Source organism: Diuraphis noxia, unplaced genomic scaffold, assembly GCF_037042655.1.
Source record: "Diuraphis noxia isolate RWA-SAM2 unplaced genomic scaffold, SU_Dnox_SAM2 contig0003, whole genome shotgun sequence".
Lineage (NCBI taxonomy): Eukaryota > Metazoa > Arthropoda > Insecta > Hemiptera > Aphididae > Diuraphis > Diuraphis noxia.
The window spans coordinates 574,618-646,706 of record NW_028301713.1 but is presented as its reverse complement, the minus strand read 5'-3'; the positions used below and the strand labels follow the sequence as shown (position 1 = coordinate 646,706).

General features: G+C 31.4%; 9 protein-coding genes across 9 annotated transcripts; 3 read left to right on the top strand and 6 right to left on the bottom strand.

The window, feature by feature from the left end:
* Nucleotides 1-5,862: 5,862 nt before the first annotated feature.
* Nucleotides 5,863-6,818, bottom strand: LOC149056540 (uncharacterized). Its single transcript, XM_089222297.1, has 3 exons — nucleotides 6,681-6,818; nucleotides 6,152-6,569; nucleotides 5,863-6,077 (listed from the first exon to the last, which is right to left on the bottom strand). The coding sequence occupies exons 1-3, from the start codon at nucleotides 6,816-6,818 to the stop codon at nucleotides 5,863-5,865; spliced, it is 771 nt and encodes a 256-aa protein (XP_089078423.1).
* Nucleotides 6,819-22,309: 15,491 nt separating this feature from the next.
* Nucleotides 22,310-24,430, top strand: LOC149056539 (uncharacterized). Its single transcript, XM_089224642.1, has 4 exons — nucleotides 22,310-23,891; nucleotides 23,960-24,058; nucleotides 24,116-24,205; nucleotides 24,260-24,430. The coding sequence occupies exons 1-3, from the start codon at nucleotides 23,196-23,198 to the stop codon at nucleotides 24,161-24,163; spliced, it is 843 nt and encodes a 280-aa protein (XP_089080768.1). The 5' UTR covers nucleotides 22,310-23,195; the 3' UTR covers nucleotides 24,164-24,205; nucleotides 24,260-24,430.
* Nucleotides 24,431-24,478: 48 nt separating this feature from the next.
* LOC149056538 (uncharacterized) lies at nucleotides 24,479-25,461 on the top strand. Its single transcript, XM_089224643.1, has 2 exons — nucleotides 24,479-25,205; nucleotides 25,267-25,461. The coding sequence occupies exons 1-2, from the start codon at nucleotides 24,600-24,602 to the stop codon at nucleotides 25,348-25,350; spliced, it is 690 nt and encodes a 229-aa protein (XP_089080769.1). The 5' UTR covers nucleotides 24,479-24,599; the 3' UTR covers nucleotides 25,351-25,461.
* Nucleotides 25,462-25,536: 75 nt separating this feature from the next.
* LOC149056537 (uncharacterized) lies at nucleotides 25,537-26,780 on the bottom strand. The gene is made up of 2 exons (XM_089222294.1): nucleotides 26,293-26,780; nucleotides 25,537-26,227 (listed from the first exon to the last, which is right to left on the bottom strand). The coding sequence occupies exons 1-2, from the start codon at nucleotides 26,778-26,780 to the stop codon at nucleotides 25,537-25,539; spliced, it is 1,179 nt and encodes a 392-aa protein (XP_089078420.1).
* A 982-nt stretch (nucleotides 26,781-27,762) lies between these two features.
* On the bottom strand, nucleotides 27,763-28,872 carry LOC149056536 (uncharacterized). The gene is made up of 3 exons (XM_089222293.1): nucleotides 28,727-28,872; nucleotides 28,368-28,669; nucleotides 27,763-27,972 (listed from the first exon to the last, which is right to left on the bottom strand). Exons 1-3 carry the CDS (start codon nucleotides 28,815-28,817, stop codon nucleotides 27,763-27,765), a joined length of 603 nt encoding a protein of 200 aa, XP_089078419.1. The 5' UTR covers nucleotides 28,818-28,872.
* Nucleotides 28,873-31,916: 3,044 nt separating this feature from the next.
* On the bottom strand, nucleotides 31,917-36,732 carry LOC149056535 (uncharacterized). The gene is made up of 10 exons (XM_089222269.1): nucleotides 36,573-36,732; nucleotides 36,204-36,287; nucleotides 36,070-36,147; nucleotides 35,932-36,015; nucleotides 35,808-35,879; nucleotides 35,694-35,747; nucleotides 35,438-35,630; nucleotides 32,844-35,343; nucleotides 32,482-32,770; nucleotides 31,917-32,422 (listed from the first exon to the last, which is right to left on the bottom strand). The coding sequence occupies exons 1-10, from the start codon at nucleotides 36,730-36,732 to the stop codon at nucleotides 31,917-31,919; spliced, it is 4,020 nt and encodes a 1,339-aa protein (XP_089078395.1).
* A 1,891-nt stretch (nucleotides 36,733-38,623) lies between these two features.
* Nucleotides 38,624-39,171, top strand: LOC149056534 (uncharacterized). The gene is made up of 4 exons (XM_089222017.1): nucleotides 38,624-38,716; nucleotides 38,776-38,847; nucleotides 38,905-38,962; nucleotides 39,029-39,171. The coding sequence occupies exons 1-4, from the start codon at nucleotides 38,624-38,626 to the stop codon at nucleotides 39,169-39,171; spliced, it is 366 nt and encodes a 121-aa protein (XP_089078143.1).
* A 16,980-nt stretch (nucleotides 39,172-56,151) lies between these two features.
* LOC149056533 (uncharacterized) lies at nucleotides 56,152-61,869 on the bottom strand. Its single transcript, XM_089222265.1, has 4 exons — nucleotides 61,251-61,869; nucleotides 60,998-61,139; nucleotides 60,134-60,257; nucleotides 56,152-56,241 (listed from the first exon to the last, which is right to left on the bottom strand). The coding sequence occupies exons 1-4, from the start codon at nucleotides 61,867-61,869 to the stop codon at nucleotides 56,152-56,154; spliced, it is 975 nt and encodes a 324-aa protein (XP_089078391.1).
* A 2,181-nt stretch (nucleotides 61,870-64,050) lies between these two features.
* On the bottom strand, nucleotides 64,051-64,582 carry LOC149056532 (uncharacterized). Its single transcript, XM_089222264.1, has 2 exons — nucleotides 64,201-64,582; nucleotides 64,051-64,121 (listed from the first exon to the last, which is right to left on the bottom strand). Exons 1-2 carry the CDS (start codon nucleotides 64,580-64,582, stop codon nucleotides 64,051-64,053), a joined length of 453 nt encoding a protein of 150 aa, XP_089078390.1.
* Between the last annotated feature and the right edge of the window lie 7,507 nt (nucleotides 64,583-72,089).

Here is a 72,089-nt window from a genome sequence, read left to right as displayed (position 1 = left end):
GCCATAAATACTAAAACACAGTTAGCACTTTTATTGGTCCTCCCATAATGACCTAAATCTTCAAAACCTTCACAAATTCTTTGGAATATTCTATAAATTCTTTTATATACATTTCATCAAAACAAACAGTGCAAGCTTTTTCTTTATAATCAGATAACTAAAAATTTTTTTGTATATGACTGAAAAATAATTTACTAAAACCTGGTAAGAATTTTGATTGACCAATCCAACGACGAATAGTTGATGGCCCAGGTAAATTAACTTTTTGTGAACGTAAAAATGTATATGCTATTAGTGATTTATAATATAAGTTTAAAGCTAAATTTTTTTCATTTAATGTCCACGGACAACTCCTATCTTTTAATTGAATCGTTACCATTGCCTTACAATTAAATGATGGAAAGTTATGCATATTTATTGAATTCTTAGCATTATTATGTGTTTTAAAAGTAATAACTCTTTTTTTTAATTTTTTAATTTGAGTTATTTTACTATGAATTAATTTGTTTTTTAGTTTTAATTTTTGTTTTAAATTGATTTTTCTAGGTGTATCTATTTCTATCAAATCAGATTTGCTTTTTAAATTTGGGCTAGGCATGTCTATGATATTTTGTTCGCCAATGGGGATCTTAATAAACAGTTAGCCCCCAATGACTCGTACTCACAAGTAGGATAGTAATACTATGAATAAAAATATCGATGGTATAGTAATGATAATATAAATGTGTATTAAATAATGTATAATATTGAGGTGGACGTCTCCACAGTAAAATTAATAATAAATAACGTTAGCAAACACAGCGTTTGCTACGTATTACAAATAATAAATAACAATAAATTATAATAAGGCCGCAACTAGGCCACGGGGACACGTAAGGTGTACAACAATAGTAATGATAAATAATAATGATACGACCGTGATAATATGATTGTTGACGGGTGCGGAGATATCCTCTAAAAGATTTCCTATAAAACATAAAAACTTAATAATTAAAAATATATAATAATATAAGTTTATAACATATTATTACCTGATACAAATTTAACAATATTATACATCATAATATAAGTCTTGTTCACAGGCAGTGTAATGAAAAATAATCTGATGAAATAAAACTGATGAATGATCCTGAAACTAAAGACTTTAGACTATATTTCAAACAAATGTATGCAAATAGACCAACATTATGGTATATTTAATACAAGTAAATTCAAAATTGCAATATTATTTGAATATAATTAAACGATTTTTATTTTTTAAAAGTTGTAATCATAGATATAAGATAAGATGGTTGTAATAACCTGATAACAGATAAGAGATTTCAATTTATGAAATGTCACTAGCGCATGCGCAAAACGGTCACGGTTCAGTTCTGTGTTTAGACGCTCCTATCTGTTCGATGACGACAACAGCAGCACTTGTCCCACGCGACACAGCGTCAAAAGTGGGCACTCAACAACAGTAACAATGTTACTTAGGTCCACCGCGAGCACAATATCGGCCGCAACGTATGTTGGGAGTACCTACCTTACCATTATAACGGCCCACATACAATAATATACGCCGAAATTACATGGTACACAACGGCAAGAAACCACCGACGATGATTGCTATATTAAAGCGTCGCGTGTTGCAGGCACAATAACACCGGCGCCGTACCGGTCGCTCTCGAACACGAGCAAAACCACGCGATGACCGGACCACGGTGCACTATAATAATCCTTAAGCCCAAAACGAGTGCCAGATCGGAATTAAGTCCGAGAATGTTTCGATCGTACGGTCACTCCGTTGTAACGGCCAAAGCGCACGCAAAACGGCGAATATACACGCGGCAGTGTTGCGACAAACTTGCCGGATGTACGGCACGAGAGAGACGACGACAACGATCACCAACGCCGGCCGCACCATGGGCGGATCGAACGGACGCTAGACGCAACACAGATGCCGTCGGCGTCCTTCGGTTCGCCTCGCCGGTGACATAACTTATCTGTCAACCGCTGATATCGGCTGAGGCGCGGAGTAGGTACATCATTAGTGGTTTCACGGAGACGGCCAGATATACGAGTCTCGAACATATTTGTTATTTTAATTTTTTGAGGTGTAGAAAAAGTTGAAGGGGGGCTCGTAAAAACTAACTCTACCATGTCTGGTTTTGAGTGTGTATATGTTTTAGTTGGGATTGACATTATATTATACTCCTGTTGAGATTCATCATTTTGGTTAATGTCTAATGATATAGATGGCTGTGTTTTTGATTGATAATCATAGGGAATAGCAGTATCTATCAAACGATTTTGAGTAAAATTTTGTACAAAGCTTTCGGGTGGGAAATGTACCTATTGCGGAGTTTATCTGGATCAACAGAAAACAAAATTGTGTTTCCTGTGTAGATATAAAAAAATATGTCTAAAAAAATTATAAATATTCGAAATGGTACAGAAAAATTAAAATTAAAAATTAATTACTCACCTGAATGTATTATCCATACTTCTTTTCTATCATCTTTTGGAAAACGATACATTTTTAAATTTGGAAACATTTTCTTTGATTTTCCACAATTTAAATATTGGCGCTTGTTTCCAGACATGTTTAAGAATTTTTAATTGTAAATGCAAATGCAACTTAAAACTCAAAAAACAAGAAAATTCGGAAGGCGGTTGCTCTACAATGAACAAGATAGTAATAAACGATAATATAATAAAATTATTATTTCCAATCATTTCAGTATCTTATTATTACTCTATTTTTAGATCGGCACTTCGCGATAAGCCACCTCTTCCCTTCCCCGCATATCCATGGCAAACATCTATGATGGGGGTACCACCTCCTTGCATCCCAACTACACTAGCGCTCCATAGTGGTTGCATCCTACGCATGGTCACCAAATATTAACATTGCATGGGCTATCTGTCTATTCTATAATCAATGGTTCAACCAAGGAACGGGTGATGTTTTACCTTTGTATTGCGTTTTACCGTAATAGGTACATACCTGGGTCACATAATGAGAAATAACAATAGATATGGATTGCTGCAACTTATACTTCAAGGAAAAATTGAAGGCAAGAGAAGTCCTGGTAGACGAAGGATATCGTGGCTAAAAAATCTCTGGGACTGGTGTAGTACAACATCAATTAAACTATTTCGTTCATCCTTAGAAAGAGAAGCAATAATTAATATGATTTCCAACATCCGAAACGGATAGGAACTTCAAGAAGAAGAATTTGAAGTTCCTGTAATTTACTGTGACAACCATTTCTGTTCAATTGTAAAATATTGTATTTATGAGACATCATCGAAGTAGGAGTGAGTTGTTGGGTTATCTAAATAATGAGACAATTAAGTTAATTGAATCGATTTTTGATGTCGTAATTTTTGTAATTGGATAATTCCTTATCGGGCAATGCGTTGAAAAGAACCTTGTGAATTTTTGTCATCTGTTTTTATCACTAAAAGAAATTTTAAGTCTAATTATATCGATTATTATGAGCATATTTGTAGCACTGATATTGAAAGGTACACATTCTTCCCGTGGATTATTACTGTTTAAGCAATTTTCTAAAAATAATTTAAATTAGTCATAGTTAAGTCATAGTTAGGTTTGTTTCATAGAATACCGATTTTCGCGGGCTGAGATGTTCGTCCATCGTATCTATGAAATGATCGACTGACGATTAAAGTTTTTTTTTTTTGTAATCGACATTATAGTATTTTCTTCTGTTTTTTTTTTATTGCATATAAGGTTACTTTTTTTGTTATTGGTGGGTTAGTGTATATAGTGGGAGATTGAGGAGGAAACGAGTTTGATGACAACGTCGACGGAGTTAGTATTTTGATGCCATCGGTCAGAGGGATTTCTTCCGAGGCGTGTTGAAGGATACCTAGTTATATTCTGTGTGGTTTGATTGTCTTTTTCAAGTTAATTATCAGTGTAACTGACAGATACCACGATCTTTTCATTCGGGTCGATTTTAAGAGGTAATTGGTTAGTGGTAGAGCTTAGTGTATGTTTATTGGTTCCAGTATCAAGGTCCATAAGAAGGGGGTTACGCAGCTTGTATTAATTGTCAAAGATTTATTTGCATTAATTGGACATTCGGTAAAGGTTTGACATTTGTCTGTACAAAGGAAAAATGAAACAGTGTCATCAGATAGAAAGATTCTATAATTGGCAGAATCGTAGTTTACTAGCATAGAAGTCGGTAGCTTTCTGATGTGTCGTATGATATAAACAATGTTCTTCGAAAACTTAGTACCTACGTGGTCAAGACCATTGGCGGTGATTGAACCGGCTCGTAGGAACGAAATCCGACTTCTAAGTATATTCTATTTTATTTTAACAGTTTTTCTAAAATAAGAATGTTTGGAATGTTGGGAAATACGTTTGATGGTATGGTACGTTTGTCGAGATTATGTTGTCTTCTTAATTTAATTAACTGGTTGTCGATGGTGATGTGTTGGTTATTATTTATGAGTTGATCAACCATTTCTTTTTTTGAAAGATAAATGCAATAACGGACTTTGGAAATCCTGGATGTGAATAAGATATTTGTAGGTTGTATTATTTTGCTAAATTGATAATTAAAGCATTGGTAAATGTTGCGATATCGCCATTAATATTTGAAAGAAATGATTTTTATTATTACTTAATTTTAAAATGAAAGTCCAGCAATGAAATTGTTGAACACAGTTTTCTATAGTAACTAATTTATTATTATTATATTTTTTTTTCTAGAAACTATAGGTACGTATATTTTGTTTTGATTATTAATATTTTATTCTGTTTGAGATTTAAATATTGTATTTGTATTTATTATTTCATAAATTAGCTTCAATGTCAATTTAATTTATAGGTATATATACTAAATACTATAGGTTAGGTAAGGTTTTAACTGTGTATTATTGCACAAAAATCAGTGAAGCGAACGTGTATCATCGCAGATGTTAGTTTTTCGATTAATTGTCGTTTGCGAGCAAGTGTTTTTTGATCAATTGGCGCGTATTAAAATTGAAGTTCAGAAACATTAGAGTTCTTGCAATATAATGTTGTTAGTAAAGTATTTTTTTATAACGCCAGTATCGAAAGTTAAGTTTTCCATAACGCTTAAAGCGTTGAAAAGCGACCTTTTTCAGTCCACCGCTGGTAAAGTTCATAGAACCTCAAAGTGACGGGTGGTAAAGTGGAAATCCCAAAAAGTGCTAAGCGTATTACGCTTGCTCAACCAGGCACTGAAATCCATACCATGGTCCTTCTTACAAAACATAAATTTTTGCAGGTTACATCTTATATTTTTTCGCGTCATCTCTAAAGATCTGTTCTGTGTTTCCAATAATAATTCTTCACTCTGACTTCCTTAATTTATCCATCGTCACTGAATTAGTCAAGCTTCACTATAAACGATTTAATAGCAAGCTAATCCATAATCTAACTTCCCTTGTCGTCCAACCATCACAGAAAATCCCCATAAAAAAACAAAAAACAATGGTGTCGTGACCTGCTTATATTTAAAAAAAAAACATTACTGCTATTCTTGCATTAAGTGTTGAACAAATAAGTTTATTAACCTGATTATAACTTAAGGTTGTTATACCAAAATAAAATAATATTTCTTTCATGAAATTGTTTTCGTAGAATTGTATGGTTGTTAAATTATCTTTCTATCCTATTTGCGGGATCGATGAACGCAGAGGCGGTGTGACAAAAAATTAAAAATAGTAGGCATATTTGTGTGGTTTTTGCGGTTGGAATGCAACTTATTTCAGTTGCAGGTTACTAGTGCTTCACATATATCCTTCAAATGTGAAGCATATTAGAATAAATCATATTTTAGCGCCAACATCACCGCCCACTGTGAAGGTACTTCAACAAGAAGGCAATGGGCACAATTTAACAGCTGGCCTAGTTAAAACACCATGCGAAGTATGGACAGTATCAAACCGTGACACATCGTCTGTTCCAGGATGAAGTTCCCTAATACGTCCAAGTCGCCAAAGAGGGGGTGTTGGTTCCTTTATTAGGACAAGGTCTCCAATGTTCAACGGTTTTCCGTAATCATACCATTTTGTGTGCTGCGCTGCTGGAGAGTGGATAAATATTCATTCTTTCATCTGGTCCAGAAATAACGGTGGAGGTCGCCAATTAAGCGCCAACGTTGCATTTTTGAGAGCGGTAAATTTTCCAAACAAGGCTCGGGGAGAGAAGTTGAAGGCTCCAGTGTTAAAAAATGACTTGGCGTCAGAGATTCTAAGTCCTTAGAATCGTTGTTTAGGGCACAAAAAGGCCGTGAATTCAGAGTGGCCTCAATTTTGGCAAGTAAAGTGATCAACTCTTCACTTGTGAGTCGGTGTGTTTTAATGGATCGATAGATTAGAGACTTAGTTGACTTTACTCCAGCCTCCCACAGCCCTCCAAAGTGAAGAGAGGACAAACGGTTGAAAAACCAAGTTATTTGGTGTTGTGACAAATGGTTGCGCACACTGGTTTGATATTTCTCTGAGGCGATGAAGGTATGCAATGGATTTAGGAGGTTCGTGGCACCAACAAAATTAGTACCATTGTCATTGTGGACCTATTTGATTGGTCCCCGACATGCAGCAAAGCGATTGAATGCTAAAAGGAAGGTTTCGGTTGAGATTTCAGAGCTGAGTTCGATGTGCAAAGCTCTTGTGACAGTACAGACGAATAAACAAATGTAGGCTGAGTTCCTGGAGGATGATCGACCACGGTATCCCTTGACAGCTATCGGTCCGGCATAGTCAACGCCTGTGATAGCAAACGGTTTTAGCTGTTGTACTCGATATTTAGGTTGAACAGTCATTTTTGGTTGAACTGGTTAGTTAAATGAAAACGGGACGGCAACAATGCAGGATGCTTGTGAATGTACGAAATATCTGCGTTGCGAAGCCTCCCACCCACTCTGAGAAGACCAATGGGATCCAGAAACAGGTCTAATCGTCGTAGAGATTTTGAGTAGGAAATACCGTTTGAAAGAGCTGCAATTTTGACAGCGAAGGATTGACGTTGAACCAAGTAGACGACGACAGATAAAGTTAGTTCTTTGATTAATTTTCGTTTGCGAGCAAGTCGTTTTCGTAGAATAGTATGGTTGTTGAATTATCTTTCTATCCTATTTGCGGGATCGATGAACGCAGAGGCGGTGTGACAAAAAATTAAATATAGTAGGTACCTTTGTGTGGTTTGTGCGGTTGGAATGCAACTTTTTTCAGTTGCATGTTACGTGTGATTCATATATACCCTTCAAATGTGAAGCATATTAAAATAAATGTCAACATTATTTTTAACAATACTCGAAAATATGATCGTAGAAATATAATAATAATGTCATACCATATAATATTATGAATGTTCAAATATCGTCATTAATATTTTATACTGTTTCACTATCAGTATAGGTAGAGAAAACCAAAGACAAACATCACTAACATTTAAAATTTAATATTATTTATTTATTAATGATTAATTGTATATTATTTATATTTTCTACAGATGTTGTTTGTAAGTATATTGTGTGTTTACTGTCGTATTTGTAATGTCTCTTCTTCTGGAGTGATCAGATGATAAATCCAAAATTAACTAGGACATAAAATACACTAATACACTGTTGGTAGTTTTTTCAGACTCGTTATATCTTTATCACTGCATTTTATATGATTAAAATTACTAATAATATGCAACAATTTTAATTATACTTATTCTAACAAGTATAATTAAACTCGACAACGACTAAAATATCTCATAGTTTAATTATTTTTTAAAGTGATTAATAAATACAGAAATTCGACTGGTTATTTTTTATTACCTACATAGTCAATTTTTAAATCTTGTTTTATGAAAAAATTATATGGTAAAAAAATTTATCTAAGTCAAATGGTTGATTTTTTAAAATATTTTTAAATATAAATATTCTTGTTAAGTAAATTATGATCTATTTTATGTTATGTATGAAACATTATAATTAAAACAAATTGAAATCGTAACTATTTAAAAATATTCTCTTTTTTTAAATATTGATTAGAACAAAAGTTATTTCATTTGTCAGATTCCCATGGGGCACCCCGTAGATACAGTATTAGAATAGGTATCTTAAAAACGTCAACCGTTGAATAATTTACTTCTGAATTACCTAAGCTTATTCTCACTGTTTACTTCAATACTTACATAAATGAAATTGTATACAAAGCATATGTTGCTTGAAATGTTTATCTTCGGACACTTTACATAATAATGACTTTCTTTATTTAACTCTCTGTCAGTCTATGTATTGCGAACTTTAAATTTTAAAATCAAATATTCAGAAAATGAAAATTGTTTTATCATTAGTATATCTTATAATATTTTTTCATCCAAGAGTTGTATCAACAACTGTTTCTCTTATACGAGTTCCAAAAATTAAAAAAACTATCCGCATTGGTTTTAAATTTATATCAAGTGTTACTCTTGGAATCTGATGTGACCATTAGAACGCTAATCTTAAATATTACAATAATTAAATTTTAATTTTGAAAATTCGTAAGATTAATATACCAAATAATATTCAGTAGGATTAATAACAAGAGTAATTTTTGTTAGAATATAAATCAAACTTTTTATTTTAACACGGTACACTGTGGTATTCACAATATATTTATGGCAAATGTCTATGCCACGAACAGCGTTAAATCTATCTATTATTATTTTTTTTTATTTAATATAATTAATGAAAAAAAATACATTCAAATGCTAGCGGCACACTTAGAAAATGCTTAAGGCACACCAGTGTGCAGTTACATTGGTTGACAACTAATGTTATAAATGCATAATTTAATAATAATATGTCTATGTCTATCTTAAGAAAATATATTTTCATTGTTATGTCTAACAATTTTAAATCCATAATTTATAAGGTATCTACTTTTGAAAGTTATTAGCATCATATCTCGTATTAATAAAAGTAATGTTGTTATATTATTCGAGATCTTGTTTATAATTATTACTAGGTATTGTACGAATCCATATATCGTTGTGACTTTTTTAAAACAGTAGTATTTTATTTATTTGTTTGTTTAAATCGCACCATACTATTTAATAAAAAAAAAAATGATAACTTTAACCAGTAAAAGGTTAGAAAACATCTGCAACAATTGAAATACTTTCCCTCCAAATATCTAAAGTCATTACATTAAATCATAGTATGCTTGTAATATATTTATGAAAAATATTATGTATCTTCATAGTTAAAAATTAATTGAACGTTATCATTTATAGTACGGAACCGTACGTATTATATTTTTTATGTAAATAAGGAACTTGGTTATGTTTTTTAAATGAAATTTATCATCAAAAATGTTAGATTTTTACAGGAGCGTGCATGTGTTAACGATATAATCTGTTTTGAGACAGTAAAACTAATTGTATTTATCACATTGTGATTTTTTAAAAAATAAATAGAAAGATAGATAACTAAAAAAATTAACAATCTATATAAAAAACTATGTAGGTAACTTCATTACAAATTAATAAAATTGAAAAAATTATTTTTTTTTGTAAGCATTAAATAAATTGTTTTTTCAATTTCATTAATTTGTAATGAAGGTACATTAGGTACATAGTTTTTTATACAGATTGTTAATTTTTTTTATTTAATAAATGTATTAAGAGTAGTTATGTGAAAAATTTTTAAAAATATAAAGAGGGGTACAATCTAGAAAAATATTAAGCTTAGGGTACAGAAGGGAAAAAGGTTGGGAACCGCTGAATTATACTATTGATGTCTTGATGACCTATACAGTAATTGTAAAATATATTCGCTGAGTCTATATCCCAAACAAATATAGCTATGATAAGAAATGCGCGTGCGTGAGAAATACCTTTGATTACAATATAACAATGATAAAGCGATAATTAATTTACACCTTTCTTAATTATACAACATTAGAATCATATAATCATAATATTACATTAATCATTCATATATATATACCTATATATACATTTTATTTAGAAATCATATCATAATTATTATTTATACTATATAAAGGTAAACTTGCAAATGAGATGAATCTGTAAATATGTTACCGTTGAGGTAATTTTTTATTAAATTTAAATGCATTGAAAATCTACCTTGGCCACCTTATTTTAGGCTTTGCAAATAGGAGACGAATTCAACTCTTTTGAGCAATTCGAACAAGCGTTAATTGTTAACAAAAATGCAAAATTTATGGATTTTGACATTAGTAACTGCAGAACGCTAAAGGCAGCAAAAAAAACCTGTCAAAAAAAAAAAAAAAACTATGGTCAACTTAAAATATTATTTTGTAAAGTATAACCTAACCTAGGTACATGCATCCATGGTAGAGTTCATAATAAAAGAAAAACATGTTTGTGGCTTGGTGAGGCGCTGTCGTACGTTTAATCTGCAGAAACGCACTGAGCGTTAGACTCACCGTAGCCTAACCTAACCTAACTTAACCATACGTTAGGCCGTACCGGCCACAGTTGCTAACCCTCGGATGGGTGACCTCCCGGGATTTTTAGCAACATATCTTTGCCACACATACACAAACACGTATTACAACCCTAACAACTTAAAAACCAACAAACAAATACCCAAAAATAACCACTATCGTACAACCCCACTCACAATGGGCTATGTTGCCGCGGGTTTCCCCTACATAAAAAAAAAAAAAACATTATAGTATTCTAAATAGTATATATATAAATATAATATGTTTTGTTTTATAATACATTATTGCACAACATTATTTAGGACAACAAAACAAGAGTGTACATCATTTATTTACTCAAAAATAAATGATATGGATAAATAATTGGTAGTGGATAAAATGTGCGAACTCAAAACCACGAAATAAATGAAACACTATTTAATTATTTAATTGATAGTTTAAAAAATAATAGAGTAGGAAAATAGGAGTAGAAAAATAAAATAAATACAAAGCCACAATTTTTTTTTATAAGCATTCAAAGTTTGAGTTTTGACAACATATTATGTAAAAAGGCGGGTAAGTCGTGGATGTCGCTCTGCTGTACTGCAGTAGGTTACAAGTGGGTTACTGTAATAGATGGAATTAAATTTGAATCCAATGATATTATATCATTTTATACGAAAAACGATTCTGAGCGAAGACGGCTTATCTGTCTAGGATATATTATAGATTATTAAAAATTTTCAAATCTTAGATTTAAAAAGAAAAATTTTTATGAATTTCTAGTTTAAAATAATTTGTGAATTTTCGTGATTTTTGTAATTTTTACATAATATGTTGTCAAAATTCAAACTTTGAATGCTTGTAAAAAAAAATTAAGACTACGCATTTATTTTATTTTTCAATTGCTATTGTAAAAATATGATTGGAGCCATGTATTAAATTTTCAAATCTTACATATAAAAGGAAAATTTGTTTTGAATTTCTAGCATAAAATAATTTATGAATTTTTGTGATTTTTACGTATGTTGTCAAAATTTAAACTTTGAATGCTTGTAAAAAAAATGGTGACTATGAATTTATTTTATTTTTCAACTTCTATTGTTAAAATGTGTTAGAAGCCTTGTATTAAATTTTCAAGCTTTTCTACCGAACAAATAAATTTTTATCGATATTTACAGAAAAAAAAACTAAAAAAGTTGAAAAATTAAATTGTCAGTAAACAGCTCAAAACAAATCTAAATATCTGAAAATTTAATATAAGGCTCCTAACATATTTTTACAATAGCAGGTGAAAAATAATAGAAAAATATAGTCATAATTTTTATTTACAAGCATTCAAATTTTGAATTTTGACAACATACGTAAAAATCATTAAAATTCGTACATTATTTTAAGCTAGAAATTCATAAACAATTTTTATTTTATATCTAAGATTTGAAAATTTAATACATGGCTCCTATCATATTTTTACAATAGCAGTTGAAAAATAAAAGAAACACAATGTCACTATATTTTTTTACAAGCATTCAAAGTTTGAATTTTAGACAACATACGTAAAAATCACGAAAATTCATAAATTATTTTATGCTAGAAATTCATTAAATATTTTCCTTTTATATCTAAGAATTTAAAATTTTATACAAGGCACCTAATATATTTTTCAATTGCATATGAAAAATAAAATAAATATATTGGCACAATTTTTTTTTACAAGCATTCAAAGTTTGAATTTTGACAACATACGTAAAAATCACGAAAATTCGCAAATTATTTTTAACTAGAAATTCATAAAAAATTTCTTTTTAAATCTAAGATTTGAAAATTTTTAATAATTTATAATATATCCTAGACAGATAAGCCGTCTTCGCTCAGAATCGTTTTTCGTATAAAATGATATAATATCATTGGATTCAAATTTAATTCCATCTATTACAGTAACCCACCTGTAATTTACTGTCATGGCTGGGCAAGATACCTCAAAAAAAGCATCTAAATACAAGATACAAGATACATTTATAACTAATATCTAAGTACAAGATACAAAATACTATAATATTTTTTAAAGATACAAGATACAAGATGCATGTATCTGAGATACGTATAAGATACAATAGATAATATATATAATATATACAATAAAATATATTTATCATACATAATTTATATTATACTATAGCTTTTAAATATATAATAATACATAATATTGATTATTAACATTATAATTTCAAATGACATTAGATACGCTTAAAATAATAGTACTAATAATAGACAAACGAAGTAATAGGTAAAAAAATTTACAGTTTATAAAAAAAAAAAAATACGTAGGTACACAATAGATAAGTTATGAAAAAAAATATCTTTATAAATTAGCAATGCTTACTTATTATTTATTAAATTTTTAAATGTAGGTGATTTGTATAAATATTTAATTATATTATTTATATCCCATGTTTTGAAATAAATTCCTGGTTACCTTTTAAAGAGACTAATTTTTTGAAAGTTTCATCTGACATACTAGATCTACATGGAGAATGTATAAGCCCGGCAAAAGAAAATAGTCGTTCAACAGCTGCTGAAGAAGTTAGGCTTGTATTATATTTTATAAATATTTTTTTTATTTGTGGATAATTATTTAAGCAACTAAGTGATTTATTTTTATCATTCAAAAAACTTATAAATTCAAGTTCGTTACTTGACTGTTGTCTGAACTGGTCTGGTTCAGAAGAAAAAATAATAAAAGATTCTGACTCTGACTCTTCACCTGATTGGAATTCAATTAGTAAGTTACTGTACAGCAGAGAAACATCCACGACTTACCAGCCTTTTTTTTAGTTTCAATTTGTTAAAAAACCAACGTTTTTATTAAAAAATTATACGTTTAAAACTTTTTTATCCTTATAATTTTTTAAGTTTTTTACTTTTTTGAATGGCAACATAGAGTTTTAATTTCATATTACAAAGCAGAATATTTTTCTAAGTATTTTGATTCATAAAAATCGAACTTAGGACGAGTATTTTATAAGTTATAACTGTTATAAGTATTTAAAGTTTAGACTAGCGGAGTAGTGCACAAACATTTTGCGAGGTAACCCCGTACCACTCCACTCGGCCAATCTAATCTTTAAATACTTATAACTCATACACTACTCGTCCTAAATTCGATTTTTATGAATCAAAATACTTAGAATATGAAATTAAAACTCTATGTTATCATTCAAAAAAGTAAAAAACTTAAAAAATGATAAGGATAAAATATATTTCAAAATAAAATTTTTTAATAAAAACGTTGGTTTTTGAACAACTAGAAACTAGGTAAAAAAATATTTTCAAAAACATTAATAATTTTTGAAATAATGAGTGTTCAATGATAAAAGAATCACCCGGTATACCTACTTGATTAAATAGTAAAGAGTTTTTGAGTAGCCAATTTTATTTTTGTAGGCATTTAAAAAAAAAGCTTATATAAATCAAAATTTTCAATTGTCTATAAATTGAAATTTCAATCGTAAACAGATAACGCAGATATAAATATTTGGTGAAAATTTCAATTATTTACAATGATTCGTATTTGAGTTACAGTAAAATAAAAAAATCAATTTTGTCGACAACTGATTGTGCTTGAAAATTCCCGTTTTTTCGTTACTTTTTTAGCATTTTTACAGAAGCTTTTGAAAACTACTAGAAATTTTTACTTTTGACCGCTCCAAATATATACCAACTAGATAAATTTCCCTTTTCAAAGAGTTACTGATGTCAAAAATCAAAGCATTATTTCTACTCCAAAACGTGAGGACAGATCAAATGTAACATGTAAAATCAAGACATTCCTCAATACGTTCAAAATTTAAAAAAAAAAATAATAATATTATTAATAGAAAAAAAAATTAAATTTGTTTGGCATCTTCTATAATGAAAATTGAAATTTTTTTAACCAACCCTAACACATTTATTATTGACAAAAAAAAAAATTTAAATGCCTGAAACCTATTGAGTGCTAATGGAAAAATAATAATTTTAGTAATGGTTCAATTATTGACACCATAAAAAAAAGTGTAATTATTTTCAAAGATAATAACCTAACCTATCTAGCCTACCTAACTGACTAGGTTAACTGTTTTAAGTTGAGTACCTACTTACAATTTCAGTTATAACATTTTTTTTCTGTCAATAACTAAACGACAAATATTTACATTGTATTTCCATCAATTAAAACTCCAATAAAATAATTATTAAAATATATCGTAAATTGGAATTAAATATTTTAGTTACTACCTATCACTAGTTAATAAACTTAATATGTAAAATATATCGAAAAATTGTTATATTAAATTAAAGACATTTTATTGTTTAGCAACTAGATCAAATGGATCTACATCCCAACTGGAAACTACATTTCAAAACAAAAAATCATAGAGTTTTGTGTTCACCAAGGCCCGTACATTTTAGATTCACTGAAAAAAACATTTGTACATTATAGTAAAATCAATACCGTTCATTGCTCTGGTCGGAGTTTTAGCAATAATACTAAAAAAAAAGTCAAATACCTGTCGTTTAAAATACTTTGTAGTATAGATTACAAAAATTTCAAGAATTATATTCAATATTATTAGTCATTGATTAAAAATTGCTTACGTAAACTACATCTTTCAATGACGGAGTACCTATACTGAAAGTCTTCTAAACACCAGTGCTATTAATAGGTTCACCTTTTTATTATTTTCCGAAAACTGAAAATATTGATCTTGTAATTTGTGATGACATATGTATAAACACTTGATTTTGATTAATTTTAATGTGAATGTATCCATTATTAAAAATTCAAATCGTATAGGTAGTTCAAAAATATAAAAACATAAATGATTGACAGAATTATAAAAATAAACGCCTACATTCTAAGCAAATAATTAAAATCATGAAACCTATTGTTCAAAAAAACCATAAGTTAGGTATCATATTTAATAATTTATATTATTAATATTACCATAAAATTATTTGTTTTCCTAAAAATAACAGGTAAGTAATTACTATGTTATTTGGCTTTATTAATAATTAGAATTATTAAAATTAATTTGTATTATCAAAATGTATGTGCATGAAACTAGTGTATGAAATGTGCTACCCTAAGAAAATATTCATTATAATTAAAAATTAATGGGCGGATGACTAATAAATCACAATACAAATTAAATTAAAATTATTTTTCTACCCTAATTATTATGTTTCGAAAATTATTGTATTCTACCGAAAAACTTGAAAATTCATTTCAAACATTTCAAATAAATCACTTAATATTCCGCATTAATCATAAAATTTGATAAATATTTTATAATTATAAAATATATTATACACTTATTAATTATTATCGAATATTATCTGTCGATTATAGAAATAGGTAAGTTGATTTAATTTTAAATAATTATTTAATTTTAAACGATTTATAATATGCATCTTAAATATGTTTAAAGTTTAATCTTATGTTTATATAATATTCAACATAATTCAAATAAGTGGTGTAATATTTTTTTTTAAATATCTGCTTTAAATTTTCTGAGTTTCCAAAAAAAAAAGCTGTTAGTTATAATATATTATAATTTAATATTAACCTTAAACTACGTATTTATAATGTATAATTCTATGCATAGCCTGATAGTAGACATATAAGTATGAATATATTATAACTAAAAAAAACAATTTCAAATTAAGTTCAAATGATTTTTCTACCCGAATATTAGGTTCGACAATTTTACTCTACCGAAAAACTTGAAAATTCATTTCAAACTTTTCAAATAAATCACTTAATATTCCACATTAATTATAACATTTGATGAATATTTTATAATTATAAAATATATGATACACTTATAAATTATTATCGGATATACTGTGTCGAATATAGGACTACTACGTAAGTTGATTTAACTTTAAATAATTATTTAATTTTACACGATTTTTAATATGCATCTTATATATGTTTAAAGTTTAATCTTATGTTTATATTATATTCAACATGATGTTAATAATAATTGTGATTTTATTTTTTAAATATCTGCATTGAATTTACCGAGTTTCTAAAAAAAAAAGCTGTTAGTTATAATCTATTATAATTAAATATTAACATTAAACTACGTGTTTATAATGTTTGTACTATCCCAAATTTCTAGGTTTCGAAATTTATATTCTACCGATAACCTTGAAAATTCATTAAAAACATTTCAAATACATCAGTTGATTTTCCTCTTTAATCATAACATTTTATGAATATTTTATAAATACTAAATATATTATACACTTATTAATTAATATCTGGTATTCTTTGTCTATAGTAGATGGAGGTAAGTTGATTTAATTTTAAATAATTATTTAATTTATACTACATATTATATTTTTTAATTTTTTTTTTTAATTTTTACAAGAAATAAACAATCTGTATTATAAATTATATCTAGACACAATAGGATTATATGCTATAAAAGTTAACAGGTCATGAAATGTTGTTGAAAGGAGCCACCCATTGATGACACTTTCTGTTGGCTTGAATAGTTTAATTTAATAACATAAGTTAATTTAAGTTATACATTTTTTTTTTTTTTTAATTAGTCTAATTTAATTTAAGAAATCACGGCCATCGTGCCACACCCTATCGAAGGCTTGTGAAATGTCTAGGAAAACACAATTGGAAAAAGTTTTTTTTCCAGGGAATACGAGATGGCATCTACGACTCTGTGTACTTGGTGTATGCTTGAGTGAGACGTTCGAAACCCGAATTGGGTATTTGGTAGAATATTCTTTTCAGTAATGATGGGTATTATACGTTTCAGAATTAATCGTTCAAGGATTTTAGCGAAAAATGGAAGAAGGCTGATTGGTTGACGGGAAGATGGAATGTCCGGCGGTTTATTTGGTTTAGGGAACAAGACTATAGTGGAGAATAAGGGTCGTACATAATTCAGGATAATTGTCGACATCTTTGACAAATATAGGAGGAGGAAGTTTGATGAGGTAATGATTATAGTTTCATCATCAGTATTAGTTTGATGAGAGTCGGGTATATTTTCAGTAGTAAAAGTGGTTTCAAATACATCTTCTTGGGAAAGAATTTCAAATCTGTTACGTGTAGCAAACATTTTTTTCTTATGGTTTTTTTGAATAGTATTCGTATTTATAATCGGAGTTGATGGATCAGATGCTAAGTTTGGAGAGCTGGAAAGATTAGGTTTATTCGTTTGAGATAACCGGCTATCATTATTTTTGCTGTTTGAATCGGATTTATTTGATGGGCTGTTTAGGCGAGCATCCTGTATAGTTTTGTTTCTATTACTGTAATACTACTATTTATACGAGTATTATTAGTTTGTACATCTGGTGATTTAGGAATGTGGTAAATGGTAACACGATTGCTGGTAAATGAGTTGCTGTATAATTCACAATAATAATAATAGTAAAATCACAGCAACATCAAGGTACTCGTATAAATAATACTATAATATAATCAAGCCCTTATGGCTAAACAATATAAATATAGGTACAAATACAAATGTGCAGCCCTTATGGCTGACAAATTAAACTATAATATTGTGGCCCTTCTGGCCCAACAGAATAATTTATAATATAAGTACTCGGCCCTTATGGCACGACGCACGAACAACTCAAATAATAATATCAGCACAGCTCTAATAGCTGAAGCTCGTACAAAAGTAATCAATATAAGTATAAAATTACGTACGGCCCTTGTGGCACGACAGAACAATAGTGAATATATATATAGCCCTTATGGCTCAACAGAATAGAAAAACAATTGGTACAAATTAATCTGCGGCCCTTATGACCAAACAGATACAATAGGTTGCAAATTTACAATAACAATTATTATTAATATAAAAATAATACGAGGTCCTTATGACCAAGAATAATACAGATTATATAGATATATAGATATATAGCCCTTACGGCCAATAGAATATCAAATAATGACAATATAAAATAATATATACGGCGCTTGTGGCACGTCAATAATAACAATTAATATAAAAATATATATAGCCCTTCTGGCTCAACAGCTAAATAAGTATAATAAACAGTAAAAATATAATAATATAAATATGCAGCCCTTTTGGCAGGACAGAGCATCAATAATAAAATATGGCCCTTATGGCATCATAGAACCTAAATAATAATATATATTTACGTCCCTTATGGCACGACAAATAAAATATGTATACAACAAAAATATAATAATAAAATAACTCACAAGGTGTCGGTGCACTGCTGGCCAGCCGCTGCCTAAAAATACAATAAAAAAAACACACAACAAGTTACAATTACTATAATAATAATAGCTCTTCTGGCACTTGCGACAATAAAATAAAGAAAATACAGCAAGATTTACCACTATTGTGGAAAAAGAATATAAAATTGTATTTCGGCACTGATCGGTGTTGACGCGGCAACGTTTTATACGAGAGAGAATATCACGGCGGCCGTGTTAATTGATATTCACGTAGCCGGTGCGGCGGCATACGATAACGGCATATATCAATATTACATAATTCACACGGGACAGAAATAAAAACATACAAAAATAAAACAATAATTAAAACGGTGATTATGTGTGTGCGTGCGTGTGTGTGGGTGCGTGATCAGCTGTCCTCCGCGACCGGTTTGCTTATATTTTTATTGTAATAATATTACAATATATATATATTTTTTAGTTTTGAAATTTAGCACTTTTCTGATCAAGAACCAGATAACTCCATGTTATGTTCAACTTTGAAAAATATTTTCGGTTACAAAATTTAAAACTAGGATTTTGATATTTAGATATAATTATTTATTGTTATGTCCTCAACTTAAATATACCGACATATTAATCCTATCTTCAATGCAAAATTAAGGAAAGTGTTATTTCTTCATCCTGAACATTTTTCCGAAATGGAGTTATCTGGTTGTGGCACCGGACCCTTCAATTCAGCGTTAACAGTTATAATCTATTATAATTAAATATTAACCTTCACTACGTATTTACAATGTTTAACTGTATGCATGGCCTGATAGTAGACATATAATATGTATGAATATGTTATAACTAAAAACTCTATTTTAAATAAAGTTCAAACGATTTTTCTACCCTAATTTCTATGTTATGAAATTTATATTCTACCGCATAACTTGAAAATTCATTCCAAACATTTCAAATAAATCACTTGATTTTCAACTTTAATTATAAAATTTGATGAATATTTTATAATTATAAAATATATTATACACTTATTAATTATTATCGAGTATTCTCTGTCTTCAATCAAATGTTACGATGAATATTTTATAAATATTAAATATATTATACACTTATTAATTATTATCGGATATTCTCTGTCGATTTTAGAACAAGGTAAGTAGATTTAATTTTAAATAATTATTTAATTTTACACAATTTTTAATATGCATTTTATATATGTTTAAAGTTTAATCTTATGTTTATATTATATTCAACATGATGTTAATAATAATTGTGATTTTATTTTTTAAATATCTGCATTCAATTTACCGAGTTTCTAAAAAAAAAAGCTGTTAGTTATACTTATAATCTATTATAATTAAATATTAACCTATTTAACCTTAAACTACGTGTTTGTAATGTTTAATTCTATGCATGGCCTGATAGTAGACAATAAAGTATAAATATGTTATTACAAGTTAAGTTTAAATGATTTTTCTACCCTAATTATTAATATGTTTTGAAATTTATATTCTACCGGAAAACTTGAAAATTAATTTCAAACATTTCAAATAAATCACTTGATTTTCCACTTTAATCATATCATTTTATGAATATTTTATAAATATAAAATATATTATACACTTATTAATTATCATTGGGTATTCTCTGTCTTTAATAGTTGCACGTAAGTTGATTTAATTTTAAATATTTATTTAATTTTACACGATTTATAATATGCATTTTAAATTATATTTAAGTTTTAATCTTATGTTTATATAATATTTAACATAGTTTAGATAAGAAGCGTTTTTATTATTTTTTAAATCCGCATTCAATTTTCCGATTTTATTTAAAAAAAAATCTGTTAGTTATAATCTATTATAATTTAATATTAACCTTAAACTACGTATTTATAATGTTTAAGTCTATGCATGGCCTGATAGTAGATATATAAGACTGAATATGCCATAACTAAGAACTCTATTTCAATTTAAGTTCAAATGATTTTTTACCTGTTCTACTATGTTTTGAAATTTATATTCTACCGCATAACTTGAAAATTCATTCCAAACATTTCAAATAAATCACATGATTTTCCACTTTAATTATAATATTTAATGAATATTTTATAATTAAACAATATATTATACACTTAATAATTACTAATTAGTATCCAGTATTCTCTGTCTATTATAGTTTGTATGTTGATTTAATTTTAAATAATTATTTAATTTGACACGATTTATTATATGCAACATAAATATATTTAAAGTATAATCTTATATTTATATAATATTCAACATAATTTAGATGAGAAGTTTGATTTCATTTTTTAATTATCTGCATTCCATTTTCCGAGTTTTACAAAAAAAACTGTTAGTTATAAATTTATAATCTATTATAATTTAATATTAACCTTAAACTACGTATTTATAATGTTTAATTCTATTCATGACCTGATAGTAGACATATAATTATGAATATCTTATAACTAAAAACTCTATATCAAATAAAATTCAATTGATTTTTTACCTGTACTAGGTACTATGTTTTGAAATTAATATTCTACCGAAAAACTTGAAAATGCATTGCAAACCTTTCAAATAATTCACTTGATTTTTCACCATAATCATAAAATTTAATGCATATTTTATAAATATAAAATATATTATACACTTATTAATTATTATGGGGTATTCTCTGTCTTTAATAGTTGCACGTAAGTTGATTTAATTTTAAATAGTTATTTAATTTTACACGATTTATAATATACATCTTAAATTATATTTAAGGTTTAATCTTATGTTTATATTGTAACGTCACGGAATTTTCAGCCTTATAAATTATCATAACATTCCCCGAACACACCTATTGCTAACGTTGTTGACAAGTCAACGCACCTTTATTCTTATAACCATTAGTAATAAAAGTAGATATCGCACGCTAATGCACACATGACCGCAGCGTTATGCAATAAATGTTCCCCGTTCCCCCCTTCATCATGCAGTGTTCGTCACCGACGTGCCGCGGTTGCCCGCCACCCGTCACCTCCAGCGCTTTCGTCGCGTCCGCCGGTACGGCCCGCAGGCCATGCTGTACGACCCGAAATTATTGTAACAATTCCCTCTAATACACGACACTGACCTGCCCCACCTCATCAACACTGAAAAGCTCCGTCGCCGGCACCGGACCATCGCCGTCGCCGGGTCTCGGCACAGTAAAACACTTTTCACCTACGCTGTGCCTGGCCGGTACTTGTTTTTTCACGGCTCCACACCTGCCTGGTCGACACCATCCACCCGTCTGTTCAACGATCAACGCACGGACCACACGGCCAACCGATTGATATTTGTTTACATCCACCGACCTCATCGGGTATACACCGATTGTCCAACATTCTCGACGCTTACCGTCAACCACGATGATGGGCTAAGCCAGCCATGAGGGCCCGGGAGGCGGCCAACAGCTCCAGACAACACAGACCACGCAGCTCATCATGTCGAAAGTCGTAATATGTTATATTTTACCAGCACGTTTTCCCGGTAACCCTGCGAGGACACACCATGAGTGATATGGTGTGTCGCCCCCCGTGGGCCGGGAAAGCATGCGACAAATTTTATATTGTTAGATTTGCCATGTTGTCGCGGTCGTTATCGCGACGACCGCGGCGTCTCCATCGACGTCCGCGAGATCGCGACCGAAAACCGGTCTGGCCGTCGCCGGCGGCACGGGCCGCCGGCGGCGGCTAGCGACGGCGGGGTCGGCAGCTTTTGCCCGACCGTCGTCGACGCTGCATACGTTCCTGAGTGTTCTTGAGTGTTTGTGAAGTGTGTAAATAAACGTAGTCATACCAAACGGCGTGTCGATTGCTTATTCAAGCCCCATCCCGATAACACCTACAATGTGCCACCATATATCATTTCATATTTGCCAAATTATTACTATTTTGTAATTGCCATGCGCCCAATTATAATTATTTTATATTTGCCATGTGCCACCATATATCATTTCATATTTGCCAAATTATTACTAGTAGGGTAAAAAAGCCACTACTGGAACCACCGCCACCACCGCCACCGCCACCGCCACCACATCCCACCGCCACCACATCCCACCGCTCCTTGCCCAGCCATAGGTGCCGCCGTCGGTACACCGCTCCCCGCCCCGCCACCACATCACACCGCCACCACATCCCACCACCACCACATCCCACCGCTCCTTGCCCAGCCATAGGTGCCGCCGTCGGTACACCGCTCCCCGCCCCGCCACCACATCACACCGCCACCACATCCCACCGCTCCCTGCCCCGCCATAGGTGCCGCCGTCGGACGTGACCTAACCCACGGTATACATATATAAAACACTCATATTAGGTATACTTGATATAGTCTCCCACTACAGAACCGTTTCCCCACTATAAGTTATTATCCTCACCATACTCGAAACAATTAGTTAATAATTCAGTGTATGAACATTCAGTCTTAGTTTTGTTTTAACAGTGTCAAGTCGCGAGTTTTATAACAGTGTTATTATGGGTGGATCAATCAGTGAAATGAATCGGTTGTACAAATATGTTGGGCCTACATCTCCGACTGAACTTATCGATTGCACTAATTTTACAATAGATTTTGAAAACCGTAAATTTTTAAACGTTGGTTTCGATTCAAAAGATGAGTTCAATATCATCGTGCAAATAATTACACCGTCGCGCTATGTAAATATTTCTCCAGACTTCTTGAGGCGTATTTACTCAGTGATGGGCCATGTTTTATCTTACATTCTGGATACTACTGTACGTTATAAAAAAATTATTTTTTTGGAAGATGAATTTGTTTTGCTCACGAGTATGGTATATAAGGGAGATAATGTATTGGTCATGGAGTCTAAACAAATAGACGGATGTAGAACTATATTAAATCGAAGAGATCTTATGACAGTTCAAGATTTAGAGAGCACAATTCTTGAAACCATAACAATGAAAATCGCCATCACACGACCTATTATTTTAAATCAAATCGATCAAATAACCGACTGCCTTAAAACCGATTTTAATGTTGATAAATCAGCGAAACTTGAAGAAGTAGTTTCAATAACAAAAGGAATTCATGCCGAATTAATCACAAGCCATATACCGAAAAACAAACAGAGTTTCATACATCAGATAAAATTACTCGCAACTGAACAGCTGGCAATCAAATGGATGGAAAAGCTGAATAACTCTATAAATGTATGAAAATTTATTTAAATATTTCGATAGTTAAATTTTTGTATCATGATTACTTATTTTTATTACAGAATAAAACGGAAGCTTTTAACGTTGACATATCGCCACCAAGATACTCAATTTTGTCACCGTCGATTATACATGACGAAAACGATTTATCACAGTCACGGGTAATTTAAAAATTAAAAAAAATATTTTTATCGAGTTAACCGTTATTTTATTTTTAGGGTGCTGACGAGGAAAGGGGGTTTCGAGAATACTTTTCAACACGTTAGAGTTTACCAACGAGGGCACCAATTCGGAAAATCAAACCTATGGTAATACACACATTATTTACTTGATAAACGGATATTGATAAATTTTTATTACAGGCTGTTGACGAGAACGATGGGCCGACTTACTTTAACAGATTTTCACCATCCCCACCATCTTTGTTTGACTAAACAGACGGCAAGTCTCAATCAACTCAGAGGAATACGAAATTAATTTTTTATTTAATAATATCTTATTAATGATGATAATAAATATTCTTTATATCATAACATGTGTGTTATTCATTTCGTTATACATATCCCCACCATAAAGGATAGAGTAGGGATTAATCCCCGCTCCACACGGCAGCACTGCATAAAACGTGTGACACGAGCATAGGACAAGTCAGTCGTAACCCGCTCTTCAAGAAGTGACAATTTGTGCGTTTGATCCATCATAATGGCTAGTCAACTTATCGACTGTTCGACTTTTTTCGTGGACGATAATATTTTTATAAATATAGGTCTAGATCTGGATTTTTTGTTAAATTGTGTTGTATGTATTACAAGTAACATGCAATGTGTAAAAATGAGTGTGGACTTATATGAATCGCTTAATGTATTACTTAAAAACATCAATTTTTCACTACCATCACATTTACTGTTAGAGGAGTTTAAATTGATGTCAATCGAAGAATGCAACGGCAACAACATACTGTCAATCAAATGTTTGCTTCAAGACCAGAATGTGCAGTTGACAAAAGGGAATGTTGCAAGGATCTTACAGTTAAGTGGTGCCATTGAAGAAGTTATTCAGATGAAAACAATGTACACACGGCCCACTGCATTGGATCAGGCATGTAAGATTTCAATGTTTCTCGGAAAGGAAATGCCGTTATCTAAAGATACAGCCATAACCGATGTTGAAGATTATTTGAACCGCATCGAAGTTAGGAAACTGAAAGAATGTATTCCAGTCGCAGGTACTTGCTTAATAGCAGATTTGAAAATCAAAGCACTCAAACAATTAGCAAGAGGCTGGTTATCTTATTCGGCAAAAATTGAGGTAATACAAACATATTTTTGCATATTATTTTATACTAAACAAAAACATTTTTTTTTTTTAGCCTGAAGTCAGCAGACCTAAGACAACAGCATTCGTAGCACGTGAAAGGGAAATAGCAAGCCGTAGATTGAGTTTTGGAAAATAATTCATTATGTAATATTTTATTGTGACTTTGGTACATTAATAAAAAAAAAAAAAAAAAAATGTAATATTTTATACTTACATTTTTATTGTGGCTTTGGTCGATGATAATAAAAAACAACGTGATGTTTAAAAAAAGTATTTTTATTTACAAACTATTTACAATTTCCTTACATCGCCATTAAAAGGGTTATAAGTTATTTATAATTTGATCGTGTAAAATGAGACAATAAGCTGCAGTCTTCGCTGGAATGGCTTTGCCTGTTTCGAACTCGATGCGTAAATCAACAGTCGACGATTTTACGTTGTCGTTTTGTCGTGATAAATCTACGACTATGATTGGTACGTATTGTTCAAAAATGGTTTTTGACAGTAGATGCTCACTATATTCTCTATCGTAGTATGATTTTTGGAAATCTGTATATGCTTTATATAAAATGGCCGTAACGTTGTTTGTGAAATCTGAACGGAAATCTTCGTATGGATACACTTCAGAATTTAGATGTATTTTAAGGTTTTTCAGGTAACAGTGATCGAATCGTCCAGACGGATTAAATAAATTATTTTTTCGATCTGTTTGAAAGCCAATTAATGCAAATCTGGGTTTCTCGAGCAAACTGCTCGATTTAACCGTCCACGAATGAGAAGTGTTTTGAGGGAGAACCGGATATTCGCACAAGTCCCAATTTCTGAACGCACACGAGAGTTGTTTACGAGAGTCTAATACTTTTAATAGTTTTATTTTTTCTTTGTCACTCACCCTGATAACCGGCATCTTCCAAATAATGTTACTCAGCTCAATCACTACTTTTTTGAGTTTTTCTTTATTGTCATTCGCAGTGGTCTCGGAAACGTACAACGCATCAGAGTCCGTAGACGATCTTTTAAAATTATTTTTTGGTTGCAGTTGAGTAGTATTTTTTTATAATCTTCACAAAATCCAAACAAGTGTTTGAGCGGGATACAACCAGCAAATTTGTTATTTAACGTGAAATTTTTATTTTCACTGACATTCATTTCTACGTCCCAAGCAGCATTTTTTAGATTGTTCAATTCATTCGGTGTGTGTGAGCAAAACCCTTTAAGACTCGATGATATTCCAGGAGATTTTAATTTTTGTATTTCAACACCGTTAATTTCATACCGGATTTCAGAAAACAAAAACGCCAAACCATTATTTGTAAAATTAATTTCGTTCGAATTAATTTCGTTCGCATGTGATGCAATATCTGCCGGTATATTTAATTTACCTTCAATATAGAGATAGCTCTCGCAGGGGAGAGTGTAAGCGTCCATATTTTGAATGGATATTCTAATTTCGTCGTTATTGGATAAAGCTGTTGAAGAATAGGGGAGGAAAGAGTGGTACTGCATTTGAGTTATTTTGCATTCATCTTCATATCCGCCAGCCACGTCCAAATACATGTCATCCATGATTATAGAACTTTTAAAGACCATAGAAATGATAGATTGTTCTTTGTTAGTTTCTTTACAATCGGCGTACGTCTCGACGTATTAATCTTGTTAGTAGAACTGTAGCGACTCTTGATAGCATTTCTTTTTATATAGCTGTTGAACTTAATAGCCATTTTAATGTTTAATTTGTATACGAACTGTGATTGGCTCCCCTCTTAAATTGATCAAATTATTATCTTGATCTCTTAGTACTATATTCACTTTACTTATAGACGAAGAATTAAGCCGGTAGAAAACTAAATGTTTTGGGACTTCTATGATTTTATGTCCAGGCGGCGAAGAAGGGAAAAACTCGTGTATAGTCTGGCTCGGTATACCATTACTGAATGAACCAGAAATTAGATTGCAATCTATTTTTATACAGTTAACTTTCATTATGTTGACTATCCGTTCAGATTCGTGTAGTGTCTTGGCAGAATAAACTTTATTCTCAAACCCTAATATTTTCGATATATTATGTTCAATAGTGAAATCAACATCATGACTACACGTCATGGAGCATTTCAATGTGCTACCATCGGCCTTGAGTTGAAACAAAGTAACATGATTCGGTAATAGTTTTTGAATCATCGACTCCAAGTTAATTATTTCGTACGATCCCGTAGGTATAGTCACAGTCACACATTTTCCGAGTGAATCGTGAAAACCTATTGTATTGCAATCTGGTTCTACGTTTGGTATAGAATTATGTGTTTGCAGGCTTAAAAGACACAGCTGAGAGGTATTTTGTACTTCTAACGACGGGAAAATATCACAAGACATTTCGCTGGAATTACCGTTTAATGTTATCGTGTACATGATAAAAATTTCAAACACAAATGACCACAATTATATGTGTTATAAAGTTGATGCCTAGTGTAATTATATTGTATTTTACATCCGCTGAGGTACGATTGTAGTTCCAGTGGTGGTGGTAGATTTCCAAAACTGTCGTAATATTCTACTTGTTTTCCGATTTTCTTATACGAGTTCCGGTACTTTTTTCAACGTCCAAATTGATTACAGCCGATTCTATATGCTTAGCACGTTTAGGTAACCTATCTCTGGAAAACACTGCGATGAAATGAGGTATTTTCATTATGTGCGCGTGTTTTATAATTTCATAATCGTACAAAGCTCTTTTGGGTAACGTAGTAATTAGTTTTTTTTCCTTTTTACGGTTTTCTTCACAGATTTATGGACTCCCTTTCTTTTATACGAACTACCTCCTTGTGAAGAGAGATATAGTCCTTTACCTTTATCGATCTTATACGAGCCACCTTTATTAGGGGCGAGGTATAAACCTCTGCCCAAATGTGTAGGTTCATTTCTATTGAATTCGCTAACGGTCTTTACGACGTTAGCAATACCCCCCGTCAGCGCTCCGAGTGCGGATAAACCGGCAAAAATTGGTATCAGTGGTAACATTCCTCCAGTTTTCGGTAAAGGTATAACACGAGGTACCCGAGCTTTTTTGCTGTTTTTAAGAAATATTTTTTTAGCTGCCACAAAACATTTTTTTGTTAATTTCATCATGTTTTTTTCTTTCATATTTTTTTTAAATACATTTTTAGCTGCCTTGACTGCTGCGTTGAATCCACATCCAGCACCCATTTTTCGTTTTGCCTTCATGCCAGTAGTGACCAACCACGCTGCTGTCTTTTCTTTTAAATTAGAGTCTTTTGACTTGAATCTATTCCAAGCCTGGTTTTCTAATATATAATCTGCTTTTTGACGATCAGTCAAAGAGTTGCTGTGATCATAAGCGATATCGTGTTCTTTACACAACGAGTCTAGGGGGTTTATACCTTTATCGCCGCGATCTAATCGTTTTTTCAATTTTGTACCTGGGCCGCAGTACTGATAACCTAAAATTATGAGTCGATTATATTGAATGTTATGTGTGTTGTATGGTTTATAATTACCCGGTAAATGAAGTTCAAATGGTAATTTGTTTATAAGAGTGTTCACGATACCTCCGCCTTTATTCTTGTTGTTTCTTCGAACGGGTGACATCGTGTAATGATTAGATTACAGAGATTACCCAAGTATTTATAATGAAGTTTGTAGATCAAGAAATAAAACTCACAGTGGAAAATGTCGACCCGCCTACGAGTCTCCAATTGAGGCATGGGAAGCTTTTACCGAATACTTGTCGTGCTTTAGTTGTCGGGCCTTCCGGATGCGGCAAGACAAATTTGATTTATGCTTTATTGACTAACATCAATGGTATACGTTTTCACAACGTTTATATATATTCGAAAACACTCGATCAACCTAAATATAAAATGCTTTGTGAAATTTTAAAAGATGTAGAGGGCGTTCAGTTATTCACTTTTCACGAAAACGACGAGGTTATCCCACCAGAAAAAGCATTACCAGATTCTGTTTTTATATTTGACGATATTTTATGTGAAAATCAAAATATCGTACGTTCTTACTACACGCGTTGTAGACACAACAATATCGACGTGTTCTATCTAGCACAATCATTCGCTCGCATACCCAAACAAATTATTCGAGATAATAGCAACATGATTATATTATTCAAGCAAGACGAGACTAATTTAAAACACGTTTATATGGAACACTGTTCGGGTGATATGAACTATTCTGAATTTAAAGAGTTTTGTACTTTGTGTTGGAGTAGGGTGAGATTTAATTTCGTCGTGATAAGTAAAGACTGTGAACGTGACAACGGACGGTATCGACACGGTTTCGACACATTTATCGTTGTATAAAACAATGTAGTTCATTCTCAACCATGGAAAACAGAAGTGCAGTGTTGAACGAATTAGTTATTGCCAAGAAAAACATTAAACGTAAATTTGAAGCATTGAAAAGAGGTGAAGCTGATATTCAATCTTATGTAACGCAAACATTTAAACCAATAATCGAACCGTTGAACAAATTACAAAATTCCGAAGCCGGTAATAATGAAATTATAGCTGAAGGTACCCCATATATAGTATCCGATAGCCAGTCTGAAATTTTTCGTACATTAGAAGAAGAGGAAAAAGATAAAATATATGGTCCAAAAAAATTTTCTAATGGAAAAAGCAAGTTAGGTCAAGAAGAAGTAAAATTCAAAAACAACGCAATAATTATCAAAGATACGTCTTATCAGCTAACGCCTGGACTTGTTGAGTTATTATGTTTCAGATATCCAATGCAATATACTGATAATGATTTAAATACATATAAAGAAATACTAATACAAACTTCAGCACATTTGACACAGGACGGTGCAAAAATTAAGAAAGGTGGTACAAAATATACACAAATTATTTGCAAGCTATTTCCATCGGGAATGGGTGTGAAATTACAAACACATAATTTAGTATATTGGAATGACCCAAATGAGCTGGTTGATAGGTTGCGACTTCTTTTAGCCTCTCAATCTGCTGGAAACACTGGGGTTTCAAACGAAATATTATCTATTTTTGAAGAACTGTACGAATCTGGTATAACAAGGAAAATACCAAATGTATAAACGCAACATAGCTATCGAACTTCACAGACCGGCTAGGAAAAATTATACGAGGCGAAGAGTAAATGTGTATGGAAAAAACGATTTGTGGCAGGCTGACTTGGTCGAGATGATTCCACTTTCAAAGAAAAACAAAGGATATAATTATATTCTCTGTGTGATTGATTGTTTTACGAAATTCGCCTGGGCCGTACCATTGAAAACAAAAACAGGGTGTGAAGTGACCAAAGCCATGTCTACAATACTTGTAGATAGGTCGCCCAAACTGTTGCAGGTAGATAATGGCAAAGAATTTTATAATTCAAAGTTTGACATGTTAATGACTAAGCATAATATAAAAAAGTATAGCACATATTCCACGACAAAAGCCTGTTTTGTGGAAAGGTTTAATCGAACTTTAAAAACAAACATGTATAGAGAATTTACTGCTCTGGGTTCACAAGAATGGATATCAATTTTACCTGACCTAATCAATAATTACAACAATGCGAAACACAGAACGATTGGGATGACACCATTGCAGGCAGACGAAAATCCTTCACTAGTTACTTTGAAACAACGTACAATCACTAATAGAAAAGTAAAATTTCATGTCGGCGATAAAGTTCGAATAAGCATTCACAAAGGAGTTTTCACAAAAGGGTATTTACCCAATTGGTCAACAGAAATATTTACAATAGTAAAAATAAATAAAACAATACCACCAACTTATCAGTTACACGATTATAATGATGGTCCAATAGCCGGCTGTTTTTACACCGAAGAATTATCTAAAACCAATTATCCAAATGATTATTTAATTGAAAAAATTGTACGAAAGAAGGGGGACCAGATATATGTCAAGTGGGTGGGATTTGACAATTCCCATAATTCATGGATACATAAGGATGATGTTAAAAAATAGTTTCAGTGGTTGTTCAGAAGTCAATCCATTCGGTACAACAAATTATTATAAAAACTAATTCATCTAAAAATATGTCGTCGGCTATCTTGGACGTTCAGTGCATTCTCGGAGTCAACAACAAGTACTTTATCAAAGAAATGTCTATAGTAGATACTGAAACATGGTCCAACCAACACTGGATATTTAAACATACATCTTTAAAACAAGATGCAAAAAGTCGAAGCGTAAACAGTTGGCTGAAGCGTTTATATCACGGTTTAACGTTGGAATATGGTGATGTAGAGTATGGAGAAATACAGAAAATATTTCAATCGTTAAAATTCGATAGAATTTACGTTAAGGGCTCTCAAAAACAACAGATTATCAACGAGTTTATGCCACATGCCACAGTATTCAACTTTGAAAATTTGGAATGTCCACGGATTTGTCAATTGAACGGAGAAACACTACCATGCTGTATTTTTCATAAGGATTTCAATCCAAAACAATGTACATTGTATAAAGTATTTGCATTAAAAAAATGGTATGTTAATAATTTTTAAGATTATAATTTTTTTTTTTCTACATTGTAAAATTACACTATATATATTATATACATATTTTCAATTGATTAAAATTGCAAGTTTATAAATAAAGAAAAAAAAATATAATGAAGACTCCGTGTTTTTATTTGTTGTAGGCTCTCCATCATATTGAGTAAAACATATAATTAAATTATTATTTAATGATATATATTATATAGCTCAAGACACTCGATTCTGTAATGACCATGAGCTAATGTGTTAATTCCATCTTCGAGCACATACCGTTTGTCGTCATAAGAATTCAGTGCGAGCTTTTTAGATAAGATAGTATGGATTCTATGTTTATATGATCGTATAGAATACATTTCTCTGAATGGATCTTGACCGATTTCATTAAACAGGCATTTCTTATGGTCTTCTAACGTCAAGTTATTTTTAATTACATGTTTTTTGACACCCTTGGCTTTGATTGTCTCTAAACCAGACACTGAAAAGGCATACGATTTAGCTCTAAGAGCTACAAACTCATCAATGAATTCCCCTTCAACTTCATCGGTGAACATCCCGGGAACCTTTTTTCTTTCTTCTCGATAGCATGGGTGATGTTTTGGTAAATTCGACGTGTCCATGCGATGTAATATATCGGGATTGGATCCGAGGTCATTGTAATAATCGTTTGTTACAACATCATATACGAATGAGTCTGAAAAAATTAATAATGTAATTGAATATTTAGTATTTATATACAAAGAATAAAAATACCTGTGTCCATGTACATTAAAGAAATATTATTCTTGTAATGTTTTTTCATGACATTATAATGGAAGTCGTACATTAGAGTTTTTGAAATATCTAATATAGCCATCCCGCATGCAATAGGTTTGTCAAATGTTATTTCTATGTTCTTCAGGTGTACTGCACACAAATTTTCACTATATATTGTGACGTCCTTAAACGTAGGTTTGTTAACAAGTTTTTGCATCCTCAAGGCGTCAGTGACGAGTTCAATTTTTTTGCGATTGCGTTTAGATTCCATCGTTTTTCCAAATATCTTTAAAAAAAAAAAATAAATAAATCATTACATATTAATAATAATAATAATAATTAGTTCTATCTTAACTTACGGCATTATTCATATGCTGAAAAAAATTTTCCTCGAATTTATTTTTTGCATTTTTTCTCATTTCTGTGTTCTTATCTATATACGGTGCAAGCCAAGCAGTTTGATTAAATTGTACGACTCTGTGTACCTTATCCACTACTAGTCCCGCCGAAATTGACTGTTTGAGTGCCATATAATGAACAACATAATGTTTCTTGACGTGGAACGTCGCAAATAATTTTGTAACATTGCTGCCATCAGGTTTTGTTCTTTCCGGTAAATAAGGTAAATCATTGTGCTCATCGTGCAAAGTATCGGGATATGACACATCAACATCGTAGATCAAACCTATATTTGAATTTTCATCCAGTTGTTCTAACAATGATAACGCCGAATTAACGTCGCCTTCATACCATTTAAAATTATTTAAAGGTAATTTTTTCTTCATAGACCACCCGTACAAATTGCATGCATCAATGTATATAATGTAATTATGTTCTTTATTGGAATCGTAACTGGTTGCGTCAGGATGATTAGCCTTTGAATATCGTTTGCTAGCCTGCGCCATTCCACCCCTGATTCCTTTCTCCACCGCGAGCAACATCGTATAATCAGATATTAACTCAATCTCGACTTTAGTATGTTTTAACATACATGCAAAAGAAAACCCTGGGGCAGTGTAATAATAAGCCGGGTCGAGGCCGTACATTTTAAAACATAAATTTCTAAAATTTTGAAACACATCTGCCAGTATGAGGGTGTCAATTTTTAAATACAAGTCACTGTATTCACCCAGATTTTTACACTTAAATTTATCCCATACTTTAAGTGCATGTTCATAATCTTCGTCTGGAATGTGCTCATCCTGAAGCGAGGAATAAAATGTATGTTTGGCCGGAAGAGATGTTTCGTTTAGTTTGCCCCAATCGCTCAAATATTCATAAGGAAAACAACCTTTTCGCGTTGTTAATGGTAATTCATCTTTTGTGAATACTTTCAACGTTTCATTAAATTTGTCTTGACCTGCCGCAACTAAATCATTTGCCAAGCTGGACAAACTCGAGCTCATAAACCTCAACGAATCTATAAATCTAATACTAAACCGGTTATTAATATGTTTTGTGAATGAAATATACTTCTCCTCGCTGTTGGGGATGACTGAAATTTTTTTATTGTCAAACCAAAGTTGTCGAACGATAAAATGTGCATCGTAATTTGATAAATTATGAAACACACATGCCACAAAGTCCGGACGCTTCAGTTTAAGGTTGCACGAACTGCACAATGTACACCTAAACTTCCCAGTTAAGTGACAATGATCTTCAACTTTAGTGACATCGTTTAAAACAAACGATTTATCGCACACCTGACATTTTGTTGCTTTAGAGTGTTTTAAAATGTCTTCCGCTGTCATCTTAATACTTATATTTGTACATAAAAGCATATCAATTCGATTTGCAATTTCGGTTACATCTTTCACGAATCGCAGAGCTATCGATTCGTAACTCATATTTTCATTTCCTCTATAAACAATAGGTTTCCTAGGTATTTTAAATTTTTTCAACAGCGCTTCAGGAACGTTATTTGATACTACATGTATACAATAACTCATACAATTATGGTTTTGAATAAGCTTAGTGTTAGGACCTGCATTAGCATTATTTTTTTCTAGTATACTTTCAAAATCAGCGAATATTATGAACGGGTGGAACTGAGTATGTTCTACTTTATCAAACTTGACTTTTATGTTAGGTGTTGGCATAATCGGCGAAATTGATTCATGATCCCCGCAGAATTGCTTGTGGTAACACAGGCCCTCAATAGCGGTTTTTGCTGGTGTGTTGTTAAATTTAGATAAACATCTTTTGCAATACTCCGAATAATGTTTGTTTGACGTCATTTGATTATTAATAAGTCTCGAAAAATTGGTTATCAAACAGAAGTGATGTTTCGTGTTATTAGATATTAATAGCAACTCGTAGTGGTTATCTTTTTCCGTAGATGTTTTAAGGGGATATACGATAGTCATATCAGGTTTATTTGATGCATGTTTGTTCTGTATTGTTCGGGATCCGTTTTTTAATCCGTAAACATTAACTGAAACTGTCGGATTGAATTTTTCAAATTGTTTCTTTATGTCTTTATAGTTTACCGGATAAATTAAATGAGAAAAATCGTAGAGGTTTTCGAGATCGTCGTAATGTTTTCCTACTCTATGAGCAATGTGTTGATTGACATGTCTAGATAGAATTGAATATTTGAAACACATGTCATCGCTGTTTTGACAATTAATCACACACTTTTTTAATTTTATGTCATTCGGAAGTTGTATGTATGACGACCCTCTTAACGGAATATATTTATAGACACCTACTAGCAGCCCATCAATAGATTTAAGTGTAAGTCCACTGCCTTTTGACTTATACACTTCCTGTTCCTCCAGTAATTTATTATAATCTTGTTCTATTTGTTTGTGAATATCATTAGCCAGAAAAAATTCTTTTGCCGCAGTTTTGAAAGCCCTGTTTTCATCAGATTCGGGAATTTTTTGGATTGTGGTATGTCGCTTCCAATTTCAGGTTGTATTTTATTTCGCCGTCAAAACTGTTAATTAACTGGATTAAATGCGGTTTAGTGTTATTTAAAAATGTTTTATAATTTAATAATTGGGTGTCGAAATTTCTTGTATAATATTCTCTGCATATCTGGTTTAAAGAAGAATTGATTAAATTAAAACCGCCTTGTAAAACTTCTAATAATCTACGACGTTTTGTTCTTATATTGTAGGTCGATGTTTCGGAATTATTAACTACATAAAAAAAAAAAATATATAAGCATAATATTAAAACTAAAAAGTTATAACTATAAATACCATCGTATCTCGATTGTTCAGGCACTGGACGCTTATGATTTCGCCTGGGTGTACCTAAAATAATTAATTGAATAAACGGGTCATATAACTAAAGATAATATTATACATACATACATTGGTTCGAAGAGCCAGGTGGTATATCCTCGACGTAAATATTATCAGATATTTCAATCATTCTAGACCGATCTGAAAAAACAAACAAATAAATATTGTCATAAAATTATAATATGTATCGTACTTTCAAATAAGCCACTTTTTTCGGCCCTGTCCAACGCTTCAAGACATACATCGTCGTTGCCGTCATCAAACCCGTTGTTATCATCTATGTTAAAAATTTTAATTTAGTATAAGATCAAAACATTTGATATATACATACTTTCACTCAATCCATTTTTTTCGGTCTCATCTAACACTGCAATACAAAAATCATCATCATCTTCAAAGATTGTATCATCTGTAAAATATAAATTATGTAAATTATTTAACTATAAATATGTATATAAATCATACTTGTAGTTGTAGCTGAAGTTGTAATTGGCTGTGCATTACTTGTAGCTGTAGTTGTAATAGTCTGTGCATTACTGTTTAAAATACCTAAAATGGAACAATACTGTTATTTCAAACGCGAATTAAATACTACTATCATGTACGTAGAGTTGTATATACTAAACCCCTTTTAACGCTCGGATAGCATATTTTATTATACGAGTATTAATTTATTAAGTGAAAAATAAAAAATCAGTGTTATATGGTTGGAATATAGCGCGCGAGCGCGCGCACACACACACACGCTCGCGAACGGTTGAAAATAATATAAGCATAGTGATAAAAATAATATTTTCACCGATAGAATCCTAATATTGTATAAAATTTACTCACCGTGAATACTTTTCATGTGTCGTTGGAGAGAATCGTTTCTAGTAAAATTATTTAGACAAATAGTACACTTAAATTGTTTAGTACTACTATGGTACTTTACATGCCTGAACAAAGCATCTTTCCGCGAGAAAACAGAAACACATTGATCACATTTAAACATTTTGAATTATTATTTCAATAAACACACCAGAGCGATATCACTGTGAAAACAGTACTAAATCAGTGATACTGTACGATACCCGTATATAACGAAGAGAGAGAAAAAAAATATGTCAGCATTCTCGTATTACCAGAAAAAAAAAAAAAAAATGTTTAATAGTGTTTTAATTTTTCATGAAACGTAATAGGTACTTATTATAAATCTCAGTGTAGCCTTGTCTCTCAGAATTGGTGCTTATAACCTCCAGTGTTTCATAATGTCTAATCAACTTATTGACTGTTCAACCTTTTTCTTGGATGACAACGTGTTTTTAAATATAGGGATCGATCCAGCCTCTTTAATGAATTGTGTTGTTCATATTAACGTAAATTCTCAACGCGTGAAAATGAGTACCGAATTTTTTGAATCGCTTATACCTGTTCTCGAGAAGAAAACGTTCATGGAGTCAAAGTATCTTCATTCAGACGAAAACAAGGTCGTGTCGGTAGTCAAATGCCGTGTATCCAACTATTTTTCAATTAAATGCATACTCGATGACCAGTGTATTCAGCTGAGTGAAGAAAATGTATCTCGTTTATTGCACATAAAGGACAACATACAAGAAGTAATTAATACAAAAATAAATGAAATACGGGGTAAAGTATTACTACAGGCATGTGAAATTTGTGGAGCTCTCGGAACTTTAATGCCAATACCCAAGAATACCAAATTAGATGTATTGGCAGACTATTTGCTGCACATCGATCCGGCGACAATCAGTGACGCTATACCAACGAGAAAGCCGTGTTTTGTAGCCCAACTGACACCTTATGCAACTGAACAGCTGGCAAGGGGATGGTTAAGAGCATCAGCCTTACCGGAGTAGTTTTATCCTGATGTCTACAGACCAAAGGCAATCATATCAAAAGAGAAATATAAATCAAGCCGTAGATTAAGTTTTTTTTTTAACTTGTATTATATAATATTTGAAAAAAATAAAAAAAATTCATTAAAATATCATTTATTATTACAAATCTTCATCCGATGATATGTTTGGAGAAAACACTTCTGACATTTCTTCGTCGTCACTACTATAAATAATTTAGATGTTAGAAAAAAAAAAATATTATAATAATATAAAACTCACGAAATAAAAAAATGTTGTTGTTGTGTATTTTCTGTTTGGGCATTAGCGTCGGCTATAATCTGCTCTATCATCCAGAAAACATGGTCTAAATCGATTGGTGGTGGCGGTATGATTGGTTCAATACTAAACATCAAATATGGTTAATGAAATAATAGTAATAATAATAACAATGATAATATAAACTTACGGCTGAAATAAGAAAGGAATATTGAATTCATTTTGAGGACGATTGCGACGATCGAATCTTAGTGTATTTATGAAAAAATTTAAAAATATCACTTTGAAATTAAACATCTTTTAATAACACAAAACCTTTTTAGTACAAATTACGACTTATACTGATTTAATAAGATAATGTTTCATTATTTTTAATTCATATTGAAATGGGAGGGATTTTAAGTGTTGGATATTAAAAAAAAAAAAAATGATAGCAGCTTCTTTGTCTACCTGGTGCACGTGTCGAATTGCAATTTTGAGTGTGCGAAAACATCTCGGTGGCATACTGTCACCCACACAAAGTCACAAATGCCTGCACACAATGCCGGCATGGACTTTGTGTCACCCACACACACACACACACACACATACACACACACACCCCGTGTAATAAAATAATGTAGACAAACATGGTCACTACAGTCATGTTAATCGAATCCACGGTACTGAGTATATGCATCATTTGCGTTCATCGTGAATACTTTTCATGTGCCTAATAATTTTTTATACACATTAAAAAATTTCAACGTTTCCAAGATTTTTTTTTAAATGTCGTACAACAGTCAAGCATCTGATATAAACACACCTAACGTTTCAGTGGGCTTCATTGACTTTTTAGCGAATGGAGAGTTTGATGAAATGGCAAGTTTATTTATACATACGATATTATATATCTATATAAATCTATGTATATTTTTTAGCTATCAAATACACCGAGACGTGTGTTTTATGAACATTTATTAAGCCAGGAAGACAATATTTCTGTTGCCGAAGTTAGTATGACAAAATATTATTGTAGTACTTACCAACTTTATATTATGCTGTTTTAGGTTAGAAACGACGCTAGGCATAAATCTGACGATTGTGTTGGCCAACAACAAACAAACGGTATTATGTTCATTTTATTATTGTTTTATGCATTGAGTATACAAAATATGTACTATATTATCATAGATAAACAAAATGATATCGACTTTTGGGGCTGTGAAGAGGCTGATGATATTTGTCTTGAAGCACTGGAAAGATTTGTCTGGGGTGAAGAATACGCAAATGATGAAAAATTACTACTAAAAGCTTGTATTGAATCTAATACCTAACACCTATTATATATTAATTTGTTAAATAAAAAATTCATTATAATAAAAAAACTATACATATATATAACATGATTTATTAATCTATCAATTTTACATTAGAAAAATATATATTATACATTTTTGTAACCTTTTGCCTTAAACAAATATTGTACCTTTTCTTTCTCAAAAAAAAAAATAATAAATAAAAAATAAAAAATAAAAACAAAAAATATATACGTATTTATAAATCTTCGTCGGATGACGGCGGCACCTATGGCCGGGCAGGGAGCGGTGGGATGTAGTGGCGGTGTGATGTGGTGGCGGGGCGGGGAGCGGTGTACCGACGGCGGCACCTATGGCTGGGCAAGGTGCGGTGGGATGTGGTGGTGGTGGGATGTGGTGGCGGTGGGATGTGGTGGCGGTGGCTGTGGTGGTGGTGGCGGTGGCGGTGGTTCCAGTAGTGGCTTTTTTACCCTACTATTACTATTTTGTAATTGCCATGCGCCCAATTATAATTATTTTATATTTGCCATGTGCCAAATTATTATACCTATTCTGTTAAAATTGCCATATTATTATTCATTATAATGTTAAATTTTTACCATATATTTTAATGCCACAATTATTATACATATTAATAACCCATCTATTATTCTTTTTATTTTAATATTATCTTTTTCTCCCCTTAAATAAATAAATCCTCGGCATTCATTTGTCGTTGCGTGTACAAAGCCTATGAGCTCCACCGACTTGGCCCTCGGGTCATCACGCGGTGCGGCTCCTAGGTCACGGTGTAAGTGTTCCCCTTACATTGTGGGTGGTTTACAGAGCCCTAAAAAAGCTCCGGATTCTCACAATATAATATTCAACATAATTCAAATAAGTAGTATAATATTTTTTTTTTAATTATTTGCATCCTATTTCCTGAGTTTTAAAAAAAAAATAGCTGTTAGTTATAATCTATTATAATTAAATATTAATCTTAAACTACGTATTTATAATGTTTAATTCTATGCATGACCTGATATTAGACATATAAGACTGAATATGCCATAACTAAGAACTCTATTTAAAATTAAGTTCAAATGGTTTTCCTACCCTAATTATCATATTTCAAAATTTATATTCTACAGAAAAACTTGAAAATTCATTACAAACATTTCAAATAAATCATTTGATTTTCCTCATTAATCATATCATTAGATGAATATTTTATAAATATAAAATATATTATACACTTATTAATTATTATTGGGTATTCTCTGTCTTCTATAGAGATAGGTAAGTTGATTAAATTTTAAATAATTATTAAATTTTACACGATTTATTATATGCAACATAAATATATTTAAAGTTTAATCTTATGTTTATATTATATTCAACATGATTTAAATAAGTAGTGTGATTTTTTTTAAAATTATTTGCATCCTATTTTTCGAGTTTTTTAAAAAAAAATAGCTGTTAGTTATAATCTATTATAATTTAATATTAACCTTTTTTTTTTCATTTATTAATTATAATTGTTTCAACAAAATGTTTGTTTTTACAATTTTCTTTTTTTTATACATTTATATTATTCATACATTTCATATATAGAGTAATACAATTTTTACATTATTTTATTTTTTAGTAAAATGAATTTAAATTTGAGTTGTTTAATTAGGTCATTGATCTGATGACACCGATGATGATGAGGATGATTCTGGAGGTAGCAAGATGTCTTGAGGTAGCCGTGGCTTTAGTCTGCGGTTTTTAGTGATTTTCCCTATTTTGAAATGAAGGGTGCCTTCTATTGTTTTTAGTTTCGTGTGAAATTTTTTAAATTGTTCAATTATCCATGTGTTTATGTAAGGTATACCAGTGCCATTATGGAGTTGTGCGTTTCGCATGAACCATGGGGCTTTAAGAACTATTCTGAGAAATTTATTTTGAATCGTTTGTAATTTTTAAATTTTTGCTTGGGATGCGGCTGCCCATATTGGGCATGCATATGTGATTAGTGGTCTTATTATTGATGTGTATATTAGAAGTGAGCATTTGATTTGAAGTGTTGAGCAGTAATTTATTAGAGGGTATAAGATTTTCAATCGTGTATAGGCTTGGTTTAATTTTTTATTTATATGCATTTTCCATGTTAATTTTTCATTAAGGTATACCCGAGATATTTAATTGATTGATCTTTATTATTCCATAGTATAGGCTGATTTTTGATTTTTAAATGGGTTGGATTTGTATATCTTTTTAGGCTAAATATTTTAGCTTCGATCTTAGTTGGGTTAAGAGCGAGTTTCCATCTTGTGAACCAGTCTGAGATTTGATCTAAAGAAATTTGAAGATCTGTTATTGAATTTTCAAGATTTTTATTTTGTGTTAAGATAACAGTAGTATCATCTGCGTACATTGCTAATTGGCATTTTTGTGGAACTGGGATATCGTAGCAAAAAATATTAAACAAGGTGGGCCCAAGGACCGACCCCTGTAGGACTCCTGCTTTTATTGGATGTTCTTGGTATCAGTATCTATCCTTACTTTAAACGTGCGATTTATGATAAAAGAGGCTATTATATTATATAGATAGGTTGGCATTTTTAGTTTTGTTAATTTGGACATAAGACCTTGGTGCCAGACCTTGTCGAAAGCCTGTGCGACGTCAAGAAAGGCAGTGGTTGTGTATTTTTTATTTTCAAATCCATCTACTATTCTTTCTGAGATTCGCTGAAGTTGATGACATGTGGAGTGGTGAGGTTTGAAGCCGAATTGGTGATGTGGAATAATTTTTAGGTATCGTTTCATTCTGTGTAGCATTATCCTTTCTAATAGTTGGGAGAGGGTAGGTAGCAGACCAATTGGTCTATAGCTTTCCGGTAAACTGCTTGGTTTCCCAGGTTTGTGTATAGGAATGATAGTTGCTTGTTTCCAGGTATTTGGAAAATATCCTATTCTTAAAATGGAGTTTAAAAGACTGGCTAAGAACGCATGTGCTTTTGGGGTAAGGTTTTTGAGAATTTTATTGGTAATAAGGTCGTGTGCAGGACATTTTTTATTTGCAAGTCTGACTATCACAATATAATATTCAACATAATTCAAATAAGTAGTATAATATTTTTTTTTTAATTATTTGCATCCTATTTCCTGAGTTTTAAAAAAAAAATAGCTGTTAGTTATAATCTATTATAATTAAATATTAATCTTAAACTACGTATTTATAATGTTTAATTCTATGCATGACCTGATATTAGACATATAAGACTGAATATGCCATAACTAAGAACTCTATTTAAAATTAAGTTCAAATGGTTTTCCTACCCTAATTATCATATTTCAAAATTTATATTCTACAGAAAAACTTGAAAATTCATTACAAACATTTCAAATAAATCATTTGATTTTCCTCATTAATCATATCATTAGATGAATATTTTATAAATATAAAATATATTATACACTTATTAATTATTATTGGGTATTCTCTGTCTTCTATAGAGATAGGTAAGTTGATTAAATTTTAAATAATTATTAAATTTTACACGATTTATTATATGCAACATAAATATATTTAAAGTTTAATCTTATGTTTATATTATATTCAACATGATTTAAATAAGTAGTGTGATTTTTTTTAAAATTATTTGCATCCTATTTTTCGAGTTTTTTAAAAAAAAATAGCTGTTAGTTATAATCTATTATAATTTAATATTAACCTTTTTTTTTTCATTTATTAATTATAATTGTTTCAACAAAATGTTTGTTTTTACAATTTTCTTTTTTTTATACATTTATATTATTCATACATTTCATATATAGAGTAATACAATTTTTACATTATTTTATTTTTTAGTAAAATGAATTTAAATTTGAGTTGTTTAATTAGGTCATTGATCTGATGACACCGATGATGATGAGGATGATTCTGGAGGTAGCAAGATGTCTTGAGGTAGCCGTGGCTTTAGTCTGCGGTTTTTAGTGATTTTCCCTATTTTGAAATGAAGGGTGCCTTCTATTGTTTTTAGTTTCGTGTGAAATTTTTTAAATTGTTCAATTATCCATGTGTTTATGTAAGGTATACCAGTGCCATTATGGAGTTGTGCGTTTCGCATGAACCATGGGGCTTTAAGAACTATTCTGAGAAATTTATTTTGAATCGTTTGTAATTTTTAAATTTTTGCTTGGGATGCGGCTGCCCATATTGGGCATGCATATGTGATTAGTGGTCTTATTATTGATGTGTATATTAGAAGTGAGCATTTGATTTGAAGTGTTGAGCAGTAATTTATTAGAGGGTATAAGATTTTCAATCGTGTATAGGCTTGGTTTAATTTTTTATTTATATGCATTTTCCATGTTAATTTTTCATTAAGGTATACCCGAGATATTTAATTGATTGATCTTTATTATTCCATAGTATAGGCTGATTTTTGATTTTTAAATGGGTTGGATTTGTATATCTTTTTAGGCTAAATATTTTAGCTTCGATCTTAGTTGGGTTAAGAGCGAGTTTCCATCTTGTGAACCAGTCTGAGATTTGATCTAAAGAAATTTGAAGATCTGTTATTGAATTTTCAAGATTTTTATTTTGTGTTAAGATAACAGTAGTATCATCTGCGTACATTGCTAATTGGCATTTTTGTGGAACTGGGATATCGTAGCAAAAAATATTAAACAAGGTGGGCCCAAGGACCGACCCCTGTAGGACTCCTGCTTTTATTGGATGTTCTTGGTATCAGTATCTATCCTTACTTTAAACGTGCGATTTATGATAAAAGAGGCTATTATATTATATAGATAGGTTGGCATTTTTAGTTTTGTTAATTTGGACATAAGACCTTGGTGCCAGACCTTGTCGAAAGCCTGTGCGACGTCAAGAAAGGCAGTGGTTGTGTATTTTTTATTTTCAAATCCATCTACTATTCTTTCTGAGATTCGCTGAAGTTGATGACATGTGGAGTGGTGAGGTTTGAAGCCGAATTGGTGATGTGGAATAATTTTTAGGTATCGTTTCATTCTGTGTAGCATTATCCTTTCTAATAGTTGGGAGAGGGTAGGTAGCAGACCAATTGGTCTATAGCTTTCCGGTAAACTGCTTGGTTTCCCAGGTTTGTGTATAGGAATGATAGTTGCTTGTTTCCAGGTATTTGGAAAATATCCTATTCTTAAAATGGAGTTTAAAAGACTGGCTAAGAACGCATGTGCTTTTGGGGTAAGGTTTTTGAGAATTTTATTGGTAATAAGGTCGTGTGCAGGACATTTTTTATTTGCAAGTCTGACTATCACAATATAATATTCAACATAATTCAAATAAGTAGTATAATATTTTTTTTTTAATTATTTGCATCCTATTTCCTGAGTTTTAAAAAAAAAATAGCTGTTAGTTATAATCTATTATAATTAAATATTAATCTTAAACTACGTATTTATAATGTTTAATTCTATGCATGACCTGATATTAGACATATAAGACTGAATATGCCATAACTAAGAACTCTATTTAAAATTAAGTTCAAATGGTTTTCCTACCCTAATTATCATATTTCAAAATTTATATTCTACAGAAAAACTTGAAAATTCATTACAAACATTTCAAATAAATCATTTGATTTTCCTCATTAATCATATCATTAGATGAATATTTTATAAATATAAAATATATTATACACTTATTAATTATTATTGGGTATTCTCTGTCTTCTATAGAGATAGGAAATGGAGAGATGGACATATAAAATGGAGTTTAAAAGACTGGCTAAGAACGCATGTGCTTTTGGGGTAAGGTTTTTGAGAATTTTATTGGTAATAAGGTCGTGTGCAGGACATTTTTTATTTGCAAGTCTGACTATTATCTGTTTTATTTCCTGAGGACTGCATAGCTGGATATTATTTTCTGTGGAATAATTATTTGTAGAGTCTATTTCCTGTGTTATATCTTTGGTAGTAGCCTCAGTTGTGAAACAGTTTTCAAAGTGCTGAAATATTAACCTTAAACTACGTGTTTGTAATGTTTAATTCTATGCATGGCCTGATAGTAAACTTATAACTTTATAAGTATGAATATGTAAAATATATTATAACTAAGAAGTAAGAACTCTAACTCTTTTTCTACCCTAATTATTATGTTTCGAAATTTATATTCTACTAAAAACTTGAACATTCATTGCAAACATTTCAAATAAATCACTTGATTTTTCACTTTAATCATAACATTTTGTTGAGTAGATAATAAATTTTTTTTTTTATTATTATAAATAAAGGCCTTGACAACATAGGTCATTGGCCTAGAATAGAAATAAATCTAGTTATATAAACGTAATTTAGGTAGGTGATACTTAGTGAATATAGCATTCTAACAGTAGGTGTTTGATCGAGACTTCCAGTCCACAAGTGGTGCATGATTCAGGCTCGCTATTATCCATGAGGTGTCTATGTGTATGCCAGGTGTGTCCTATTCTTAGACGTGTTAATATTACGTTATGTTCTTGGTTTAAGGTGAGTGAGTTTGTCCATCCGTCTGTGGTAGGTTTTATCACCCTTAATGTATTGTCTCTCAGTAGATTCCATTCCTTGCGCCATAGGTTAGTTACGGTATTCTTGGTCACTCTTTTGAGGTCATCTTTGGAGAACAATTGAATAGTTTCGATGGTCTGATAACCCGCTGCTTGTCTCGCTGATGTGTCTGCTCTTTCATTCCCCTCAATTCCAATATGGCTGGGTATCCATGTTAATGTTATATTATGTTTATGAGTAGTATTGAGAAGGCTTGTAATGTCATTGGTGAATTCATTATTATTTTTTGTATTTTGAATGCTTGTCAATGTATTCCGAGAATCAGTGAGAATATTGAACGAGTAGTTTGACATCTCATTTATTAGTTGGATTGCTTTCCTGATTGCTAAGGCTTCAGCGGTAAAGATGCTGTTCAGGGCTGGTAGTCTGAATTTGTAAACAGAATTGCTTATAATTATCGCAAAAGCAATACTAGAGTCGGTTTTGGATGCATCAGTAAATACTAAAATTTGATAGTTGTTTTGCATTTTTTCGCTATAAAGGTTCCTAAATATCCGGGGGTCTGTATTATTATTATTATTTTCAGCAAAGCTAAAATCTATTTCAAACTTATTTGGTCTCCAAAATGGTTTGATAGGAAATACAGTTTTTATAATGTGTTTAAGATTAATGTTGAGCAATTTTTAATATGCATCTTATATATGTTTAAAGTTTAATCTTATGTTTATATAATATTCAACATAATTCAAATAAGTGGTGTAATATTTTTTTTTAAATATCTGCCTTAAATTTTCTGAGTTTCCAAAAAAAAAAGCTGTTAGTTATAATATATTATAATTTAATATTAACCTTAAACTACGTATTTATAATGTATAATTCTATGCATAGCCTGATAGTAGACATATAAGTATGAATATATTATAACTAAAAAAAACCATTTCAAATTAAGTTCAAATGATTTTTCTACCCGAATATTAGGTTCAACAATTTTACTCTACCGAAAAACTTGAAAATTCATTTCAAACTTTTCAAATAAATCACTTAATATTCCACATTAATTATAACATTTGATGAATATTTTATAATTATAAAATATATGATACACTTATAAATTATTATCGGATATTCTCTGTCGATTATAGAAAAAGGTAAGTTGATTTAATTTTAAATAATTATTTAATTTTACACGATTTTTAATATGCATCTTATATATGTTTAAAGTTTAATCTTAACCTAACCATGATGTGTGTTTTAATTTTTTTAATTTTTAATTTTTTTTTTTTGTGTCTGTCATCACGTTTTGGGGCATTAAAAATGCTTCAATTTTTGACTTAATGAAAGTGAATCTAGTTGGTACTTTGGGGGGGGGGGGGGGGGGGTCAAAAGTAAAAATTCTTAATAAGTTTCTAAATAGTCGAGAAAAACAAACTAAAAATTAAGGGAAAAACGGGAAATTTTACGCACACTCATTTTTCGACAAAATCGATTTTGGTTTTTGATGTAACATTAAAACGAATGACCATAGTTACATGAAATTTTCACCGAATGTTTATATAAGTATATTCTATTCACCATGCAATTTTCAAAAAATTTCGACTTAAGTTGAACTATTCATAGGCATATAGGCATTTTCTATATTTGATAAAATTTTCAAAATATTTAGATCTATTTTGAGCTGTTTACTGACATTTTAATTTTTCAACTTATTTAGTTTTTTTTTCTATAAATATCGATAAAAATGTATGTGTTCAGTAGAAAAGCTTGAAAATTTAATACAAGGCTTCTAACATATTTTTACAATAGCAGTTGCAAAATAAAAGAAATATATAGTCACAATTTTTTTTTATAAGCATTCAAGGTTTGAGTTTTGACAACATATTATGAAAAAATCACGAAAATTCACAAATTATTTTAAGCTAGAAATTCATAAAAAATGTTCCTTTTATATCTAAGATTTGAAAATTTAATACAAAGCTCATAATACATTTTTACAATAGCAGGTGAAAAATAAAAGAAATATATTAGCAAAATTTTTTTTTTACAAGCATTCAAAGTTTGAATTTTGACAACGTGTGTAAAAATCTCGAAAATCTAAGATTTGAAAATTTTAAATAATCTATATGATATATTCTAGACAGATAAACCGTCTTCGCTTCATTGGATTCAAATTTAATTCCATCCATTACAGTAACCCACTTGTAACCTACTGTACAGCAGAGCGACATCCACGACTTACCCGCCTTTTTTAATAATTTTATTCAAATATCCTTTAAAAAAAAATAATAATTTTTAGTTTTAATCTATTATAATCAAATATTAACATTAAACTACGTATTAATAATGTCTAACTCTATGCATGGCCTGATAGTAGACATATAAATATGAATATGTTATAACTAAAAACTCTATTTTAAATAAAGTTCAAACGATTTTTCTACCCTAATTTCTATGTTTCAAAATTTATATTCTGCTGAAAAACATTAAAAATCATTGCAAACATTTCAAATAAATCACTTGATTTTCCACATTAATCATAACATTTGATGAATATTTTATAAATATAAAATATATTATACACTTATTAATTATTATCGGATATTCACTGTCGATTATAGAAAAAGGTAAGTTGATTTAATTTTAAATAATTATTTAATTTTACACGATTTTTAATATGCATCTTATAATATATGTTTAAAGTTTAATCTTATGTGTATATTATATTCAACATGATGTTAATAATAATTGTGATTTTATTTTTTAAATATCTGCATTCAATTTACCGAGTTTATAAAAAAATAAGCTGTTAGGTTTAATCTATTATAATTAAATATTATCCTCAAACTACGTGTTTGTAATGTTTAATTCTATGGATGACCTGATAGCAGACAAAAAAGTATAAATATGTTATTAATAAGAACTCTATTACAAGTTGAGTTTAAATGATTTTTCCACCCTAATTATTAATATATTTTGAAATTTATATTCTACCGGAAAACTTGAAAGTTAATTTCAAACATTTCAAATAAATCACTTGATTTTCCACTTTAATCATATCATTTTATGAATATTTTATAAATATAAAATATATTATACACTTAATAAAAATTATTGGGTATACTCTGTCAATAATAGTGAATAGTAAGTTGATTAAATTTTTAATAATTATTAAATTTTACACAAATTAGAATATGCATATTAAATATGTTAAAAGTTTTAACATAAGTATTATGTTTATATAATATTCAACATAATTCAAATAAGTAGTGTATTATTTTTTTTTTTTATTATTTGCATCCTATTTTCCGAGTTTTTTAAAAAAAATTAGCTGTTAGTTATAATCTATTATAATTAAATAATAACCTTAAACTACGTATTTATTTTGTTTAAGTCTATGCATGGCCTGATAGTTGATATATAAGACTGAATATGCCGTAACTAAGAACTCTATTTCAATTTAAGTTCAAACGATTTTTAACTGTATTACTATGTTTTGAAATTTATATTCTACCGCAAAACTTGAAAATTCATTCCAAACATTTTAAATAAATCATAAGATTTTCCACTTTAATCATAAAATTCGATAAATATTTTATAATTATAAAATTAATTATACACTTATTAATTATTATCGAATATTCTATTTCTATAATAGTGAATAGTAAGTTGATTAAATTTTGAATAATTATTAAATTTTACACGAATTAGAATATGCATCTTATATATGTTAAAAGTTTTATCTTATGTTTATATAATATTCAACATAATTCAAATAAGTAGTGTAATATTTTTTTTAAATTATTTGCATCCTATTTTTCGAGTTTTTTTAAAAAAAATAGCTGTTAGTTATAATGTATTATAATTAAATATTAACCTATTTAACCTTAAACTACGTGTTTGTAATGTTTAATTCTATGCATGGCCTGATATTAGACAATAAAGTATAAATATGTTATTACAAGTTAAGTTTAAATGATTTTTCTACCCTAATTATTAATATGTTTTGAAATTTATATTCTACCGGAAAACTTGAAAATTAATTTCAAACATTTCAAATAAATCACTTGATTTTCCACTTTAATCATATCATTTTATGAATATTTTATAAATATAAAATATATTATACACTTATTAATTATTATGGGGTATTCTCTGTCTTTAATAGTTTTATGTAAGTTGATTTAATTTTAAATAATTATTTAATTTTACACGATTTATAATATGCATCTTAAATTATATTTAAGGTTTAACTTTATGTTTATATAATATTCAACATAATTCAAATAAGTAGTGTAATATTTTTTTTTTAATTATTTGCATCCTATTTTCCGAGTTTAAAAAAAAAAAATTAGCTGTTAGTTATAATCTATTATAATTAAATATTAACCTTAAACTACGTATTAATTATAATGTTTAATTCTATGCATGACCTGATAGTAGACATATAAGTATGAATATCTTATAACTAAGAACTCTATTTTAATTTAAGTTCAAATGATTTTTCTACCCTAATTATTAAGTTCGAAATTTATATTATACCGATAACCTTGAAAATTCATTAAAAATATTTCAAATAAATAACACGATTTTCCACTTTAATTATAACATTTGATGAATATTTTATAATTATAAAATATATTATACATTTATTAATTATTATCGGGTATTCTCTAATTATTATAGTAGAAAGTAAGTTGATTTAACATTAAATAATTATTTAATTTTACACGATTTATAATAATATGCTTCCTTAATATGCTTATAGTTTAATCTTATGTTTATATAATATTCAACATTATTTAGATAAGAAGTGTGATTTTTTATTAAATAGCTGCGTTCAATTTTCCGAGCTTCAAAAAAAAAAAAAAAAAAAGCCGTTAGTTATAATCATTTATAATTAAATATTAACCTTAAACTACGTGTTTGTAATGTTTGATTCTATGCATGGTCTGATAGAAGACATATAAGAATGAATATGTTATAACTAAGAATTCTATTTCAAATTACCTAAGTTCAAATAATTTTTACCCTAATAACTCGAAATTTATATTCTACCGAAAAACTTAGAAATTCATTGCAAAAATTTCAAATAAATCAGTTGATTTTCCACTTTAATCATAAAATTCGATGAATATTTTATAATTATAAAATTTATTATACACTTATTAATTATTATCGAATATTCTATGTCTATATAAGTGAAAGGTAAGATGATTTAATTCTAAATAATTCTTAATGTTACATGATTTATAATACTCGTATGCATCTTAAATATATTTAATGTTCAATTTAATGTTTATATAATATTCAACATAATTTAGATAAGAAGTGTGACTGTTTTTCAAATATCTGCACTCAATTTTCCGAGTTTCTAAAAAAAGAAAAACTGTTTGTTATAATCTAGGAAAATTAAATATTTCGTGGCTTGGTGAGGCGCAGTCGTATGCTCATTCTGTGGAAACGCCGTACTGGCTGCAGTTGCTAGCTCCCGGATGGGTGACCTCCCTGGATTTTTAGCAACATATCCTTGCTACACATACACAAACACGGGTTTCAACCCTACCCACTTAAAGAACCTACAAACTCAATACACAAAAATAACCCCTACCGTGCCACCTCACACCCAATGGCCTATGTATAGCTAATGATCTAAGCAAGCCTAGGCATAAACGCGTTAAAAAGTTAAAAGTTAAGTTAATTTTAACTTTAAACTTAACTCTTTAAAATTTAATTTTCATAAACTTAATTTTTAACTTAACTTATTTTAATTGATATAAACTTAATAAATAACGAGTTACTTTTAATAAAATTCGAATTAAGTTAATTTATAAATAATATTAAATAATAAATATAATGAAGTATGTAGTTGGATATATTCTCAAATAGTTTTAGACTTTTAGTTCTCTGAAAAAGTATTCAGAGTACATTCTGAAATACCATGTTATTTTTATTTAATAATTTTAAAAAAATGTATAATACTTGTCAGTTGTCTGTATTAGTGTGTTAATAAATCAAAAGATTGTATTTGTTTCGGCATTTTCAATTTTGTATTTTTTTCATACTTACTACATAATTATATTAATTCAATTCCTATATACAGAAAAGCTATTGGCTATTTCCTTTCGTCAATAATATTTAGGATTTTTATTATTTATATAGATATTATATATATAAAAAATAAAATAAATAACTTAACTTAAGTTAATAAGTTAATTGAAAATGTTCATATAGCTTTTAACTTAACTGAGTTAGCCTCCAGCTCTCGCAAACACCCCCGCTCGCACCGCAACTAAAACTCTCTTTTCAGAGCGACAGGACTTTTAAACTATCACCTAGCTATGTGCGGCAACAAACCGCGTAATCGAAAAGGTGGTAGCTCCGCTTACCATCTCCCACAAAAAACCAAAGTCTCACGCCAACGCTCCTCTCCTCCACGACAATTGCCTCGGAAATCTTTAGACTCTGAAACCCTAGAATCGTCTGATTCCTTTTCAGAATCTAGCTCAACTACTACCAAAACCGAACGTCTACTTATCAACTTACATCCGTACCAACTAATACTGCCACTATCCCGTCACTAGTTCAACCTCCGACTCAAACTCGACCTCGTCCTATCATGCTAAGCTCCAGTTCCTGGCGGAAAGCTGCACCTTTGTCTACCAAATTTCAAACATAACTCCCTCTTCAATCACCGCAAAATCTACCTTAAACGGTCAAATCTCCATTCAAACAGCTGACTCCTTCCACTTTGGTTCCCCTGACAAACCTATGCCAATATGCTTCCTCGACCGCCAAAGATATTTTCCGGATTGACAGCTTGTTCTACATCCAGATTTCTGTGGAAGCACTGAAATCCTCTGGTCCAGCTCAATGCTTTGTGAACGGGCCGGGAGCGTAAGATAATAATACGCGCGCCCGGTTACCCAACTACTTCGTAGCGCACGCACACACCGACCGACCTGTGTAAATGTGTATACGTGTATATAGCGACTCAAGGGAAGTGGACGGGGTCGCCGAGCAAGACCAGAGAGTGCTAGTGTGTGGTGGTGTGTGTAGATGTGTATATTTGTGTGTGTGTGTTCTTAACTGATAAAGGAGATAGGTAACTCTAAGTAAAAATGGTAACTCAATTTAAATGCTGATAAATATATAATAAACAGTAATAATGATACTACGGCCCTTTTGGCCCAACAGGTAAAAATATAATATTATGCTGCTATGTGAGCTTGTATAATTGACAAATATAAATATATAATACGTAGCCCTCCTGGCCCAACAAGATATAATATACGCTGCTATGTGAGCTTGTATAGACAATAAATATAAATATATAAATTACGGTCCCTCTGGCCGGTAAAAATAATAATATTATAATAGTGTAAATAAATAACAATAATAGTAAAAACTCACAATTTGTGGAGCGCAGTCTGGCCAGCTGGTCCTAGCTATACGGAAAAGTTCACACTCACACATACAAAATAGAAATAAAAACAATAATACAAAATATAAATATATAGGTACAAACAGGTAACAGATATGTGATGTGGGTGTGTGTGTGTGGTGAGCCGGTCGGTGGCTATATAGTGTTATATGGCGTCGACACTTTGAATGCCAACGCTTTGGTCACGGTTCCCGTAACTGTGGCCACCCGCCGAGGTGTGTTAAATGCGATGGGAATCACTCCGCCAGCGCTTGCACTAAAACCCTTGAACAAGCTCCAAAATGCTGTAACTGTGGTGGGCCACATATAGCAAACTTCCGAGGCTGTCCACAATTTCTGGCACAAAAAGAGCAATAATCGTCCACCACGACCCAAAACCTTCAGAAATTGCCATCCCAAAACTCCGTTGCCTAACCTAACCGAAACCCCAACTTTCCACTCCTTCCGCCACAACAAACTCCTCACTGACTTACGCTGCAGCAACCACAGGCTCAGTATCCTCAACCCCAATTTCCTCTGCTCAACAACTCAACTTACAATCGATCTTCACCTTACTTACTAACCTCCTCTCTGCACTATCTAACAACCAGGATCCAAAATCCCTTATTGAGACCAACATTAAATCATTTCTGTCCATTCTCACGCCCCAAAATGAATAATTTAAAAATTCTATTGTGGAATTCCAACGGCATTAAACATAAACTTAACGAACTACGTTCCTTAGCACTACAACTGAAAACCGACATTATTTTACTTAAAGAAACACGCCTATCCCCATCTATCAAACTTCACATTCCCAACTATTTCACGTACAGAAATTACCTATCACTTGTCCGCGGTTCACCTACGTACGGAGGTACGGCTGCCCTCATCCATCGACGCGTTGTTCACCAACAAGTCGCATTAAATACATCCATTCAATCGTCCTCTGTCCTTATCCAACTAGATGACCACGAGGTACTCATCTCAGCTGTCTACAAACCACCTAGCTCCAGTCTCACGACCAACGACCTAGACCTGTTGACTAAGAGCGCCGAATGGCAAATCTCGGCAGGTGATTTTAACGCCAAACATCCCTTGTGGCACAGTCATTCGACAAACGCTGCCGGACGAGTCCTTTTTGATCATGCCCAACTATCTGACTATTCCATCACTGCTCTATCAACCCCCACATACTGTCCAACAAACGCCAGACTCAGACCTGACGTACTCGACATCGCTCTCGTACAATCTCAACGAACTTTCCTCAGACCACAACCTTATCCTTCTAGAGACCTTATGTTCTCCAATATCTTCTTCCCCTCCAGCTACCAACCGCTTCATTAACTGGACTAAATACAAAATAATCCTTACTAACCTACCAAACTTATCTACTTAACCGATCAATGACAGTCATTTAATCGACAAGGCAATCGATTATCTGACCAAAAACATACAGCACGCAATTGAAGCTAGCGTATTCACACCCAAAACTAAAAACTATTCACTCTTACTACCAAACTACATTAAAAACGAAATAACTGAAAAGAACAAACTACGCCGCCAATGGCAAAATAACCGTGACCCGACCATTAAACATAAACATAACGCCAAAATCTCACTCATCCGTACCTTACTTGAAACTCACAAAACCGACCAATGGGACATCTTTCCTCACTCGACCCCAACGACGGATCCACATACAAACTTATAAAATGACTCCTCCACAAGAGTCCAGCTTCCCACCCACTGATGGGCCCAAATGGTCTAGTTTTCTCATCCAATGATCGTGCTGAACTAATAGCCGATTCTCTCGAAAACCAATTCAAAACTAACCCAGGCCCCGACTTACCAGAAGTAACGGATCACTACCACTCACTAAAAAACCTCGACATAACTAACTCTAACCTATTCACTACCCCAGGCATCATACAAAATCTCATCAGCAATCTTCGCAAAAAGAAAACCCCTGGTAACGATCTCATAACCTTTTTTTTTTTCTTATGAATCGGCAATACACTCACCACCCGGAAGTGCCGTTAAGCAATGCTTCAGGTGGTGAGTCGCCATCGTTTATTTAAAAAACAATCATACAACTTATATTGGGGAGCGGAAGTGACAATCCCCCAACCGCAGCCCCTTACAGATTATTTACATAATAATGGGCGTGAAAGGGACAATCCCCCTTCCAGGGCCCCGGCAATTACAAAATAACGCATAACACAAATACGGCGCGGCACCGCTGGATCGGTTAGGTTAGGACCTAACCTAACCTAACCTAACTCTATATCTGTCCTACATCAACGACATACAAACAACTCCAAAAGCCTACCTCTCACTCTTCGCCGATGATACTATTTTCTTCACCTTTAACAAAAATCCCAGGTGTGTGGCTATACAATTACAGCACCCACTCAAACTAGCAGCCACCTGGTTCCACCGATGGCGTATTAAAATAAATCCAACCAAAACTGTTGGCATCATATTTGGTCGCTCTAACACAACTAACCTACCACCTCTACTACTTGACAATCACACTGTTAACTGGTCCATACAAGCAATATACCTAGGCAATTTGGCGCAAACTAAACTTCGGTCAGCACGTCCAAAATATCATCAAAAAAGCCACTCGTACCCGCGGTATACTCTACCCCATACTAAACCTTAAATGTCCCATTCCACTAACAACCAAACTTAAGGTACTTAAACTATACGTCTCCCCCGTTCTTACCTATGCTGGCCCCTCCTGGGTACCTTTCATCTGTCCCTCTCACTGGAAGCGTATCGAATCCTTCCGAACTATTGGTTTACGTACAATAACAGGTATGCCCACTATCGTTAAAAATTCGGTTCTTCTCAAATCTGCCAACTTCAAATCCATCCAAACCTCTATTCAGTATCAATCCAAATCAATGTTTTACAAAAGTTTCTTCTCAGATCACGACCATATTCGACTTCTAGGAAAAATCCATACCCCTCCAACTATCAAAGGAAAACCCAAACCCATACCCATTTACGTGGATCAATCAACAAAACTATTATCCATCCAAATTCCATCCACTAGTAAAGGCGCAAGCCTGGTATAGTTAGCCACCCCAACAAAGCAAAGCAAAGAGGACGTTCATTCCAATTCCATACCTCAACACTTCAACAACTGAACAATCACTTATGAACAACTGGAATCATTCGGAAACTCAAGTTAACGACGATCATCAGCCACGACGGACAACGTTCAAACCGTTATCCGCTGACTGCCGATCACCTAGTGAACACATTGCCGGCAACCAAGATTACGACCCACTCAGCGATTCACGCCGCACGGACGAATCACGACTGTTTTCTACCGGAGACCGGTACGGCCGGCCCCGTCAATGATACCATCGCCAAGCGTCAACAGTGAGCGTACGGATTGCCTACCGGCCGAGCATCCGGCGCTACGCTTATTCTGACCGCTCAAGGTTAATGGGTTGTCGAATACGCTGGAACACTCGATACGATCGGATTTATCCCGGAGGACAACGCGGATACCATCAACCAGGCGGGAACGACGATCGACCAGGACAACAGTCCGAAGCCCCGGATCCATCCGATAGATTCCGCGTGTCAACCATCGCCATAAAAAACCACGAAAAATGAATATGTCTAGTGTATTAAATAAAATAATATATTATACTGTGACTGATTTTTGATAAAAAAATCTCATAATATTAATATCAATATTATAAAATGTGATAAGCCATAATAGAGGGGTCCAAGCACCACGTGTTTGTCGTTTCTTAATAACAATAAATTTCCATCAGTGTTGCTTATACCCTAAAAAAGGAGCTTGGCCCCTACACTGTTATCAATAAATGTCGATTATACTGAAAAATACCGGAAAATAAAAATCAATTATCTAATTACTAAATATTGTCATACAAACACTAGCGCTCGTATGCTCGATTGCTTTAACTGTCGGTTGTCCGGTAGTATACACCATGTCGCATAGCCCATTTGCCACGAATGAATATTCGCAGGAAAAATTCCAAATTATTCCAATATGGCGTTACAACACTATTATCACGAAATAATTTTGAATTTATACCGCCTTTCAAAATGCAATATTATGATCCAACTTTTGAAAGTAATATCATTGATTATAAATACTATAGTATTTTTTTAATACAAAGCAGATATAACATTATTGTATTTCATGGTATTTTTATTGTGTTTCATATTTCACTGTTCTTTGGTATGGAAACTTTACTTTCTATGTATATATATATATATATGGGTGATATATAGGTAATTTTAAAATATGTGCACAATAGGTGATCGCAATCATAACGAGATAAAATTGATCTAGTATAAAGTACAATAAAGATTGCTATGAATGACTTCATTAAAGATATAAATTACAGCTACATATACACTCATATACACCCAATTATTATGAAATAAAAGAGAAATATAATTGCTATAATTGTATATTATGTCAGTTTTACAGCAGTGGTGTGTTGCACAGTATTTAAGACTGTATTAACCAATTTTACATTTATTATTATTATTTACCATGAGTTCTAGTAATGTGTGTTTTCAATAAAATTACAAATACTCAACAGCTTATAATTTGAATAATCATATGCGAAAAAACATGCCAATATTGTATTTAAGGTATTAATGAAAGATTTAAATGGTGAAATATTAAATATCCACTCTTCAAATGACCATACTTACTCTTTGACAAAAAAATAAAGTTTTTATTATCTGGATTATACTCATTATTATTACCACATGTGTGTTAGTTGAATTAATTTACATGTTTAATTTATTTATTTTTATTAGGGTTAAGACTTCGACAACAAAGGTCATTAGACTGGGGGAACTGTAGGGGAAGGTACTGTAGGTTTTAAACACGTGGGTATTTTTGGCAGAATTTTGAATGAGCACCCGTAGGTTTCTGCCATGCCCGGTTGGGGGGCGGCGGCCTCACTCTCCAGACACCGCGAAATGCCCAAAGAGCGATGCCACCCGTGACCGAGGTTCGAACCGGCGACTGCGTGCATGGCAACAGACGCCTTAGTCCGCTCGACCACTCCACCCCCGACCTATTTTATTATAACTACTATTTATTTTATTACCATTATATTTATTACTTTACCTATTTAACAAATGTTACCAGAAACATGCTACTGATTAGAGAATATGTAAATCTTATATTATTTTGATTTTTTAATTTTATTCTGACAAATTATACAAATGTTATGAGCAACATGCTAAATATTTTTAATTTATAATATCTGTGAGCCAACAATTATGGATTTTAACTAGTTAGAAAGTTAATGTGTTTTACTCCAGTTAATTTGAAAAATATTATGTTAACAAACAACACTCAAACATAATTACCGAAGTTATTTGTATATATTATATTTAAAATAATTTTTTAAGTCTTAAGAAATAAGTATGTAACATTAAAAATGTATTCACAATTTACAATTTTTTTTGATGCATATTAAATTATTAACTTGTACGTTAATACGTTATACATTTTACAGTGATAAGATAATATTTTGTGATAATAGTGTTGTAATGCCATATTGGAATAATTTGGAATAATTCCTGCGAAGATCCATTCGTCATTTAACTTATACCAGTCGATAATCTATTATAATTAAATATTAACCTTAAACTACTTGTTTATACTGTCTATACTATCCCAAATTACTAAGTTTCGAAATTTATATTCTACCGATAACCTATTCATTCCAAACATTTCAAATAAATCACATGATTTTCCACTTTAATTATAACATTTGATGGATATTTTATAGTTACAAAATATATGATAAACTTATTAATTATTATCGTTTTTTCTCTGTCGATTATAGAAACAGGTAAGTTGATTTAATTTTAAATAATTATTAAATTTTACACGATTTATTATATGCAACATAAATATATTTAAAGTTTAATCTTCTATTTATATAATATTCAACATAATTTGAATGAGAAGTTTGATTTCATTTTTTAATTATCTACATTCCATTTTTCAAGTTTTAAAAAAAAACTGTTAGTTATATCTATTATAATTAAATATTAGCCTTAAACTACGTATGTATAATGTTTAATTCTATGCATGACCTGATAGTAGACATATAATTATGAATATTTTATAACTAAAAACTTTATTTCAAATAAAGTTCAAATGATTTTTTATATAGACTACCATATTTTGAAATTAATATTCTACCGAAAAACTTGACAATTCATTCAAAACATTTCAAATAAATCACATGATTTTCAATTTCAATTAATTATAACATTTAATGAATATTTTAAGTTATAAAATATATTATACAGTTATTAATTATTATTGGGTATTCTCTGTCTTTTATAGAGATAGGTAAGTTGATTAAATTTTAAATAATTATTAAATTTTACACGATTTATTATATGAAACATAAATATATTTAAAGTTTAATCTTATATTTATATAATATTCAACATAATTTAGATGAGAAGTTGGATTACATTTTTTAAATATTTTTATTCAATTTTCCTGTTTAAAAAAAAAGAAATTTGTTTTAATCTATTATAATTAAATATTAACATTAAACTACGTATTTATAATGTCTAAGTCTATGCATCGCCTGATAGTGGACATATAAGTATGAATATGTTATAACTAAAAAATCTATTTCAAATAAAGTTCAAACGATTTTTCTACCCTAATATTTATGTTTCGAAATGTATTATGTATTCTACTGAAAAACATTAAAATTCATTGCAAACATTTCAAATAAATCACTTGATTTTCCACTTTAATCGTAACATTTGATGAAGATTTATACTTGAAAAATATATTATACACTTATTAATTATTATTGGATATTCTCTGTCTATAATAGCTAATAGTAAGATGATTTAATGTTAAATAATTATTTAATTTTACACGATTTATAATATGCATCTTAAATATATTTAAAGTTTAATCTTGTGTTTATATAATATTCAACATAATTTAGATACAAAGTGTGATTTTAATTTTTTAAATATTTAACTATTTAATTTATTTATAGTTATTTTTACCACTAGTGATAACAGTGATATCGTTTTGCTCTCATAAGTTTTTGGTAATTTCTGGCATTCTCTTTCTTCCTTGTCTACGTGGTTGCTTCCATAAGGCTCATCTTTAATCCATTTTCGCCTGTACCTGTTTTCAAGATTCAAATTAGTGGATAAACTACATTAATTGATTGATATTGTTTCGACCAAACTGCTGCTCGTAGACAACAGGTACGTCTTATCACTTCTAACATCAAGCTGTATCAAGACCACTCCTTTATAATACCAGTCAGCTGTTTTTCTTCAGTAACTTAAACGCTGGGCATCATCATTGCCTATACTATATATAATTATATTATAATACTAGCTGAACCCGTGCACTTCGTAGCCCGTTAAAAATTCTCTTTTATGGTCCATAGTTCATATTGTGTGTTAAATTAATTTCATCTGATGATGCTATCAGTATATTTTTATACATAATAGCCGACCCGTCACAGCTTCGCCCGTGATTGGTTGTTTATTTTGCCTTCGGACCATGATATGTAGAATTTTTTATTCAAATATTATTGTTTATTGTGATCGGCTAGTAAATATAAAAAACGGTTTCTAGCGTTATAAATGATAAAAATAAATACTGATAAAAAAGAAATGATTTATGGTTGATAAAGATTTATTAAAGAAAATTTATTAAAGATTTATTAAAATTTATTAAAGAAAAAAAAAGAATTAAAATATGAATTTTATAAGACTTCTGAGTATATGATGTTTTTTGTTATATTTCCTGTTGAAATTAAAATCATAAGATGATTCGGGTCTCCAGTTCGAGAAAATGCCACGTATAATTGCCCATGTGAAAAGCACTCTGTACGAAGATCTACGCCAACGTACTTGAATGTTTGACCTTGTGCTTTGTTTATGGTAATGGCAAAAGAAACTTTAACCGGGAATTGAAGCCGTTTGAAAGAAAACGGCAAGTCAGAGGGAATCATGGGAATTCTTGGAATAAATGCAATTTCTCCTTTCGCTGGCCCTGTAAGAATTACGGCTTCAATAATATTATTTCGCAACGATTTTATTTGTAATCTTGTACCGTTACATAAGTTCGGTGGTTGAAGATTACGTAATAATGTAATTGGAGCACCAATTTTTAATTTTAGTTTATGAGGAGGAAGTCCCGAAGGAGAAAGAGAATTGAGAAATTCTTGTGGATAATGAATAGCATCATCTGTTGATGTAACTGTATCAATAGATAGATATTCACGTGAGTGTCCATCGAATTTTAGAAGGATGATATCATTAATTTCTTCTGCTGTTACATTTCTTGGAGAGATTATAGCTCTTTCACATAACCACTGATCTGATTTATTGGACAGATTAAAAAGGTCTGGATAAACTGTAGAAATCAACTCTAACACGTTATTGACCACCCGTCCAATCGTGTGATTGACAGAAATGTAACCATTTTCATTTTCTAAAGTTCCATTTCCAATTTTCAACAACTGTGCTGGAAAAATATCGTCCCCTCCGCATAAATAAACTCTCATGTTTGTTCGCAAATAAAGTTTTTCAACATAGTTCCATATATGGGAAGATTTTAAGCAAGCATTAACGACATCAGCTCGAGTATCTTTAGGGATTACTGGTAAGGTTTGACGGAAATCACCAGCGAAAACGAATGTTATGCCACCCATAAACTTATTATTACACCTAAGATCTTTTAATGTTCGATCAATTGCTTCGATATGTGATCTGTGACTCATTGTACACTCATCCCACACAACGAATGAGGTTTTTTGAAGAATTTTTCCATGAGGGCCATTTTTACGAATCGGACAAACGTATTCTGTATCAAATAATACATTTAACGGTAACTTGAAAGTCGAGTGAGCAGTTCTGCCGCCACTAAGGAGAGTTGCTGCTATACCAGATGAAGCTACTGCTAATGCAACTTTACCTGAGGATCTAATTTGAGCCAACAACAAATTAATTAGGAATGTTTTTCCTGTACCACCCGGAGCATCTAAAAAAAAAACTCTTCCTTGATGATTCATTACGCTTTCTGTAATAACATTAAAAGCATATTTTTGATCATTTACTAATTTTGGTAAATTGATTTCTACAAATTCTTGTAATCGGTTATTATCGTAAGAACGCAAAATTGAGAATTCAAAAGGATCAGATGCATTTTCATTTCAAACAGGTGAGTTCATTCCAAATTCAGTTAAATATTTTTCAGACAGAAAAACAACTTTATCTTCTATTTCTATCAAACCTTTATTAAATATTTCATCAGAAAAAGTAAATTGCAAGTCATTTAATCGAGTGCGCTCTGTAAGAAGAATATCTTCACAAAAATCATTTCTGAACTGTTCCCACAAAGATTGAGGTTCAGACGGTTGGCAGAAAACTATGATTATTGCGAATAATTCTCTTAATTTTGAAGGACTTTCTGAAAGAGTTGCCTCCGCTAGAGTATTTTTCCATTGCTCGTCATTTTCTAAAAGCCCAAGAGCAAAACAGGAAGCTTTAAAAGTCGCGTGAATGAATCCATCAAAGGCCTTCAAGCTTTCAAATGAAGTAGGACCTTGTACATAATTTAGTAACAATCTTAAATGGAAGCACTCACTTTGATTTGGGTGAATCGTGTAAATTCTACCAATGGCAGTGTCCATTTTTATTCCTGGCCAACCTGGAACATCTTTTCCCCGTCTTCTCTTTAACCAGCCTCTGCTATTATCCCAGGTGTAATAAGAAGGAACTTCATGATAGAACAGTGTTTTCGCAAAATCATCATGTGAACACAGTTCAAAAAATGCAGTTAGTGTCGTTTTTCTTGGATTTTCAATAACTTGATGAAGATTATTATCATTAAAGAAAACACGCTGTCCATTTTCTAGATGAACAGCCAAGTGCTGAACTGTCGGATCTCTATCATGGATTTCAAAATTGAAAATTCTCCAAAACGCTTCAGAAAGATATGTATCGACCATTCAAAAAATTTGTAATCTCATCGTTTTCACGATTAACAGAAAAAGTAGCTCTATCTGATCCTTTATTAATATATTTACATATGTATTTTATCGCTTTAACCGTATGACAGTATTCTACGTTAATATGCGCATTAAAGCACCTAGATAGCACTGGACAATACGGTACAACCCAACGGTTGTCAAGCACGATTTCTGTTTTACCACGAACTTTTAATATTGCAGTATAACCTCCATCATCTGGTGATCTCCGTCGGTAAGTCGGATAACCATCATCTCCAGTTTGAGTATCCTTGACCAATTTGTGAGGGTATTTCTTACTACATTTTCCAATATTCATACATGGCGATCTAATATTTAACTCGCCGCATGGGCCATGAATCATATTCTTGCAAACTATTTCATAAAGTATAGGATCTCTGTCTTTGTTTGGTATCTCGGCAGAAATAATTTTATCAATTTCATCTGGCTGAATTTTCGTTTGTAACCACAAAAGAATGTGGCAGTGTGGCAAACCTCGTTTTTGCCATTCAACACTGTAAACATAACAATTTACATCTCCGAAAATATATTTATTTTTTAATACATGCATAAACTTTTTTAGTTTGAGATGAAAAACTCTAGTGATTATATCGTGTCTATCAAACGACTTTTGATCTTGAAATAATTCATTTTTTATTTCCGGCCATTCCGGGTTGCATGTAAAAGTAATAAATAAATCTGGACGGCCAAATTTACGAACATAAGTCATGGCATCCTGATTTTTTTCATGCATGTAACGTGGGGAGCCAGTAAAAGAGGAAGGAAGAATTACTTGTTGCCCAACGTTATTAGCATTAATATTTGCATCATTGTTAACAGCATCTCGGAGGTGAACATAATCATCCGCACGTAGTTGTTTTTGATGGTTACGAATAAAGTGTAGTCTTTCAGAAATCAATTTTGCCATCATATCTACGGCGAATTGGCTGAATAATGTTTTGTAATAATGTAGATGACTAAGACTTGTTTCTCTAACCATAAACCTATAAGAATAAAATTGCATGCAGGATACAGTTTTGGTTCGATTTTGGTTATTTTCCTGTAATATATTAATGTGATAACCGTCTTCGCCTCTAGTATACATCAATGGATATTGCAGTGCATCATAAGATCTATTCAATTCGGAAACTCGACTCAATTGTCCACTCCGACCGTGCAGAACTATATCTCTGGGACCTTTATCTTCATTAACTAATAATACAGCTACTTCATCGATGGTAGGTGCATTATATTGACCTCTGTGTTCATCTTGAGGAACTCTGTCAGCATGAATAATTAACTTAAAGTTTTGCAACTCATCAAAAGACCTCGACTCCAGATTAGATCTAAAGCTCTGTATGAGGTGATTATTTTCACGCAAAACTGTTTGCAATGATTCAATGAGACCTCTTTTCATATTTGGAATCATATTTGTTCGAATAGATATTTGATCCGAATCTGACATAAAATATATTTGTAAAAATTTAGCATTATTTCCAATTTCGGGCAATAAACTACCTATTAAATGATGCACTTGACCCTGAATTTTAAAAGAGGGCATGAAGTTCCCTTCACTTATTTCGTTTGCTCCAAACGATGTCATTTGAAACAGAGTGTTATACCGTCTAGAATTATCAAAGAAATGTTTTGATAGAGGGCGAGAATTATCAATTAAACTTTTAATTAGGTCTGGAAGATCCTCAAATTGGTGTAAAACAACTTTACCGTCAGCGCAGCAAAGTCCATGGGTTTCATCTTTCCATTTTTTTGCATGGCACTTAGGACATAATATAGTCATTCGTCCAATTTGAAGCGCTTTAATATTTAAATAATCAATCTCGGATTGATAATTAAACGCTGATTTCATACTCAAAGCGTTACGTTGCTCCTGAGCACGTGTTTGAGAACGTTCTGGTGTGTTATTTTGTTGCCTTCTGTTATACATTCGAGATGCATTGGCAGTTCTTCTGCTAATGCGTGCTCTTTGCGCTCTCGGCATGATAATGAATTGGCCACTTACTCAAAATTTGGGTAAGAAAAAAAGGTAAAAAAACTAAGTACAAATTATGCCAGTGTGCTGATGCCAGTGACTGATGTTCTCTTAGATTGTTTACTATAATGTAATATTACAAAAACTTTAGCCACAGCAACGCGTGGCCGGGTCGGCTAGTAATATTATAATATACAAACCTATAGAACCGTAACAACTAAAAATATTTAGTATATTTTTTGGCCGAAAGAGGGCGCCACTACTTTGATTCTGTTTTTGATTTTGTATGAACTTTATACTTTTTTTTTATTGACAAAAGTGTTACTATAACCTTCAGCGGAGTGTCGGGTTTCGGCCAAAAAAAATTTCAACCAAATCGGTTCAGTAGTTTTCTCGGTTAGCGCGGTCTAAGAAAAACCCTTACAATTTTATATAATAGTATAGATTATTGTTCTATCAGTTTCATCAGCTGTACTTTTGGTTGCATAACTAAATATTTCCGGGAACTCATTAAGTCTTGTTTTTTTTCTATCTATAATCATCAACAATGGTTAATCCACCTACTCCAACAACTTCTAGACCTACCACAAGAGCCAACTCTGCTGCACCTTCATCTAGAAAAGCTCTCAAAGATCCACCCCCACTGTCTTCACCATCTGCTCTCCTCTCGGCTGAAGAGTTTCACCGTGCCATTCATGATATTATCAAAACTCAGAATGAGACTTTGGCACAATGCAAGAATCTAAGCATTTCTTTCAACTCAAAATTTGATGAGTTGAAAGCTAGTGTTGACTCAATAACTTCGCAATTGGGGGAGCTAAGGTCTGAAACTGCCACACTCCGTGTTGATCTAACTTCCCTGGGAAGGAGAGTTACCACCATGGAATCTAATCCGATTAACGTTATGCCCAGCGATAATGTTAACCTTGTGCCAAATCTGCTCCAAGAACTGTCTGATCGCAAAAAATGCTTGTTCAACATCGTCGTGAATGGTCTACCTAAATCCACCCAACTACTACCAGCTGACAGAATTTCTGATGATATCAAGTGTATTAATGAATTTATTCTGCCTTTTTCACTGTCTTTGCCGCCCAATCCTAAACTATTTAGGCTTGGGCGCGCAAATGCGGTCTCTGGTAAACCACGGCCAATAAAAGTAGTATTCCCCACCAAAGAACAAGCTCTCCAATTTATTAGTGATTTAAACACCAGCAAACGCACCACTGAGACAGTTAATAATCTTAATACATTACGTATCTCTCGCGACCGTACCATTCTCGAACGTCAAGAAATCCGCCGCGTTTACGTAGAACTCGATCAACGCAAGAAGTCAGGAGAACTCAACATCTCAATTAGATACAAGAACGGGACTCCACGATTCGTTCAAAACAGTCAAGGCATCAATCAACCCAATCATCGTAGTTCTTCTTCTCAGTCAAAAAACTAAACAACCCTGATTGCCCCTTCATCTCCCCGTATCACCAACACACATTTAAAAATAATGATAATTCTTGCCCTTATTGTATTCGCGCTACCTCCACAATTAATTACGCTTTTGAATTTCTCACTCTAAACCCTCCCCCAATTGTAATTCTTCTCCCTCACAGTCAAATGGCAAGGTAAACCTTAAAATCTATTATCAAAATGTACGTGGCCTTAAGACTAAGCTGACTAATTTAAGATGCGCTGTCCCTATGTTTCTTTCTTACGAAATCATTATCCTCACAGAAACTTGGCTAACTCCAGGCATAACCGATGCGGAACTTGGTCTCGACAGATTTAAAATATTTAGACTAGACAGGAACTCTGATAATAGTCCTCATTCTCGAGGTGGTGGTGTTCTTATTGCCATAAATACCTCTCTTATCTCGTATCCAGTCATGTTAAATCACCTTAATGTTGAACAAGTTTTTGCTATACTATCTCTTGGCTCATCCTCACTTTTAATTGGGACAACATATTTACCTCCATCTAGTTCACTTTCTGTCATTGAATCCCATCTTTCCACAGTGGAGAATCTCATAGCAACCCTTAAAGCCACCTCGATTATAATTTTTGGTGATTATAATTTGCCAGGTATAACATGGTCATCCGGTAATTTAGGTCTCTCAGCCACTGGAGTATTATCACCGTCATCTTCATTCATTATAGATTCCTTCTCTTTTCTAAACTTCTTCCAGCTCAACCATACACGCAACTGTTCTGGAAACATCTTTGATTTAGTGTTTTCTAGCTCTAATAATCTCCCTCGGTTTTAATTAATCCTGACCCCTACCATCCTCCATTGCTTATCAAATTCTCCTACCTAAACAAACCTAGTATTGATGTTACTCATTCCTATTATGACTTCAAAGCTGGTGACTTCGAATCTATTTCGAATTTCTTCAACTCTTTCAACTGGGATGCCACCTTTTCTAATTACTCCATAAATGATGCAGCCACGGTTTTCAATGATGCAATTCTAAACTCAATTAAAAAATTTGTCCCCAGAAAAATATTTAGAACCTCAAAAGTTCCCCGTTGTGTTTCTCCCTCCCTAAAAACCTTGATAAAAAAGAAAAAGTACACTCACAAATTATTCAAGCAGACCAATAGAGCCTCCGATTACTCAGTTTTCTCTAAACTAAGAGCAAAGTGTAAGCGCCTATCTCTCTCAGACTACAGGTCATTTATAAGTGACACCGAAAACTACCTCTCATCCAATCCGTCTTATTTTTGGAAATACACTAGAGATCTGAAACAACACTCTTTAATCCCATCTTCTGTACACCTTTTTGGTGTAACTGCAGATAATCCATTAAGCTCCGCGAATCTATTCTCCAAATGTTTTCTTCAGTTTTCAAGCCCCCATTTCTCTCCTATTCTAATAATAACTCCGAAAAAATGTATTCATATAATCTTCCTTCTAACTGCTCCTTTTCATGTGATAATGTGCTTTCGGCTCTTCAATTGCTCAAAAACAATCATTCAAATGGACCTGATAACATCTCTGCCAGATTGCTCTATAACTGCCGAAAATCCCTGGTTTTCCCTCTATTCATTCTCTTTAGACGCTCTTTAAGTGAAGGAATCTTTCCAACTGTTTAGAAAACAAGCTCAATTACCCCTATCCTGAAATCTGGTGACCCGTCCGACGTGTCCAATTATAGGCCAATTTCGATTCTTCCCCACCTGGCAAAACTTTTCGAATTCATTATTTACTGTTCCATTAAAAGAAGTCTCAACCACATTATCCATAATAATCAACACGGCTTCAGACCCGGAAAATCCACCGTCACCACCATACCTTCCGGTGAACCCCAAGGTGGTCATCTTAGTCCCCTTCTTTTCATTCTATTTATGAACTCTCTTAATGATTGTTTATCCTTTGTAACGTCCTTTTTATATTAACGAGGTCTCCGGGACTTGACCTCGGTGTGTGCTATTATCGTTAGGAATCAAGGTTACCTTATGTGAAGCAAGGAACTCAACGTATTTATATATGTGTAACTGTTATTAAATATTTATGTATTATTATTACTACAACATCGAGACTTATAAATATATCAAATATAATATATCAAACATCAATTAATAATATGTATGTTAGGCATACCTATAAATTATAACTGAGAGTTACCGATCGGGCCATGGTGTGTCTTGAGTGTCGATATCCGATGTGGGTTGAGGTGGTCGTCCGCGGGCCTTCTTCGGGTTGTTGTCCAACTATCGACTTCTGACTCTAGCCTGTCTCTCTATCCACCATCGACTCTACTCGTCCGGAGTCCCGGTCGGTCATTAACACGACGTGTGCTAAACGTCGCGTCAGCATAATATATATTGCATACATATGTACACCTTGGTATTATTAATACTCAGCATATTAGCCATGCTCAGCGTACGGATTAATGTACGATGTCGATGACGACAATCGCTACATTTACCCCTTGTCCATTTAAATCTGGACCCCAGATTTGGGAAAACAAACAACGGTAGCTGTGTTGGTGGTAGTGTTGTAGTTTCTGACTTCATGTTCATCCAGTTGCAAAGAATAACGGTACTCCAACCTCATCCGACTGTATTTTCTTGCTAGACTGCATATCATGAATTTGGTAGATTACACTATAAGCCACCAAGGCAATGGACATGCGTATATAACAATATGTTATTTATGTATATTATAAATTATATCTTTATAACTTCTGGATAGTGACACGGATTGTAGTTGACTCTTCCGTCCTTGAATACAGACACCCACGGCTGTCTCCACTTACCCCTTTCAGTTTCCCTCAAGTTAATTATATTAAACATAACATGTATGAATTAAGACACATTCTTTATATATATATATATATATTTCGACGAAAACAATTCGTTGAATACAATTACCTAATATATAATTCATTTTTTAATAAGTAGCATATTTGTTTACACATTTATTTTTTTCTATATTTCGATGAATACAATATAAATTAATACAATTACATAAAACAAATTAATAATAATATTATATATTTTTTATTAGATACAGGTTTTAAAACTTTATACATAAGTTTATACTCGTATATAAATTGAATAGATACTTATGAAGGTAATACATTATTATTAGACAAATTTAAACTGTATACACACATTTTTTTTCACGTTAACATTCTGGTGATACAATATATTTTTATTAATTTCAATATAGGTACATATATATATTTTTTTTTACTATAGTGTAAATTACATTCAGCTATCTTACATTAAAATTTTATATTTGCATAATTTCAAAATTACATAATCTTTGGTACGTTAATTATATTATATATTATCTTCATGAAGCACTCTACCTCTGGCTCTCAACATTTGCCTTGGCTCTCTCTCTCTCCTCTACAATACAATTTTATTTTAGTCATAATAAATACCTGATCCGCTTCCATGGTAGTTGTAAACAATTGACTCCTCTATTTGAAACGTATCAATTATTATCATGCCTAATAATAATAATTGTAACTTTTGTGAACCTTTTAACAAGTTATTAAATAACAGAATAAATTAAAACAAAACGATTAATAATTATATGTATAGTATAAAAATGGTAGATTATTTAATATTGTTTCATGTCACTGATTAAATTACATCTTTAATATAAGTGTTAAGCATTCTTCGTTGACTGTCGTAGTAATGCTCCAGTGTGTAATCATTTACTTATACGTATATATATAATTATATATATACTTACTATAATATTATGTGCCTATAAATGTCGAATAAGTGTTTTCGTTGTTTACTCATTGACCTATTTATTTAACTGAAATGCAAAACTATTAAAAATACCTTCACTATTGCATTAAAATATAACGTTAAGCAATTTTTTATTTTATCTATTTAAATTTTTTTTTTTTTTGTTTTACAACTGACGAAACTTCTTTAATATTGCTTAACAATAACAAGAAATTAAGTGGTTGTGAAATAATTTATTACGGTGGTCTCTCGCCTGTAATATTATTTACTACTTGGTAAATAATATGGAGTGAGATCCCCAAATTATCGTTACATGTTAATATTTTTGGCTATCGAACGATTGAGAACATTATACCTTTTTGGCCGAACGATTGAGAATACTTAAAAATAACAAAGAACTTACCGCTGACCCCAACAAAACCCAAAAAAGGATACGATTGAGAACGAATTTACGTGCAATGTTGCCATATCATTTATTATTTATCATTTAACAAATATTCTTGAAGAAAATCATATGTAACATAAATAATATATGTTTAAAAATGAAAAAAATGTAGAATTATAAGAATATGTATTCCATATATAAAAAAAGTAAAACATGTAGAATATAATAAAAATATGTATAAAAAATGTAATAAATATGTAATGAGTATATGACAAATGAGTTACCTATGAATTAGTTAAAGCTGAATAGTACAAACAGTATAATCCAACATACTCTAGATATTTTAATAAATTATTAGAACTTTTATTTGCTACATACCACATATATTTATTATGAATATTAATTAATTTTTCCTTTTGTAACCCTATTCTATCGTTGCTATTTTTAACCGCGAGTGCGACTATAATACGAATACTTCGTTGACGTTTGCATGTGCGATGACTAAAACGCCTATTAAGTCATTCTCTCGTATATCTGGTATAAAAGTTACAAACATACGGTTAGGTAAACGATAAACGTCCGATAAATATTAATAATCAACTGTATTAATCGTTCAGTCAAAAAGGTATAACGTTCTTAATCGTTCGATAGCCGATTATCGTGCTCAAATTATTGTTCGATTAAATTTGGCAACGTTGAAAAAAAAAATATATCGAGCGTTCTCAATTGTGTTACCAAAAATAACGTTCTCAACCGTAACGTTCTCAATCGTATTTTACCGATATTTTTAATTGTAATTCAATTTATTAATAATAATCAAAAAAATTATCCTAATTTTTTTGATTTTTTATTCGAATATTTTAAATACTTAATCTAATATATTAATATGTCACTTATACACGTACGTTCAATTGATTACAATTTTTTTTTTTTATATATATACTTAAGTCTTAACTATAATAGTACACACTTTCTATTTGTGATCGATCTCTATATTTTTTTATTTGTTGAACATGTTTTTTTTCAGATTGTTTTTTGCCATTTTTATCAATTTCAATTAAATATGTGACTGGATTTATTTTTCTTAAAATTGTGTAGGGACCCTCATATCTATCCGAAAATTTATTATTTCTTACATTAATCTTTACTAAAACTTTTTCTCCTACAAAAAAATCTCGATCTTTTTTCACTCTGTCTGCATACATTTTTTGTTTATCAAACGCTTTCTTTAATATACCAGGTAATTTTTCACGGATTGAGTTTAATTTTTGTATTTCTATAATTGTGGAGTGATTTAAATTTGATGGAATAATTGCGATATCAAAAATTGAAACAGGCTCGTAGCCATGCACTAAATAAAATGGAGTATATCCCGTTGAATGGTGTATCGCA

Coding starts and splice junctions, on each gene's coding strand:
- LOC149056536 (XM_089222293.1), bottom strand. CDS start 28,817: ATGTCACCCGTTCGAAGAAACAACAAGAATAAAGGCGGAGGTATCGTG. Junction 28,670..28,726: donor ATTTGAACTTCATTTACCGG/GTAATTATAAAC, acceptor TCATAATTTTAG/GTTATCAGTACTGCGGCCCA. Junction 27,973..28,367: donor CAGTCAAGGCAGCTAAAAAT/GTATTTAAAAAA, acceptor AACCGTAAAAAG/GAAAAAAAACTAATTACTAC.
- LOC149056533 (XM_089222265.1), bottom strand. CDS start 61,869: ATGAGTCACAGATCACATATCGAAGCAATTGATCGAACATTAAAAGAT. Junction 61,140..61,250: donor TAAACTAAAATTAAAAATTG/GTGCTCCAATTA, acceptor TAATTCTTACAG/GGCCAGCGAAAGGAGAAATT. Junction 60,258..60,997: donor GCACAAGGTCAAACATTCAA/GTACGTTGGCGT, acceptor TCTTGAAAACAG/GTACAGGCGAAAATGGATTA.
- LOC149056532 (XM_089222264.1), bottom strand. CDS start 64,582: ATGTCAGATTCGGATCAAATATCTATTCGAACAAATATGATTCCAAAT. Junction 64,122..64,200: donor GTATACTAGAGGCGAAGACG/GTTATCACATTA, acceptor TTATTCTTATAG/GTTTATGGTTAGAGAAACAA.
- LOC149056539 (XM_089224642.1), top strand. CDS start 23,196: ATGGGTGGATCAATCAGTGAAATGAATCGGTTGTACAAATATGTTGGG. Junction 23,892..23,959: donor AGCTGAATAACTCTATAAAT/GTATGAAAATTT, acceptor TTTTTATTACAG/AATAAAACGGAAGCTTTTAA. Junction 24,059..24,115: donor ACGATTTATCACAGTCACGG/GTAATTTAAAAA, acceptor TTTTATTTTTAG/GGTGCTGACGAGGAAAGGGG.
- LOC149056535 (XM_089222269.1), bottom strand. CDS start 36,732: ATGTTTAAATGTGATCAATGTGTTTCTGTTTTCTCGCGGAAAGATGCT. Junction 35,880..35,931: donor AAAAAGTGGCTTATTTGAAA/GTACGATACATA, acceptor TTGTTTTTTCAG/ATCGGTCTAGAATGATTGAA. Junction 35,631..35,693: donor TGAACAATCGAGATACGATG/GTATTTATAGTT, acceptor TTTTTTATGTAG/TTAATAATTCCGAAACATCG.
- LOC149056537 (XM_089222294.1), bottom strand. CDS start 26,780: ATGGATGACATGTATTTGGACGTGGCTGGCGGATATGAAGATGAATGC. Junction 26,228..26,292: donor TGTATCCCGCTCAAACACTT/GTTTGGATTTTG, acceptor TAATTTTAAAAG/ATCGTCTACGGACTCTGATG.
- LOC149056538 (XM_089224643.1), top strand. CDS start 24,600: ATGGCTAGTCAACTTATCGACTGTTCGACTTTTTTCGTGGACGATAAT. Junction 25,206..25,266: donor CTTATTCGGCAAAAATTGAG/GTAATACAAACA, acceptor TTTTTTTTTTAG/CCTGAAGTCAGCAGACCTAA.
- LOC149056540 (XM_089222297.1), bottom strand. CDS start 6,818: ATGACTGTTCAACCTAAATATCGAGTACAACAGCTAAAACCGTTTGCT. Junction 6,570..6,680: donor CAGCCTACATTTGTTTATTC/GTCTGTACTGTC, acceptor CCAATCAAATAG/GTCCACAATGACAATGGTAC. Junction 6,078..6,151: donor ACCGCTCTCAAAAATGCAAC/GTTGGCGCTTAA, acceptor TCCACTCTCCAG/CAGCGCAGCACACAAAATGG.
- LOC149056534 (XM_089222017.1), top strand. CDS start 38,624: ATGTCGTACAACAGTCAAGCATCTGATATAAACACACCTAACGTTTCA. Junction 38,717..38,775: donor ATGGAGAGTTTGATGAAATG/GCAAGTTTATTT, acceptor TATATTTTTTAG/CTATCAAATACACCGAGACG. Junction 38,848..38,904: donor ACAATATTTCTGTTGCCGAA/GTTAGTATGACA, acceptor ATGCTGTTTTAG/GTTAGAAACGACGCTAGGCA.